Genomic DNA, 62,842 nt, shown 5'->3' with positions numbered 1-62,842 from the left:
GCAAGGCCCACCCGATACTGCCTGCTTCACGAGAAGGTTGGCCAATATTTTTGTGGGATTAGCTGAGATCAACTCACAAACTTTTGGCGAGAATTAAAATTGGGTCAAGCTTGGGCTAGTCTTTTATGAGCCCGATAGCCCAACCCAGCCCGGCCTAAAATCTAAATAGCATGTACATTTATACTTGGCATATTAGTACGGAAAAACATAATATTATAATTATCTGTCGCATAAGCAGTGACACGAGTCATTGAAGAAATTGTCTAAATTATCGATTTAGATTTGGAATTAATTATAAACATCACTATAGAGGGGAAATGAGAGTAACATTTTTTTTCGAATTTTGGTTTGTGAGCAATTTGGATCGGCCCGATTGTTTTTACAATTTAAAATAGACGAGGTGGGATGACCAAGCAACCCTGCTATCGAGGTCTGCTCCGAGCTTGAATAAAAATAATGAAATAAAAAAAATGATGTTAAATTGACGGCTGATGATAAAAAGGCTGTGCGGCTATCATCAATTTAAAAGTCAATTTAATTAATTAATTAATTCCATATACTGATATGGCGGCGGAAAAAAAAAAAGAAATGATGGCAATTACTCTTTAACTCCAATAGCAGACAAAAACAGATTTACAATCAAACCAATATCATTTTAATAATAGGAAAAAGAAATTAGACTAAATAAAACTTCTCCGAACCTCTCTCTTTTTTTTTCTCCTGATAATAATAATTGATGATGATGATGGTACATGGTTTTCAGAGCATCTCCCTCCGGGTAGCGTAGCCGTACCTGGACCGCCGGACGTTCTCCCGTCGTTTCTTGTAGACCATGGCTCCCAGTCCCACCGCGGCCGCCGCCGCCAAAACCCCCACCGTGATCCCGGCCTTCTTCCCCCCGCTCATCCCGCCGGAGCTGTCCTCCACCCCGGCCTGCTCGTCGCTCTTTTCGCCGTCCAGGACGACCTCCTCGGCCGGCGCCGGCGCGGGCGCCGGCGATGGGGACGGAGTTGATGGAGTCGCCGGGGACGGTGGGGACGTAGGGGGCATCGGCCTTGCCAGGGGCGAGAATGCCGGCGATGGGGCGGCCGGACCCATCGCGGGAGCCGGCGATGGTGGAAGCGACTTGGTGGGCGATGTCGGGGCCGGGATGGGTCCTCCAGGGACAGGCGAGGGTGGGAAGTCGGAAGACGCGAGATACGCCTTCACGGAGATGAGGAGGAGGAGGAGGGAAAGCACTGCCGGTCGCGCCGCCATGGCCGGATCTACGAGTCTAGATCTGGAATTGCTAGTGGAGAAGGAGCAGACCAGATCCGGATCTCTCTGGACTCTGAAGTAGATCGAGGAGAGCGCAGGCGCAACAAATAGGAGGAAAGGTAACGAGGGGGTTGTGGGGGATACGTCGTCCCCTCACCGCCTTTTATGGGTGACAGCTGTTGTTGGGACGGTTGGATCGCCGCCAAACACAAGTTGGACCAGAGAGAGACTTCTCTTTGCCCAGACCGACCGTGTGCTATGGCCTGTGGATCCGGGCCGCCATTTAAAATGATGAACGAATCCTCGCGGATACTGTTCGGGGCTTTTTAACGTGACGAGCAGCAGCATCGTGGGTTAGGGCAAGGTTGGCATTGGTTTGTTTTGGCATCAGCCAACCTTGGCCTATTTTGGTATCAGCGCATTAGATATATCCACTGATGCAATATAACTGAGTCTTCTTTTCTCTATTAATATATATAACCATTATAGAAAGAGAGTTGGACTTGATTACATTTATATAAATCTCTATATAGGTCCAATCAAATCTATATTGGACAATGAATATCCTACATCTCCAAGCCATTAAATGTGATCTATTATTTTTAAACTACTAACATATTAAAAATCATGTAGTTTGGAAACTTTTATCTTATGTATCAAGTATTCAAAAAATATATATAATTTAATGGTAATTAGGCTATCCAATTTTAGATTACTTGATGTAAAACAAAGAGCCTTCAAGTCATATAGATTTTGGTACGTAAACAATATAAAAATAGTAGATCACATCTAATGGTTTGGATTATCGATATAGAACCCTATGGTTCAATCTAGATTTGATTCTACTTGGGTAGATATCCACTTGAGGATAGCCCAATCTAACTCTATATATATATATATCATTTTAGATTCTCTAACGAATTTTTCGAATTCAAATTAAATTTGCATCTCAGTTTCTATAGTATTACTGAAATCTTAACAAATCTCACCATAAGCCAGATTTTTGATATTCATATCACTCTTGATTAAGATAAATCATCCGATATACTTGCAGCAAGCAACAATGACAGCTATATTAACCATTATTTTATTTAAAAATTCAGTCCAGCTAAATAAAAAATGTAAGTCGTGGGATCTTGTGCCAATCAGGCGAGGATACCTAGGTGGCTCGCCCCTCGGTGGCGTGGCCTCAAATAAGGGGACCGTTAGTAACAGTTAGATGCTATTCTTCTCTCAAATGTGCGTATATGTGGATACACACAAAATATTAATTCCAAAAAATGAAAAACGTTCCAATCTAGTTATTTTAGCCGTTATCATGAAGTATCATCCTATGCAGGGGGGGATAGAATTCACAACATATAATTTTTTTTTTTTTACCTTTTCCCATATCATTTGGGCAATTATATATCTGATTCCGGGACCCTCTGACGCACAAATGGACCCGTTCCACCATTAATTGCATTTGAATTATACGTGTCTGAATTTTGCATTCAAATTCAATTAAAAACTACAAACTATGTCTACTTAAACAGGAGATCTCCAAAATATTTTTTTATTATTTCATTGTTTTTTTTTTTTTTGAAAAACAACATGGTCCATGAAGTTAAAACGCTTGTCGCTGGTTTTATTTTATATCAGTATTGGCAAGAACTACCAACTCCAACTCCCGTCTCCACAAACTGCGATCAGGGTTGGTCACGATTCAGGAAGCACTCGTGCCCCATGCCACGACTTTTCTCACGCAGCGAGTACTCACGTACGTCCCACCAAAACCGAAAAGAAGCCATCGTCAAGGAATTGATGCGAGGCCGCACGAGAGAGATATTTAAACCAAGGGATTTAACAACAGCGCGTCCATTCAGCAGAATTTTACAATTCTAAACCGTGGCAGGGGTTGAATCTTTCACACGGAATGATTTACCTCAGCACAAATCTATCATTGGATCGCACAATAGGCGCTCCAAGATCTGTGCAGGCAGAAGATAGAGATGTTGAGAATGCTTTGAAAGCTGTGTGGGGCATGATCCAATTGCCGCAAAAGAAGACCAATCATTCTTTCCTCGAAAGATTACAACCCGCACCCCAAAAGCATATGCTGTCAGCTGCTTACCACTTTCTTATACAACACGGTCAAAAGATCATCCCCCAGCTCAAAGCACAGTAACCAAACCAAATAAATAATATTTTACGGGAAAAAGAAAAGGAAATAGTAGAGTCAAAGGATCAAGTTTTAGCTACATTGATAAACTAGATAGCAAACACACTGAGCTGATTAAAACAAGTTTTAGCTAGTTTAGTGAACAACATGAAATAGATGAAGTTGCATCCGGTCAGCCACTGGTTCAAGGTAGAAGCTTTATTCTTGTGAGCTGCAGTCTAATCTTACAGAGGTATCTTCTTATGCTCAGGACAGTTAAGGGAAAATATAGGCCAACAAGACTCCAGGAACTATATTGCTTCTGAGATGCCTATCCCGAAATAGATTATGAGCTCTCCCAACTTGCTGGATTAGAACAAAAGGTTAACATATGAATGGTTCTACAACTCATCTTTCACATCTGTGCTGGTGCTCTTCTCACTTGCAGGAGCAGATGCATCAGTAGCACTCTCGGTTTTTATTACTAACGCTGGTCTCTGGAGCTTGAAAGGGATTGCAGCGTGCTTTTTGATGAATTTGTAGAATGCCACCACTGTTCGGTCTGTATCAACAGTGATCTATGCAAATCCAGAGAAAAGAAAAATAAATACCGTAATACAGTTGAAAAAAGACAAGGATGTGAATCCATAGTAGATCCCACAACTCAAACATTATATCATTGAACACTGAAAGCCGATGCATAACTAACCGGATCAAAACTCTTGTTCCCTGCTGGAAAGAAGAGCAGTGTAGGGAAACCATCAGCCTGAAACACATAAACAAAAAAAAAAAAAAAAAGAATTCAGCTCCTGAACTCAAAATAGATTATTTATCGAATAAATCATGAATTTAGTAGAGTATTAAATCATCGAAAACTTACAGCAGCTTGCCAAACAAAGGCTAAGAGAAAAAAAAGTACAGGTATGATAGGCATAACATCTACGATAGATAATTTTATTCTGATTAAGTATTAGAACAGTCAAATCAGTTCAGCCAGGCTCGAAAGCCAGACTCCAGTTTCTGAGCCACGAAAAGAAAGATAATTTGACCATGACCATGAAATACACCAAGAAAGTTCATTGATTCAATCAAGTCTAGGCTAGCATAAATCAACGAAATAGGGAATAAAAATTTAAATGATAGTCCACTAACTTGCAACAAGTCAACCCTGCAACCTTAGAATAAGTATAATGCTTGCAGGGCAAAGACATGGAAATCTAAAAACAATTTCTAATAATCCAAGTATCCAGCTTATTATAGTAAATATGAATCAGAAACAAGACCTTGGCCCGAGGGTGTTCGTTTGAGGTTCCATCCATTTTCGCTATGACTAGAGACTCAATCCCACGTACATGTTTGGCAAGCTTGTTATAAGTTGGCTCTAGTGCTTGGCAATGCCCACACCATGGTGCATAGATCTGGTCCAAACCTGAAGATTAGACCATGCTGCAAGTATGGGATGGCTTAATTCATTACTACAGAAAAGTCATTTACCTCAAGAAGAACATCCTTGGATTCATCCAAGACTATCTCATCGAAATTGTTTCCGACAACAATTTTCACATCCCCATCATTCTGTTTAAATACATGACCTATGCTTAGATCAGAGATATAAGGGCAAATATGCAAAAAACAAAGAGAAAATTTTTCAACTTACAGTTTCAGGTACCGGGTCTGATTTATAGAAGGGCTTCAGCTTATCTTCCAAGAAACCCTCCGCAAATTTCTGAAACAAAAGAATTGCATATCAGAAGATAATTCAATATATTTTACTTGAAAGTTCAAATAACATGAACAATTTCAGGAAAACTAATTGCTAATCTTACATAGTAATTTATGCAGATTGTAATCATGAGAAAATCGATATAGATTGTACGAATCATACTAATGTTCAATGCAGATTATCATTGTGTTAAAAATTGATACAGAGTGTCCAAGACATAAGAATGCTCAGGACTACATAATACCTAAACCCACAGAATTACTTCAGTTAGGTAATTATAGCTGAAAGTGACAAAAAAGGAAGGGGAACCAATCATAACCCCACCCCCACCCCAACACCCTCCACCCCAAAAAAAACCCACCAACCATAAAAAGGCAACTAAGAACTGTTGTGAGTCCGCATATTCGCACCAAAGACCTTCAGTCTGGAGTTCTTCTATTTCTTTTACCATCTTTTTTTAATGATAATTGTTCTTATCAAAGAGACATCTGAACAGAATAATCGAGCATAGGTTACAAAAGGTATCAATAAAGCATGCACTCAGACAATGTAACCAACTGTAGTGTCAAGTCCACCAATTTGTTAGCATTGTCAACATGCACAAGACAAACGTAAGCTACAAGCTTTATTCAACTACTTTGGGTTTGACGTGATTTTTGAGCACGTGCAAACTCGTATACTATAACATCCTCTACATCCTAATAATACCCAAGTGATTTCCAATGCTGATGCATTCCTGCTTTGCTTTGGTAATATTTCTTCCTCTGGCACAGACCAAAAAGACCAAGAACTCCAAATTTATAGAAAAGCAGTGAAGAATTCGGTTTATAAGGCACCTAGACACTTCATCAAGCTAAATTGATATCGGTAATATATGATTTTCAGCTAAGAAATCAAATAAGCATGATTTGGGCATGGAATTATCTAATGGGTGCACTTGAGCATATTAGAGACGCATGAAGGGAAACAAAACCTTAACGCTCTCAAGTGTCACTTCACCATCGAGCATGTATTTCTTAGCATCTTCATTTCCTGTATATGCCAAAACCTGTCAAAATTGAATGATTACAGAATTGATAAGTCCACAATTACATTGTTTAGGTTTCATCTCTTCAACAAGACGAACAAAGTTTTCAGTAAAGACAATGCTCACTAATCTATAATGCATACATAGTTGAGAGAGAGAAAAAAAAAGAGGACTTACTTGCGGACCATATCCAGTCACTCCGAAGTAATCCGAAACTGGTTTACCAACATCCTCATCATCCCTCTCCACATATACAAAGATGAGCTGCAACAAATATATGAAACGTTAAGAGCTAAGCTCCATAGAACAAACAGCATTTGGCATAGACAACAATCCTACAAAATGGCATCAAAGCCCTCACCCCAATACACACAAACAAAAGAAAAGGAAAACTTAACTGAAAAGGATGAGCAGGAATGCAAAAACACATTATAGACAATAAAATAATATCACAAATGGGCCAGGTATTTGTTTCTTATATTTGGAAAAAATGAATAAAAAAGTCTGCAAAGTAAGACATACTATATGCAGCAAACTGGAGGGCATCCGAACTTCATTCATTTCAATTGGGCATAGGTTCTCATAAGAAAAGTAAACCTCAATCAGCTAGACATGGATCTTCATCCTTAAAAACAATTAAAAAAAATAAAAAACCAATTCTAAAAGAAATGCTTCTCTTATATCCTACCACAAAGGTATCTGTTTAACTACACAAAATTGATTTTGTACATGTCCTCCCAGATATGCAAACCACTACGTAGCAACCTTGCAGCAGACAAATGCTTCAATTGAGGTAAGAAACTGCTTTAGCTCCAGTAGAAGGATTAAAACAATAGATACCTCAAAAAAAGGATAGAAAATATGCCAAACTAAAGCAAACAAATGCTCACCGTCCAAAAAATTATCAGACAGCTAGTCTCAACAAAACACTGTGCAGGAATATTTAACACTTACCTTTCCCTTGAACAGCTTTGCTGCCTCTTGGAAGGCTGGCATGACTTTCTCAGTATCATTTGACACAGCAAAGAGCAAAATCTATCAAAATACAAGAGAGAGGAGAATGACATCAGAAAATTGAAATCTTGGTACACAAAATTTTTTATTAAATAATAACACATCAACATCATGCCAGCATGACCTACCTGTTTTTTAATTGGATTATCAAAAATAAGTGGAGCAGTTTCTCTGGTAAATGCGTTAACCAGAGGAAGCTTATTCGCAAAAACAAAATCAACAATAGCTGTCTTAGTAAACTGACCATCTGCATAAAGTAAAATGAGGAACCACCTTTAGGCATTATGCCAACATTTATTTTTTTCAGAAATCAGAACAATTACGATAACCATACCAAAGTAGGACAGTTTTTCTGCCTCCTTCTTCAGCAACACCAAAGAAGGACGTTTAGCTTCGGGATTGATATGAAAAAGTTTTGCAACATCAGGGCTAACAGTTTGGTAAAAGTTGGCATCATCTTCAAGTTTGGAAGCAGCGGCAAGCTCCTGACTATCAGCACCCTACAGTAATCCAAAAGGAGATGAACACTAATCTTAGACTTTGAAGAGAGCTGACTGTTTAAAATTCAACGTTTTGTGATGCTATATCAAGTTCAGCAAGATGTTATGGTGCGCCATGATATGTCAAGTCTTTTATAAGGGACATATATCTAACCTTCCAAACAATTCTTAGTTCAAGTTCCAGCAACTAAACGTCAATTACAAAAATTCCAAATAGAGTCAAATATAAATTCAGTAGATTTCTTTTGCCTGAAAAATATAACTAAATCATAGGCGAGTCCTGAATCTTCATTTATTAAATTTCTACAATAATATGTAATGAGTTGCAGCAGGCCAAAGAAATAAGTAAGCAATTACCACAAGCGAGTTGAGAAAGCCCAAAACAACTTTATTCTCAGCAGTCAGAATCTTCTCTGCTTCTTCAACTGTTGTTATGTTCTGGATTCCAGGTCCAATCTTCTTCTTGATCCAGGTTACAATAGCATCTCTGCAAAGGAAATAAAACACAGAGCACTCAGCAGATATGATAAATTATCATTTACATTCAAAATCTTCTCTCCTTTGTCCTTTATGCAGGTATTTTCTGGGACAGTATTACATTAGAGTTTCTCTTTTTGATACAATGGAAGCAATATAAGTACCCCCAACGTTTTTAGCCAGAGATCTATGATCTTGAGATCCACAAAACTAGCTACGAAATTAAATAATTCTTTCAAGCCACAGAGCCAGATTCACAAATCCAAAAAATTCCACAAAACCCCTAAACCCTAGAAAAAGAAAAAAAAATCCTTTTCAAGGCGAGAACGAGGAAAACGATGAAAGAAGGGAAAAGAAATTAGAGGATGAAAATTAATATAAAAAATCAAATCAAATCAGGTCCAATCAGAACAGATCGAGCAAGAGGGGATCGTCGGATCTGAGGGAGAGACAAAGTCTTTACTTGGTCCGCTGGCCGGGGTAGTCCTTGTGGACGCCGTCGACGAAGAAGTACACGGTGGGGAAGCCCTGAACCTCGAACTTCTGAGCGAGCTCGTTCTCCTCAGTGGCGTCCACCTTGGCAAGCGCCACGTCCTCCCCACGGAGTGCCGTCGCTGCGGCCGCGTACTCCGGCGCCAGGGCCTTGCAGTGGCCGCACCACGGCGCGTAGAACTCCACCATCACGTGCCGGCGCTTCCCCACGAAGTCGCTGAAATTGGCATCCGTGAGCACCACTACGTCCGTCTCGTCGATCGCCGGCAGGCCATCATGGTCCGAGTCGGCGAATCCCTCGTGGTCCTGTCCCTCATCATCGTCGGCCTCGTCTCCGGTATATTCTGGGAAGGCGTCATCGGATCCGGGGAAGCCGTGATCGCCGACGTCGTCTTCGTCTTCCTCGAGGAAGCTGAGGTCTTCCTCAAGGTCGAGATCGGCGCCGCTTTTGGCGGACACGCCATGGACGAAAAGGAGAGCTGTGATTGCTAGGGCGAGGAGAAGAACCCGAGACGATGCCATCTCTTTCTTTTCCCTGAGAGCGGAGAGTGAGAGGGGGGTATTTCAAGGGAGGAAGGCGGAAGGGACGTGGGGGCACAGAGTGCAGGATGTACTATATTGATACATCGGTACGTGGCAAATTTTCGTTGGCTTTGCAAATCTGACTTTGTGCAATTTAGGATCGCAGTATGCAATGTACACGTCATGTTGCATGCGTGGCGATAAGTCATTGGACATGCGCGGTAGAGATGAAGACTCGGACCATTCGTGGATGGACGCGTGGCATTTGGGTGGTGTTGTGTCCAGAATGCGGAATAAACGCGGACTTGATGATAGTGGAGTTGGACCTTCTGTGGTACAATGGACGGTCTACGATGGGCGCAGCGAGTGCAAATCTTGCCAACTTTTGCACTCCGTATGGCAGCGAGGGCAAATCCGAATCAAAATTCAAAATTCAGATCCAAATTCCAATGGGTCCCACAAATCGAGGCTTCCGGTCCCGACGGGGATTTGGAGCGAGCAGCAGATGTCTAATTTTGGAGGGTTGGTTTGTATCTTTCGCACAAAAGAACGGTTGATTTTTTTTTTTCCGCAACATCTACCATTCAAATCCTATATTGCACATCTTTTAAAGCACTTAATTTTTTTTTTTTTCATCCATCTGTATAGATTTTTAAATAGCCATTGTACAATCCAATAATTGGCATTGTGAAAGAAGACGAATTATTTTTTTACATGACATATACAACCCGAACCTATTATAGGGGACATGAAGGTGAACTTTGGTTGGATGCCTTGCCACCTTAAGTAAGGGGTAGGGATTGGATTCCCCATGATACTTGTGCCATATTGGCATGCATTTATCTCATAATTATATACTGAAAAGATCTTGAATGATTTACAGCCTCAAAAAAAATTCAAATTACACTTCATAATTAGTATTTGTTTGGATGAAGTTTCGGATTGTTATAAATAGTATCATAATGAATCTAGCTCATAATCTATATGGATTAAGAGACATGAGTCCTTTTGAAGTTGAGTATAAGCCGATATATTCTGTTTATGATTGAATTGGATTGGAAATAGATTAATAGCATGGTGAGAATGGCCCGGTTTAAACAAGGGAGGTATAAGAATTCGTGTAGGTTTGTATTTAGTCCCAAAGTAAAGCTTCGGCCCTTGCTTGCTTATTACATTAAGTCCCAGTTCTATGAGCAGTGGTTCAATCTGCTTGGGACCTAAAGCTCCAGATTGGGTGGGTTGTGGTGGGATGTGAATAACCTCTCTAGTCTCTGGGGAAAAAAAGGGGGAAATATGAAATGAAGAGATAAGATTGGCCTCCAACAATGTCCATGCAAAGGAAACAAAATGCATTTTGGGAGATAATTTCTGGTACATTAGGATTGCTTCCAAGCTGTTTGGTTGATTGGTTCATGAAGATCATCTGGCCTACTCGCAACAAGTTTTAGCCCCCTTACTGATCATGAAGATCCTCAACAAGTTTTAGCCACCTACTGCTCATGAAGATCATCTGTGTCCTCTTCTTGTCCCATCTCTAGTAATAACAGTTCTTCTAGGATGCTACAATAGTTATGACCATGCAATGGGCTGCTTACATTCATTTTGGGACCATCATTCGTTATGTGTGCTTTGGTTTCAAATTCTTCTCGGTTCTTATTAAAACCTATATAAAGAAAAATCTACCTAAACGATAAAAACAAATAGGGCTCGTTTACTGATCTACCCTCCAAGCCCCTTTTAGCTCCTCCTGGGTTCTCCTCTCTTCACCTCCTGGCAACCGAATCAAAGGCTTCATGTCATAAAGACATATTAGCTAAGCATCCAGACGAGCCCTAAAGGTTAAAATAAGTTTTGTCTGAGCTATTGCGGTGGAGCTTGGGGCATATGGAGCCCTTTTTGGGTGGTTGGCCACCCTCGCAGGGAGAAAATATTCCAAATTCCAAGGCAAACAATACTAAATACCGGATCACAGCACAAGAACTTCCATGTGATCTTGCATCGTTCAGCAAATTGCTTAAGGAGTACGGAATCCTTGGTCAGCTCCAATGTTGCAATCTGCTCAATGCTTGCAAAGGTCCAAAATTCCAGTTCACTGAGTGTCACGTAGTGTTAAAATAAAAGCACACAATCAGCCGAATCTGGCCGGTCCACAACGTATCTTTTGGCATGATTGTATACAAATAAGCATAGAGGCACGGGTATTGTCCATGTAATTAGAAATCACGAGTCCAAAATAATTGAGGCAGGAGGACGGTGCACTTTCGAGTCATCTATTCTGAAGAACTCATGATCGCATGGGAGGATATCTCCTATACGAGGCGAGTTCTAGAGGCTCGATGTATCATTCTAGAGGAAGACTCAGTGCAGATGGTTGAGTGGATTCTACAGAAGGGGTCGGAGGCTTTCGCCCATCCGTTTTTAGAGGACATCCGGCTGTTACTGTTTGAGTGTGATGTCTTTCAAGCTATTCATGTGTTTCGAAAGGTAAACGGAGCTGCTGACTTTGTTGCCTCTTTTGTTGCTCATCATTCTGAAAAGACCTTATAGACCCGATGCGTACCATGTCCCTCCACCGTTGTGGAGTATTTTGTATTTTAATTTAGTTGGACATGCTCATGGGGGGTTAGTATGAGCTGCCGGTAAATAAAAAAAAAAGAAAAAGAAAAGAAAAAACATATTTATTCCAGCCTAGAGTAACGCTGACAATTTCATTTCCAGCACTCGGGCAATTGCGTTTTCGCTGTCATGCTTATGCTTTTACGGTGCAGCAGACTGATACTTGGGTGAGTTAGCATCCATAATGGCTGCATATATTCATAAGCCACTCTTCAATTGGATTTTCACATTATGTCAGCTTTACCCCTGTTATTGAGCATTTTTTTTCCAGACATGAGAAATATATTTCATACTGAAAAATGGTGCTGAATGATCCACTTTTGCTGCACTGAAAAAACTGTAGTCTTCAAATGATTGGCTTTAAAATATCGATAGCTATCTTACAAATAGCAGAGACCATACAGGACATATTAAACTGTACACATATATGAGCTCCCAAAAGCTGGGTCTTTTCCATTCACCCCAACATGAACAAACTTATCCCATCAATTTTAGAGGGATTTTCTTCACCTATGTTCCAACGCCAATCTATTTGATGCTTAGGCCTCGTTTGATAGAGCAGTCAGCAGTAGAGCTTTTTGGAATAGAACTTTTATAAAAAAATTATTTGCTATTTAATAACTATATTTTTAAAGTACTGTGAAATTTTAATATATTTGGTAAACAAACTGAAAAATAACTTTTGGTATAACAAAATAACCATATAGGATATTGCATAGTATTATACAATAGAGCATAATAAAATATAATATATATTAATACATAAATATATGATATAGTATAATATTACTGTAATATGATATAATATTATTATAATATAGTAATATAATATTGTATACTATAACATAATAATATAACATAATTTGATATTATATAATATAACATATCAATATATTATGATATAATATTATATTATATTATATTATATTTGTAGTATGATATAATAATAATAAAAGTATAAAATATTATAATTATTACCATATATATTAATATTATCATTTTATGTAATTATAATATTTTGTTATGGGTATTCTTGTCTAAAAAAAATATAAATTAAAACAACTTTCCGACACATACTAAAATTGTTTTTCAGAAGAAATTCCATTTTGGAGCTTCTCAAGAAGCTATTTTAGCTTTCTAGCAAAGCTAAAATAGTTTTTCGATTTTTTTATCAAACACTCTTATTCCATCTAAAAGTACTTTTGAAGGGTTAGAAAGTGCTTTCTAGCCTACCAAAAGCTCTGCCAAAAGAAGCCTTAGTCTCTTTGAATTCATTTCTTCCGGTTCCCCATCTAGTTTCCTTTTCTTTTCTCATCTTTCTACCCTATTAACTTGTATTTCTTGTAACCTTTTGCTGCTCCAATGTGATGGATTTCTTATATAAAGTAGTTACAATTTAATTAGCATTTTCGCTCGCATTGCTTTCAAGTTTTGTCAGAAAAAATGGAGCAGTAATCTTTCTAGCCATATCGATAAATTTGGATGCATGCCTATCGACACTAAGCACAGATGAGAGACAAAATGTATTTCTTATTATAAAAACAAAAATTTCTAATACACCAGAGCTGTGTTTGGTTGCTAAATAGTTAACCATCCCTGGGATAATTTTAGTCACCGGTGCTCACCTATTAACCAGCTAACCAGTGAATATAAGTTGTTTGTTGTTTGGTTGGTATTCTCTATCCACCAGTAATGCTGTCTTGTTAAAATAATAATAATAATAACAATAATAATAAAAGGTTGGTAATAAAGAAACGGTAAGAAATATCATTAAGGTAGAGAAATAGGGGCTGGAAGGGCTGAAGGTGCGGTTGAAGTACTTACTTATTTGACCCTCCCCCAAAAATAACTTTTAACGTGATTATCTATCTTTTTGGCCCATCGACTGGATAAAATTATTCATGCTTTTGGGCATTGTATTTAGCTGATTAGTTAGAAAATCTTATGTTAGCCACTTCCTAACCAGCATGCAAACATAGCCTAGGATTTTAGGGACTCTCAAGTCCCAGATGAACATCTGATGTTCGCTGCTTTAAAACCGGTTCCAGTTCCAGCAGTCGCATATATCCTTCTCATTTTTCATGACGCCTTCTGTCCGGTGGCCATGAGAATATGAGGTCCAAGATTCAGGTTTCTGCAGCCTGCTGTTCCTGAACTTAAAAGACCTAGAGAATATTGAAAGAGGCTGGTTCTTCATTCCCTCAATCTGATATCAAACATTGCGGCCTCTTGCTGATGCTAATTGCAACCTCTGAAATCTCTGCACAGCAGTTTTGGCCTTTTATCAGCAGCATCCCTGCAATAATCCTGCTATGTTTTCCGAGCCAGAATCAAGACATGGCACTAACAGCATGCATTCCGAAGTGAGTCTTTCTCAAAACAGATTGAACTTAAACACATGAATTTTTATATCCAGCAATTAATCAAATTAACATTCACGCCATGAATTTAGAGACCATTGGTACCGTGTCAGCCTGGCATGAAACTATACCAGTGCAGGTGCTGCGATGCCGAAACCATCCATATCGGTGCGTTCCCAGAGTAACAATGCATATATATACTTCATAGAGGTGGCAATTAGCATGTTCATGTCGGATCGGGTTGAGATCACACATCATGGTTCATAGACCCGAATCGAACCCAATCCGCCATGGTCAATAGTGACCAACTTAGACCCAACCCACAGCCAACCTGTTGGCCCTCCATTTTGTGGTCCAAGCCCATCTAATTTGGTCATTGGCAGGCATTTGTCATGGTATGGATGGATTATTATTTTCATCATAATATCATCATCATCAATTTCATGACCGTAGTCAATAATTTTTTTTTGTCAAAATCTTATTAACGGTCTCAGCTCTATCTCCATCTCTCCATCTAAAGATATATATGGAATTTCGTACTAATCTAGACAATCTCTGTTGAAGCAAGTGGGACTTCTGTGCATTCAGCAGATGGTTTTCTTGATCAGCTTGCCAAGAAGCACTTTCGGATCTACTTGTCAAGAAACTCCGTAAACCACAACGTCGCAAGCAAAAACCATATAGATAATGAACGACATGGCAAACACTTCCAGAATCATAACTCATTTTACTTGGAGGGCGATGGTTTTAGCCGCGATCAAACAACTTCAACAAGATCTTGACCATAAAAAAAAGAAAAAAAAGGGGAAAAATAACCAATCTATGATAAATTTATCTGAAATAATAATCGAGCATACTAATTTAAGCCAAGAATTGATCAAATATCTAACTCCAATTACCTCAATTTTCACTGTTGGCTCGCTCAATGAAAAGAAGAAAATCGGGCAAATAAAATTTTTTCATTTTTTGCATGAACACCCTTCTAAATATCGGATTTTGCATGAATATCCTTCCAAAATTGATATTTACATGTATATCCTCATAAAACTCTATTATTGTACAAATGCCCCTAAGATAACGATTGTTCTAACGGTGTTAAGAAAAATCATATTTATATTAATTAAAAATAAAATAAATTTTTGAAATTATGCTATTGTCTCTGTCTTTTTTTCTTGCCATCGGGATTGCGATCGCGATCCCTTATAAATCTTTCTGTTTGCACGTCTACCCATTAAAAATATTTTAGTTATTTTAATTGAAAATCGTTAATTTTTTAACGACGTTAGATGGCATGGTATATATGTAAAAACAAGAATTAAAAAAAAAATAGAATAGCAAAACAAGTGTTTTAAGAGGGTATACATGCAAATATCAATTTTAGAAGGGTATGCATGCAACATTCGATATTTAGGAGGGTATTCATGCAGAAAAAAATCTAAAATTTATAAGTGGAGAGCTCTACCTCTACAGCGGGTAAGAGATCATTACCGTTCAATCGCTAGCGGATGGGCTGTGATCACCAACAGATCGGAGCCATCCATGTTCCATCATCTCAAGTGCATCGCACGTGCTAAACACCAGACTCATACGGGACGTTTCAATCGAAACCCTAATAAAATGACCGCCGTCGCCTCGCCGAATTGGAGTTTCGCCTGCTCGAGTCGGCCGTGACGGAGATAGGAGAGAGGAGGAAGGGGATAAGAGCGTTTGGTGGATCGAAACCTTAGTCCTGCAACCATGGTAATGGCCTTTCCATCTCTCTCGCTCTGGTATTCGATCGAGTTCTTTTGATATGCAACGGTAGCTTTCCTATCCGTGATGTGTATTATTTTAACTATAGTTTGTTATGAGCGCACGCAAGTCATCCCTGGAATTAACAGAGACTCAAAGAAACTAATTTGTTGAAATATTGCGAATGAGTTTTTCCGTTGTTTTTTGATGCAGTTTCTTGGTCGGTAGTGCCATTTTTGTTTACGTATCTGCCGTTAGGTTAATATTTTCGATTAATTTCGTTTAGGTTTTCGCTAAGCGATTGAAAGTCTCGTTGTTTGATGGGAAATCAGATTTTTAGTTCCTATAACCATAATTATCAAAGCCTTCGCCTAAGTATTTGGAGTCAGTTTTGTGAATCCCCAATCTCTGTTGCAGATCATTCCAGTGAAGGGCTACACTTGGTTTTACTCTAAGCTTTACAAATTTTCCTAAATTTTTTTAGCTCATTATGAAATAATATAATTACGCAGGCAATTTGAAACTAGTATCTATATGTGCATGTGCTAAATATTTCTTTTTATTCTCTCTGCTTTATGGTTGTAATGTTCTTTAAGTTAATATTTATCATTCTTTTGGGGTTATTTCAACATTTATATTTACATATATACATACATCACACACATGTATGCATATCTGTACACGCATGTTATGATGGCTGTGTTCCTTTATTTAGGCATGAATGCTAGAGCTTATTAGGCCTCTTATTCTTCTCTTGTTTTGTAATGAAGGCCCAAAGGTATATAAACATGTACTTAGTTTGTTTTCATTTCTCTGACAAGATTCAAGGATTTTGAAGGTATTCGACACTTTCTCCATTGCTCAATATTGACACTTTCTTGTCTAAAGTTTCATAATTCACATCATGTTTCTGACATGCAGTCTCTTAAGAAACTGGATCTTTTGTAATGCGTTCCATTGTCATAACTACAATTATCTTCACGTTCTGAGTACATTATATTGATCAACTGATAATACTTGCTCGATTTTTGTGATAACAATGATATGGTAACTAGTTCATGTTCTGCCTCATGTGGTGTTGGTCAAATTCTGTGTGAATCTGTTCATTGATGTGGTGGTCTTCTGAAACAAAATTCAACTGCCGATTCTCTATTGAGAAAAACGTTGCTTGAATTAAACTGTTTTGTTCTTTCTATCAAAAGCAATCACTGCAATGGAGCTTCCTTGAACCATCTTGAACAAATTGTTTACATGAATTGACTAGATGGCTTTAGTTTGCTTAGTCAGTTGCCCCTCATTTGTATTATACTTTTCTTTGTAACACAAACAAATTGACGATTAGACCCACAATGCAAGTAGAAGAGGTGGTAGATTTTTGCAACGAATTTTTGTGGGTAGATGTGGTAAAAGTGAAGTATGGGAAATGTAAAATGCTTAAGAAGTTATGGATGGGGGACAGTTGCTTTCTTGCTGACAGAATTAACCCTGAGTGACCAGTGCAAGTATGTTCATTTCTTGAATAAGGGAGGAAGGTGGACGGGGAGGGAGGGGTGGAATCTGTGTGTGTATGTGGCGTTTCATCTCTTTCATGTCTGCAATCCAGAGTAAAAAGTAGTTGCATGCTTTTTCTTATCCCAATGAAACTATGCGTGCAGCACTGATTATTATGTCAGTTATCAATTGTGTTTCATTATTATGAGTTGATACTGTGCTTTTAGTCAGGTGCTAAATATGCTTGATTTTTAAGTTTGTCTATATTAACTATGGATTCGTTAGACTTTCAGAAGACACTGTATATCTGGTCAGGGAAAATTTTAAATGCTCTTTGAGGGTGTGCCAAGTGATGATATACTTACTTTCTGGGTTATATTGGAGTTTCATATTAGTATTTTTAAGTCAAATTGCAAGAAGCACTTTTCTTCTAACAATAAGATGTCTGTTCCTTGTCTTACAGGTAAACGTTCCAAAAACAAAGAAGACTTATTGCAAGAACAAGCAATGCCAAAAGCACACCCTTCACAAGGTTACCCAGTATAAAAAGGGTAAGGATAGTCTATCTGCTCAAGGAAAGCGGCGTTATGATCGCAAACAGTCTGGTTATGGTGGGCAGACAAAGCCTGTTTTCCACAAGAAGGTACTCCTCCTTAGTCCTTATCTATTTTTGTGCTTGCAGATTGCTAAAGAATTGCAATTTCAGTATAGTATTTGCCTCACTATCATGCATAGCATACTTGGCTACCATTAGGAGCAGAGACAGGATCTCCATGTGGGGGCAAAGGAGGGGCACAGTTTGTTTATAATGCAATGAACAATGCGCAATTAAATTGCAAAAATGCTGCAACTTAATGTGTCATTTCCAATCATTGTGATGTGGATTACTTGAAGAAAGATCTAGTACTAGACTAGAAGTTTTTCAAAAAAAAATCTGGACATTCTCTCTAAATTTATTGTTCATTTTCTAAACATCTACTAGTTTTTGACTTCTGCATGGCCAAGCGCAAAAAGAGAGGAAAAGGCAGCTATGCCAGCTGCCCGCTTCTTCTTAGAGAGGGAGAGGGAGAGGGAGAGAGAGGATGCTGGCAGTCTTTGCTCCACCAGTAAAGTGAAAGAAAGAGAAAGAGAGGGATCATTCACAGAGTTTTCCTCCTAATAGATCCATATATCTTGAGAGGGTTATGGACAAGATGGGCTTCAAAGTGGTTCAAGTGGTGAAGTTCTAGGTGTTAGACATGAGCCAACAAGAGAGCCTCCAACAAACCCAGCACCTGAAAATGAGAGTTGGTATTGATGTCATAACCAGCTGTGAGTTAGTCATTTTTGGGTTCCTTTTAACTGTTTTGAGAGAGAGAGAGAGAGAGAGAGAGAGAGAGAGAGCAAATAAATGGCTTCTATCCTGAGATGGGATAGGAGAGAGAAGGGAGGGGGGAGCAAATAAATCCTCTCTTTTTGCAGGCCATCTTCTTCGATGCAAACCCCCCCCTGCCCCTGGCTACTATTGCATTCTGTTTCACTTTGCCTGATGTAGATTCCTAGCTTTGCAGTACTGAAAGGCACTAATTAGTGTTCTGGAACATTGTTGAATTGCCGCATATTGATTTATATTTGATGGTTTAGATTGTTTGCATGATGCATTGTTTTTCGTTGCCCTTCTACATATGGAGCAAAACAGGAATTTATATTCATCGTGAAAATTTCATTAAACAGGCAAAAACAACTAAGAAAATCGTGTTAAAGCTTCAGTGCCAGAGTTGCAAGCATTATTCGCAGCACGCTATAAAGGTATTTTTTGCCATTAGTTTATTATTTTGGTTCTGATCTGTGGCCATTTATGTTCTTTTCTGAACTTTGTGGGATTTGTTCTGCAGAGATGCAAACATTTTGAAATTGGTGGAGACAAGAAGGGGAAGGGAACATCTCTCTTCTAGTTGGTTATCTGGACTCGGTAGAACAAGCATATGTTGTTCTAAGGGAAAATTTGATCCAGACCCACTAAGTTGTCACTTTCTATTTGTTATGATTTTTCAATGTTGTTGAAGTTTCACCGGTCAGCATTCAACTTCGCAAGACTTTGCATGTCATATGCTTAACTAAACAGGCTTTTGGAGGAATATAACCTGCAAAGAAAATTTGTTTCAATGAAATTTGTTCTTTGTGTTGGATGCGTGCCCGCATGGAATTAAAGATTCAGAATATCTATCTACCTGTGTGCAACCACCGTTGCTCACAATCTGAGTACTACCAATCAAAACCCACCATCTGTGGTTGGTCTCGCGGAGGAGCATAACCTGAATTTGGCGGGTAACCTTGATTGCCTGCTGGGGTGCGCAGACCTTTTCCAGCGAAGTTTACAGCTCTCTCCTGTTCGGATACGGATAGCAACAGCCATGGATCTCCATCACTGGTGATGGAAGACATAAAGATGGACAAGAAGAAAAAGTAAAAGCTAAAAAAAAATATAATTTTCATGATTTTGTCACTATTATATTAATATAATAGTAACATCTTTTCTTATTTTTATATATAAATCCAGCTAAAGACTGTTAAATTTTTGCGTCCGAAATACTTGCATAATCACCAAAGAGTCTTCAACCCTGCCTACTTCTCTAGCCGCTGGTTTCCCTTCACCAGAACAATTTGGTTTCTCGTTTCAAGTTAGCTCGTCTCAAGCAGACTTGTGAAAGGGAAATAGACCAATATGAAACCGGGGGTTTAACTGTGATATTTAATTGAGAAGAGAGACATGGGATTAGCTAACGTTTTTTCAGCAAAATTGTCCTTTACAAAGATAGTTTTTATTTTGAACATTTGATACATCTGTCTTTAATTCTAACAAGTGCCTTGTTTCAAATCACTGCGAAAGGCCGCAACTGAACCATTCATCTACCCTTGGCTAGACCAGAAAACAAAAACTTTAGATTGTCCCTTTCTTGCTTTGGGATATATGTAGATAGATAAATAATGAATTTTAGAGTGATTTGAGATCTCTGTAGTGGACGATCCAACGGTTGCCGGGCACCGAGGAAGGCGTATCCTTCCCTGGAGCAAAGGGACACTAGCCATGTTCGGAAATATCTAAAATAGAAATAATACATCGACGGGCTGGAAGAGCACGAGCAATTTGTTGATCCTTGTTAATCGAATCCTACAAGTTAATTACATGGCAAATTTAAGGGGAGACTAATAAAGATATTTCATCATTATCCCATGCTCTTTAATTCGGTCCTCGGGGAGAAGCCTCCTATAATATTAATTTATGTTTGTTATATTTTAAGGTGGATATAAAAGGTTGATGCCTCACTGCCACTAAATTCTATGCGAGACAGGAATATGGTTTTTTACGTTGCTTAAATTTGTTTTGTATATCCGATGAGTATTTGACATTAATATGTCAAAGATATTCTTTTAAGATAATTCTCTTATCTTTATATTTAAAAGTCATGAAATTACAATTTCCCTTGGTTTTACAATTATATATGTATGTATGTATGTATTAAAATTGCTATGTAAATTTTATTTAAAATTTATTTTGAATTTTAGATAAATTAAGGCTCTCTTGAGGAGAGCTTTTGGAGGGTCAAAAAGTACTTTCTAGCCCTCCTACAGTACTTTTAGATAAAAAAGGATATTTGGTAAAAAATTTGGAAAGCTGTTTTAGCCTTTTCAGAAAGCAAAAAATAGCTTATTGGAAGAAGCTCCATTTTGGAGCTTTCCACAAAAGCTGTTTTAAGTTTTGTCGAAAAGCTATTTTTTTTTACCAAAACAACCATAATAAAATATAACAATTACATACTTTGTCCCTTTATAAATCTAAAAATCTACTGTAGCCCTAACAAAGAACCCTAACCATGGATCAGACTCCCATCCGTGCAAGAAAAGATATTCTTATTTCCTATTATTATTTTATAGCTTTATCATTGTATTATACTATAAATATAATATTATATTATATTATATTATATCAAAATACATTAATATGTTATGTTAAATAATTTAATATTATGTTATATTATAAAAAATTAATGTATGCTAATAATTATAATATTTTGTACCTTTATTATTATATTATACTAAAAATATAATATTATATTATATTATATCATGATACATTGATATGTTATGTTACATAATTTAATATTATATTAAATTATTATGCTATAGTATGCAATGTTATATTATTATATTATAATAATATTTTATTATATTACAGTAATATTATACTATATTATATATTTATATATTAATATATGTTATATTTTATTATGCTCTGTTGTATAATACTATACAATATTCTTTATGGTAATTTTATCATACAAAAGTACTTTCTCAATTTATTTATCAAACACATGTTAAAATACTACAGCACTTTAAAAATATAGTTATCAAAGAGCAAACAACTTTTTATAAAAGCTCTACTTCAGAAAGCTCTACTTTTAATAATTCTACTGCCAAGAACAGCAGAGCCTAATTCTTTTATTATTGAACACGTACTTGATGGTATGTACAATTCTGAGTTGTTTTCCCTCGCTTCAATTCTTGATTATGAGAGCCCCGGTTGCGTGAGCTTTGACTCGGATACTCCGCGGCCTGGGCTCTAGAATGGGTGGGAAGGGACGGGTATGGATAATGGATCGGAACGGCTATAGCCCATTTTGGTGTCAAAAACTCGAAACCAAACAACCTTTGTTAAGTTTAGCGAAAAATTCCAAAGGCGGTTGTGTTTGATGAGAAGGAAAATCCAATGGACGGGAAAAAGAGTTTTTTTCTTTTGGGGAGGGGGGGGGTTACAGAAGTGGCTGATCTACTAAGATCTAAGAACAGAGTACCCCCTGCATCAGTGAATCAGGGAAGGAGGAAACTCTGCAGACCGCAAAACATCCAAGAAAGCTTGGGATTCTAACATGATTAGTGGGCCCAACTTGAGCCCGTTTAACCCAACAGGAAAGCTCCAACTTGGGCCGGGTTCAACTTCACTTCTATTTAGCTGGGCTTCACTTGCAACTGGAAATTTAGGGTCAACTCAAATACGACCAGTCGAAACACCGGTTAAGTTGAGCTGAGTTTATATGAATTTTTTAATTCAAAAATCCTAACTTGGTCTCAAGAGCCGACTCGGTTTAGATTTTTTGAACTTGGGCTAAAAATGCAAACCTGATCCTAAGTCGGGTTGGATTTTAGTTGAACTTCGTTCCAAACCAGACCTAGATAAAGAGAGAGAGAAATTTGATTTAGCTCAATTCAAGAATCCAAACAATACAGGCATGTGCACCTTTGGCACTTGATCTGATCATGATACCATTATCTAAAACAGCCAGTCATCGACCCCAATGTGCAGATATCATTTTTTGTAGGAGTTGGAACAGATGGTGCAATAATCTAACTAGTCATATTGACTCGGTGGTTGAGCTTTAAGCCTTAAATTAAACAATCAAAGAGAAGAATAAAGCAACACTTCTCTCTCCCTCATTCGAAAAGGAAAGGTTCTAATTCATCCATCTGTCCCCCCCCTGCCATTGTTTTAGATTTGCAGTAGATAATGATCATCTATGCTCACCTAAGATGGCCACAAAATCCAAGCCCCGCCTATTAAGAAATAGCAGCCGCGACTGCAAACTGAGTTATGCTACTGCCCTGATACGTGTATATGTTTCTAAATGATGGTTAGGGACCCCACAATTGTTTCCTAAGAGCTCTGTCGCCACCATCCGAGCGACTCCATCACATTTTCCCCATTGCAGGATAAAAATAATGAAAGTAAAGTCTGTCCTTCTTTCTACCCAAGGGAAAGTAATTAGAGGGTAAAAAAAGAAACATTGAGGGGCTCGTAAGTGCAAATTAAATTTGATGTTGTAGGATTGACTTGTGAAGAGTTAAGAAGAATTAGCTTGGGCGGGTAATGCAAACAGAGATAGAGATCACATATAATTTGGCGTCTAAATTCTGAATAAGAAAAACCAAGAATCAGCTCTCGACCAGACCCTTAACTTTGATGGGACATGAGCTTTTCATTTATAAAAACGGCTCAAAGCCTTAATTTTGACCACGAGCCTACAAACTCTTTATTTTCTCTTCCCTTTCATCTTTCTACATATATATTTTGTTTAATAATTCTATTTAACTTAAGCATCGGAGGCATCTAGTTGGATCAGCTTCGCTCAGCTGCATTCTTTACTTTCGACGTTAGCTTAACCTAATCGGGGCTTCGTATGCTGTAACTTGTGTTTGGCGCCAGCAATATGCATGCATGTAAAAGGCCTAAGAAGAAGGAATATTGATTTATATTGTTGGTCCCATCAACCATTGATATGTTCGACCGCTAGTGGTTCTATGACGTCGTTTTTTTTTTCCTTTTATTATTGTTCTTTAATCAATTCCGGTCTTTTGCTTCTTTCGGGCATCGTGGCTGGTTGATCACTTTCGTCAGACCACCAATAACATAGATATTAACAAAATTAAGGATGACAAAGGTTGGAAGCTTCGTAGCCTTACGTAGTCATTACAGATGCAGAAGAGAAGTGACGAGAGCAGCAGGAAATACAAGGAAAGATGACGCACGGACGCACTCGTACAAGTCGATAGAAGAAACCCAGTGGTGCTGAACAATTGAATACAGTTGGACACCCCAGTAAAGGATCTTATCAACAATTTCAAGCTTCACCACTGCTTTTAAGTTAAAAAAGAACAGGGTTGCATGAATGATCAGCCGCTACGGAAGGATCCCAAAGCCTTCGCAGCACTAGCTCGTAGGACATATTGGTGATAAGCTTCAGCAATTGCGGCACCGATGAAAGGTCCCACCCAGAAGATCCACTGCGAACCACAGCAAAAGTCATTATAAGCTTCTACTTCCTCTAACTTGCTATCAGATGATCACTTCATCCATCAATTATAAGAGTGATAACCGTAAGTTTCGAGGTCCCCCTCTTCTAGAATTTGGAGCTTTGGAGGATCCTTTTGAATTATTCAATGAAGCATGGTTAGGTGAAGATTAGGTCCAAAATCCAAAGAGTTAGGTATTTATGGACCTTTGTTTTAGAATGAAGTATTTGTGGACCCTTGCCTGAGCTTATATATATATATATATAGTTGGTAGAAGATTTGTTTGTTCCTGTAGGTAAATATGGACCTTGCCTAAGCGTCTATGGTTGGCAGTTTACTAGTTTTGTTTGTTTTTACACCGCTATAATTTAGCAAGCTCAAAGTTTTATATATGACACGACGTAATGCGCTCTTGGCCAGGTCCTAAATTAAGTGGACAAAGATGCGATGATCCCAGGGGACGTTCTAAATCGTGCAGTCTACTGGAGGTCTGGCAAATAACCTTGCCATTTCATTATCTTGTATAATAAAGTTAGTTTCTCTCTGAAAAACATTATTCTTAGGCGACGGTTGGTGGCCTATCACCTTGGTGATCCTTATCCCAAGATAATCTAATCCTCTATGATCACCGTATTTAGTATGCTATATTCCAATGATTAAAAATTTTCAGATATTCATGAATAATCTATTTAGAATTTTCTAGAAATCTAAAATCGCTTGGCCATATAATACCACAACTATCCCTGATATACTCTATAAAATATGTATATTAATCATATAAAATATATTACAATAAAATATTAATATATTTATTAAGATATTGATTTTAAAAATGTTGTATAAAAATATATTTATTAGTTCCATAAATTGTTAATCCTATAAAAGTATATTTATAATAATAATAATAATTATTATTATAAAAGTATGTTAATCCTATAAAAGTATATTGATTTTCGCTAGGGCTTAGCATGGGATTAAAAATTGATTATGATATTGACTTTTAAGACTGTGATCAACAACCCAAAGCATGCAAAAAATAATGGTGCGGCATGACAGATTTTAGAAATTGATATAATACCTGATCATCCCAGGCCTTCTCCTTGTTGTAGATCACAGCAGCTCCAAAGCTCCTGGCAGGGTTGATGCCAGTCCCAGTGATAGGAATTGTGGCTAAGTGGACCATGAACACTGCAAATCCTATCGGGAGAGGAGCCAAGACCTGTAGAAGTAATCGAAAGGGAAATTGAAAAAGAAGGGATTAGTCCAAGCATTCATGCCAAGTTAAAAGATCGCGATGGTGTTGGTGTCGAGCATGATACTAGAACAATTTCTCAATGGTTGCCAAATGGTTAATTAATGCACCACCGTAATTTTAATTATTTTTCTCTTATCATAACACACAATATACTCCAGTGAGCCCTTGGTGCACTACAAAAAAACAGCTGTTGTATGGGGATGGGGGGAGCAAAGAGGGTCCATCCTACCATCGCCCCCAGTGGGCAGTGGTATATTCGGGACCAACGGTTAGGTAGGGTGCGGCAGGTGGCAGAGAATTTTTAAACTTATTCACAGATATGTTTTGTAGTCCTAGATTTGCCAACAAGAAAACCAAAGCTAATTAAAAGGGATTACGTACGATTCTAAAGTATGTTCTCCGTGGATAAGAACACGGACAAATAAAAAAAATTAAATTAATATATAATCCATTGCGAAGATACAATTTATAATTATGATTTATAATAAAGGTAATTACCGGGACGTGGGAGTCACGGGCGCTGCGCTTGGGGTCGGTGGCGGAGAAGACGGTGTAGACGAGGACGAAGGTGCCGATGATCTCGGCGGCGAGTCCCGTCCCCTTGGAGTAGCCGGAGCTGAGCTCGTTGGCGCCGCCGCCGTAGCGCACGTAGTAGGCCTTCTGGAAGCCCCTGACAAGCCCCGCGCCGCAGATGGCTCCCAGGCACTGCGCGATCATGTAGAGAAGGGCTCGGATCAGGGAGACCTTGCGAGCCAGGAACAGCCCGAACGTCACCGCCGGGTTTATGTGACCGCCTGCATGCACGCACACAAGAACGCACCCCACCGTTATAAGCAACAGGATGCAACCATATGCGAGGATTATGGGCTACATATATATATATGTAAGATTAAGCGCGAACGGAGAAAAGATCTTATTTTCTTCCATTAATTCCGTTTCATTTGTAAACTAAAGAATGCTTAAAAAAGTTTCGAAGAAGAGATATTAATTGCGCCTGCGAGGGTGGGAGGGACACCCACCGGAGATGCCGGCGGTGCAGTAGACGAGGATGAAGATCATCCCGCCGAAAGCCCAGGCTATGCCCAGGATCCCGACGCCGCTGCAGGCGGCGTCGGTGCCGTTCACGTTGGGGTCGGACTGGTGCTTGTACCCGATCACCGTCGCCACGGTGATGTAGAGGAACAGCAGCGTCGCGATGAACTCAGCGATCACCGCCCGGTACAGCGACCACGTGGTCAGCTCCTCCACGTCGATCAGCGGCGCCGGCGGCGGGTCCATGTAGTCCTTCGCGGTGAACTCACCCGCCTCCGCCGCGGCCTCCACGTCCTTCCCCATCGACCGCTGATTAAAATTCAGCTCCTCTCAGTACTTTAGAGAAGAAAATAAATTAAGCCCCAAGAGAGAGAGAGAGAGAGAGAGAGAGAGAGAGAGAGAGAGAGAGAGCGTGCTGGTGGTCTTAGAGAGAAATCGGGCCTCGGTGTGGAGTGAGGAGAGGCTGAGGGTGGTCTTTTTATATCACCACGGCGGTGAGCGGAGACAAAGGGGAGTGCGGAAGTGCGGTTTTTATTTGATTTATTTTATCTTTCTTTTGCTTGTTTTTAAAGTTTCAAATTGCCGCCCTAAACCGAACGCTGCCTCAGCATGAGATCAGCTCCCACTCCGCAGCCCCACCACGCGCTGCTTCGCTGTCTGTCCCCGCATGGAGGCTACACTCCGGTGATCCATGAATTGACGGTGGTGATCGTCCACTGGGTTCCATTGGGTCCTTTCATGAGTTTAGCGGGCGATTCGATTACTATTCTCTGGGTGGTAACACCAGCGGCGGTGATGCACGCGGGGCTGATGCAATCAATGGCATTGATGCATTGGAATTTGAATGCAGAGTGGAGGACAACGTAGTTCGTATGATTAATTTGATAAACTGATGGACCCGTGGGATTGATTCCCTGCCCAGATCTTAGCTATTATCTTGGTCATTATTTGTTGTTAGAGCTGATCATAGGCTGGATTTAGAACTAAATTCTATTCATTTCTAGTCGGACATCGGGTCGGCTTATGTAAAATTTGATATTTTTTGTGTCCGAACTCGATCCATGATCAACTTTATTAGTTATCTATTTAAATTATGAGAGCAGTTGGGTCCCTGATGCTACGACAAAGCGCTCATCGGTGCCCTAACCCTAATCTACAAGCCACAAATAAGTATTATATGCTATGCTTTGGATCAAACCTTATAACCTTATCAGCTACATGAAAGAAGCCAAAAGGAGCGTGACTGTACAGCTGATGCCATAAATAGGTCACGTTCAGACTTCAGCATCCCTCTTAACAAGTTCGCTGGGTATACAGGCCACAAGGGAATGCCAAAAGTAACTTAAATATTTAAGAGGCATGTGGAATAGAATGGTGCCAAGTCAGAACGAGTAATGGGTACCAACACAAATTTTGCGTGTGGCCTCACTGTTATCATGAGCAGCCAGCCCTTTTCTTTTTCTTTCGTTTTTTTTGATGTAAAGGGATGCAGAAAAAATGCCACCTGACCTTCGTTTCAGATCAACGATGAAAAATTACAACCGGGGGTTCCATGATTCAATCCACGGTGACCGAGGACACAACAGGAATGATGACTGTGACCATAGAATATGTTATACGGCGCTCTCAAAGGGAGGTATACGATCAGCGGTACAATTGAGCTGCTACAGGGAACAAAGACTCAGGATTCGAACAGCAAAATGAAGAGGTCTGAAGGGAGTCGAGGAGCTGAGTTTAGACATCAAGATGGAAAAGTTGCTTCTTGTGGTGCTAAATTTTAGATGCTGAATGGAATAGCAGAACTTCAGAACAGAAAGGATGAGATGGCCAAAGTATCAGGGATCCATCTGAAAGATACCAAGAAACTGTACTTCAGTAGCCGAACAACAAGTAAACTAAGCATCCAAGGCTGGCTCTTCTAGTTAATGGTCTCGCTGTCACAGCTGCCTTTATACGTGGTTGGGCAATATCTTTTTTTCCAGAGTATCCTTAAGTTTTGATTCAAGCAATGGAAAGCTTGGACGCAATCTGTAAATTTTTCATGCAAAGGCATGCAGAAACTATGCATCTTACAAGATTGAGGGGACGGTCTTCACTTTGTTCCAGACTTTTTTTCAATTTCCGGAAGAAGCTTGTGATCACACAAGATGGTCCAATTAATCATTGAAAGGGTCGAGCCCTCTCGGTACTATAGAAGCATGCTTGCTGAAGTCATGCACTTTCTTGCTCGATAAGGTATCTTTGGGTTTGTCATTTCATCGTACGTTCCATATATATTGGTTCATGATGCTTCACAACAACAAATATTAATTACTTACAATTATTGTCACAGCAGTAGGAACGCTATATATAAATGATGATTTTGCCGGCAGTAATGCGAATTTCAAAGTTTTGTTATTATTTTTTTATTACTTTGCACGTAGTAGCCGTTGCCTTGGAAGATTATTATTTTTATTATTAGTATTATTATTATTATTAGTATTATTATTATTATTATTATTATTTGTGATAAAGACAACATTCATATACCTCTTACATGAATAAAGCCAGCCAGATCCGAAATAATAAATAATACAAGGAAGAAGGAATCTCAGTGGCACTCGTCCACGAGAACTCTTCCATGTGCCGAGCAATGTAGGAGGCGACCCAGTCCGCAGCTCTGTTCGTCTTTCGATACACGTGCGTAGTCTGGAAAGAAGCCAAACCCCTAATCAGTCTGCGAGTCTCACTGATCTGTGGGTGACCGTCCCCGTATCGATCAACTCCCCATATCCAAGCGATCACCGTCGAGGAGTCCCCCTCCAGATATATCTTGTCTGCATCAAGTACCCTTCTCGCATAGGAAATGTCCTCCCAGACTGTCTGTCCGCCTCAATAATAGTCGAACCGGGGGTGCGCCGACCTCGGGCCACTACCAGTGTGCCCTGGTGGTCTTGGATCACAAATCCTACTTTTCCATATGCTCCATCTGTCGACATGTCGTCATCAAAGTTAACTTTGAGATAACCAAGAGGTGGGGGCACCCAAGAAAATGAGGCAAACCTGGGTACTAAAATAGCGGAACGGGTGTCCCAGATGTTCCTTACTATCCCAAAAGAACTCAACGCAGCTGCCACAGTGATCTCAGTAGCATGGCGAAAGTCTCTGTCCACCACTGTCCTCGAAAAGGCGGGTATTTCTATCCAACCAAATGTGATAAGCTAGGTATGCCCCCTATACTATCCTCAATTATACCCGGTCTCCTCATGGTCTCCCTCAAATAGTGTAGTAGGTCCTTAGCTGACTCCAGTGTCTGAGGAAAGGGGCCAAAAGCAAGGTCCCAAATCTGTCCTGCCCTGGGGCAACTAAGTATGGCATGGGTAATGGTCTCCTCATAGTCCGGGCAAGTCACACAAAACGAAGAGATCCGAACACCCCGCCCTGCTAACATCTTTCTGGTCGGTAGGTAGCCCCAAGCCACCTTCCATATGAACAGGGCCATCCGAGGGTGGATCTGCATCCTCCAAATCCAACTTCCATCAATCTGCCAGGCTGGCTCCCTCCTGAACCACGCATGAAAATCCTTAGCAATGATTTTGTCCAATAATTATCAGCAGTGTTTAGAAATCAAAGCACAAGTTGTGTTTTTTTTTTTTACTGAAACGGATGTATTATACATGTTGGATACAAATACATCCAAAAAAAAATTAAAAGATAATAAGTCCGGGAGAGCACCGGATAATTTCCTCTCCCCAGCTTAAGGATCTCTCCAAAATGATTAGCCACAAAAAAAAGTTATTCAATCTACTGTTTCATTGACGTCATGGTATGTATGCTTTGTCTGAAAAATTATTTTTTATTTTTATTTTTTTTTGCTAAAGAAAATGTATCACGGTGAGTGCAAATATATTTAAAAAAAGCTAAAATAATAATGCACCGGCTAATATTCTCTCCTCCAGCTTGGCTGGTTCTCCCGATGATGGTTGGCCTACTTCTACCACTCGATGGCTTCAAAATGTGGCAGCTTGAACACAGCTAGAAGCTGCCACGTGGATGAACATAGGCCACAAGAATTAAATATATACAAGAGGGAGAGGCAAGAACGGAAGGCCCTGGAATGCGCGGGGCCCACCGGAGGGGTTTGCATTAGGTCCGAAATTGAAAAATTGATGTCAAAAATCCAAAAAGAAAAGGATAAATCTTACAAACATGAACATGTGCACAACTGGCTGCAAAATATCATTCTTTACTAGGGAGTGGAAACTTGTTCCTGGTTGCTTATTCATTGCAAGGATTTCAGCTATTGCTGGACTAAGGAAATATTCTTCAATAGTAAGGAAAATTTTTAAGAAATCTTAAATTAAAAACATGCCAATTATAAAATACGGACTCCAACTTAGCCATTTCTCCTTATATAATATATATATATATATATATATATATATATATATATAGTTACGAGATTTCAGCAAGTTAGTTCAAATGTCTCACTCGAAAGAAGTGCCTGTACCATCAAGATGGTAGCACAGTTGGAGTGAAATTTTGTTTTCACCGAAGTCGCCTAGATTCGAACGTACGGACATTGATTTAATATAGAGACCGGATGCCTCTCGTTTGATTTATCTGGTGGAGCCGCTATATGGTCTGCCGGTTGCTTAGGTGGTACTGGTGTGACCGTACTCACACGTCGGACTTTTCACGGATGAGGAAGGTATGAGTAAAACTTGTCTGTCTGTATCGAACATTCTTCAGTAGGAAGGGGACTCAGTAGAAGTTGCTACGCGGGTAAGGTTCTCCTCACCCCCTCTTCACTTTTTTTTTAGCACAAAAAAAAAAAAAAGTGCCTATGAGCTAAGCTGCTGGTAGTTTGCTAAGTTAGTTGTAACTGCATAATCATGATATTATCCTATGTTTTTAAAATTTTTTACAGTAAAGGTCATGCGTTTGATGCAAGACCGATCCACTGTACATGCCATGCCCCGTAAAGTCACCAACCCTTGATTGGTTAGAACCTCTCAAATAGATCATGAGGGATAATGGGAGATAAAATGGATCGTCCTACCCGATATGGAACCACCCAACCCCGTCGAGCGAGCCGACCATGGCTAGAGAGCGGGCCGACCTCGGACTCTCCGAAGGCTGGGCCGACCTCGATCAAAAGCCAGGCCGACCTCGGTCCGCCGGAGGCCCGAGCCGACCTCCACTAGAGGCCCAAGCCAACCTCGCGAAGCATATGTCGCAGGTATCATCTGCAGCAGCCTCACTGCACCATACTTTTCTTATTGGCCACGCTATGATGCATCAACTAGGACTATACCCTGCTACATCTGTTGGGGGCCATATCCTTCCTGCCAGGGATATACCTCCACTACTGGGGCACTCTGGTAAGAAAAATAAAAGAGGCCATGAAAATATACTCTAGAGGATTTTGGACTCTCTATACTCCTCCCCGTAGAGGAAACAAGGGACTTTGGCTCTCAAAATAGGACCCTTCATAAACTCTGCTAACTTAGCCAACAGAGGGCCTTCGCCGGAGATTCCGGCGAAGGCTTTGTGCAGGTATCCCGGATGGCAGGGAGGTGGCACCCTTTCTCCTCCAGTCCGGCATCCTCTCGGAGGCACCCTAAAGCATTGGAGGTAGCCTTCTTTTCGACTCCCTTCCGGCGTGGTCGCCCCCAGGCCGAATTTTAACGAAAACAAGGGATACATTAATGGACTCTTCAATTATATCAGGTACCGGAAAGGATGCAGATTGGATGATCAGCTAATGAGCAAACTACTGAACCGTGCACTGGCCGCATTTTATTTTTCTTGGCCGAAAGAGGACATTGCTGAGCGATTTAAAAATATTTCATAAAAACTAAATTCTGTCAAGGTCCTAATCGAGAAGTGCCGCATCAGCCTGCATCATGGAATCCATGAGTTTTTAAAATCGTTCCTGCCATTATTCGTCCAGTCATTGATGTAAACAGGTTAGCTTGCCATACCGATGACATAACAACAAAACCTAGCTAAGCTGGCCCTTTTTCCGGTAGCAAAGAAGTATTATTTACATAGAAAGCAGGCCCTATGTGTTCCTACACCTTGAGGATAAGATAGAGGTTTTCTCGAGCAATGGAAGCTGCCGTAGGAACAGCCTGGCATCTAGTATTCTAATTCAGAATCTGCATTGTCGGGATCTTTTTCCTGACAAAAAATTTATCTATGGATCTTTTCCATGATAAACAGATAAGTAAGAGTATAAACAGATAAGCAAGATTAGTGAAGAGAGCGATTTCAGTTCTCATCACAGACCTTTATCTTAAAACAGAGCGCAAGTAAAAAAATAAACTCCGCCGCCGATATGTTAGCGGGTATCAGGTCGGATTCTAAATAGATCAGGTCCAGACCTGACGTCCCCCATTAATGATGCCCCTGTGAGATTTGCATGGCCACAAGCTTCTCAGAACCAACTCAACCAAAAGCACATAATTTTCAGAATCTACAAAACGGTTTGCCAAAGATACATGCATGGAAGGGTGCTCTCAAATAACAAGGAAGCCCGTAATTTATTACATTTTATGAAGACCAGGAGCACATACATAGATACTTAACAAACGCTGGGGCAATGGTAAAAATATGCCTACTTGTTGATTTGCATTATTGACAAGCGAAAGACTGAAATGGTGCCGACCCATCAAAATTCTGCTCTTCTTTTTTCCTTCAATGACCACCAAAGCTGGAGAAGAACAGAATTCAGGATGAAGCGTTGCTTCTAAAAGACCCGAGAGCCTTGACAGCGCCAGCTCTAAGGACAAACTGATGATAAGCTGTGGCTATGGCGGCACCAATGAAAGGACCCACCCAGAAGATCCACTGCAATGCGCGCACACGAAAAAAAAAAATCTGATAAGTTTCAGCTGCTTCTCCGAGCAGTTGGCTGCTAATTGTACTGGAAATAAACGACCAGGCCAAGTAAATTGATTGGCTTGTCGATTGAATGATGGCACTACTCTTTATGTACATTTGGCAACCTCCAATTGTCTGTTCATCTATAGGGTTCGGATATTGCTTTCAACGACTGCAATTCGTCAGCTAGAAAGCATCGTTTGATTTCTAGAGAAAAGGTGTGGAATGGCAAATGAAATAGAAATGAAGCTCAGAATGGCTGCCTAAAGGTAGGAAAAGATGATACATTAAAGATTATGCAGGCAATGCCCTCGTAGCAAATGTACCTGGTCATCCCATGCCTTCTCCTTATCATAGATTACGGCAGCTCCGAAACTCCTTGCAGGGTTAATGCCGGTCCCCGTGATCGGGATTGTGGCTAGATGGACCATGAACACCGCAAAACCTATTGGAAGTGGAGCCAAAACCTGGATAGATATTGGAAACCAACAGAGATTAAAAAAGACACCCAAAAATATTGTTGTCGTATAAGCCAAGAACAATTCATATATAACAATTTAATTTGTCAAAGTGAAGGATCGTTGTAAAGATAACTGCAGCAGCATTCAACTGAAAATTAACCTTCTACCAATATGACCGGCGAATCTTCTAAAATACTTCATGTTCGGGGCAGCACAGGCTCTGCCATCACCACCTCATTCGTGTTGCGACAGACGATCGAGCGAATGAAAAACTGTTGAAATAATTCTCCGTGATTAATTTCTCTCGCTGCATCCATTCTTTGGCTAGTTATGTAGCAAGACGTATTCAATACAGTGAGGAAATACCTCACCAAATACTAACTCCTCGAGGCTTGAACTGAGCAATTAAAACACGAAGACCAAATCTAAGCACCCGTCGAGTATGGGCCGAATATAAATTTTTTAACCTAACTCACGGATTACATCCCCCGACAGGACAAAGGCAAAGCTATATACCTATCGCACGAGTCTAGATATTTCTAGTTAGACGCATCCACATTCATGGCTGCGCAGCATCACGATTGGGGCCCATCCCTTCATGATCTCACTCATTTATGAACGACACGGATTGCTAGCATGAAAATTTATTCTACGAGCATGATACCAATTGAAAAGGTACAACTAGGTTAAGGTTAGGAATTTTTCGATCCTTCCCTCAGCGTATCAAGTTAAGGTCCTACTTGGGGTGGGGGGAAGGGGATATGGATCCTGCGAAATTGAACCAAATCTTACTGAACTTGGAGACAGACCCTAGTGTTGTGGGCCTAAATCTTAGACTTGAAATTCTGGCCATGACGCACTCGGGACCAGCTAGACCAGACCCAACTTGGACCCACTTGTTGGCTAAACTGAAATTACAGTCGATTGTTTTGGATGCCTTAACCCGTCTCTCAAAATAACGGTGATGGTTTACTTCTTTACAAACAGCACATGTATGAACAAACTAGCATACTACGTCACGTCGTCTTATTTGTAGTCCGGCACTTTGAAGAATTTATCTGGATGACAGTGACAGTTTTACCGTCTTTCTTTTATCTTTTACTTTTATTTGACTTGGCAGGATGTGCTTATGCTAAAGTTATATAAAATACCATTTTTACACGATATATATATAACAATGATGGTAATTGGCAAGTAATAAAACAAAAAAATAAAATTTTTGCCGCAAATGGAGGGGTAGAATTATATTACCGGGACGTGGGAGTCACGGGCGCTGCGCTTGGGGTCGGTGGCGGAGAAGACGGTGTAGACGAGGACGAAGGTGCCGATGATCTCGGCGGCGAGTCCCGTCCCCTTGGAGTAGCCGGAGCTGAGCTCGTTGGCGCCGCCGCCGTAGCGCACGTAGTAGGCCTTCTGGAAGCCCTTGACGAGCCCCGCGCCGCAGATGGCTCCCAGGCACTGCGCGATCATGTAGAGAAGGGCTCGGATCAGGGAGACCTTGCGAGCCAGGAACAGCCCGAACGTCACCGCCGGGTTTATGTGACCGCCTGCATGCGCGCACACAAGAACGCACCCCACCGTTATAAGCAACAGGATGCAACCATATGCGAGGATTATGGGCTACATATATATATGTAAGATTAAGCGCGAACGGAGAAAAGATCTTATTTTCTTCCATTAATTCCGTTTCATTTGTAAACTAAAGAATCCTTAAAAAGAGTTTCGAAGAAGAGATATTAATTGCGCCTGCGAGGGTGAGAGTGACACCCACCGGAGATGCCGGCGGTGCAGTAGACGAGGATGAAGATCATCCCGCCGAAAGCCCAGGCGATGCCCAAGATCCCGACCCCGCTGCAGGCGGCGTCGGTGCCGTTCACGTTGGGGTCGGACTGGTGCTTGTACCCGATCACCGTCGCCACCGTGATGTAGAGGAACAGCAGCGTCGCTACGAACTCCGCGATCACCGCCCGGTACAGCGACCACTTGGTCAGCTCCTCCGCGTCGATAAGCGGCGCCGGCGGCGGGTCCGTGTAGTCCTTCGCCGTGAACCCAGCAGCCCCAGCCTCCATGTCCTTCCCCATCTATCTCGACCTATGTATCCTTTGGGGCAACTAAAATTTTTTTCAGATCGAAATCAGATAGACGGAAGAATGGCTGCCGGAGTTACAACTGGGTCAAGCGTGAGCAGAGAGCCAGGGTATTTATAGGGGGGTCGGAGGGTGGTGGTCATCCGATGAGGGTCTCAAGGGTGTGGAAGTGGGGACTACAACTTGCCGTCCCAGACCGATCAATCCCTCATCGCTTAACTGGTTCTCTTTGTGGGCCAGCCACCCACCATATTTGTGACATGCCCAGCGCTGTATACCCATAGTTATAACTCGATGTCCTTTTTTTTTCCTGGAAAAAAGTATTGTTGGAAAAAAGACTTCTGGTTTTTGCTGGAATGGTCCATTTTCGACTCGCCGAGACCTGGGCTCTTGACATGGTTTGAATGGCATGGCATTGTTTTACTACGTTTAATTTTCAAGAAAAAGCCAAAATGATCCATTGAAATTTATCGCAGATGGTTCAAAAGGTCTTCGTGCCGATGCCTTGAAGGTGCCATTTGTTTTGTACTATCGACATCACCTTCAAGAGTCGAGGCACATGCGCCGTGAACAACATAAAAACCAATTCCAAATACAAGATGCAAGGCTGAAGGCGTATCCACACATTTGGTCTAAACTAGCGCTTTCACTGCCTTGCAGTCACGGGATTAAGGGGATATTAATATTTATCATGGACACAAAGATAACAGCATCTTATTGCATTAATTTTTTTAACTCAACAGACAATTCAATCCTAGTTATCCTAACCACTTGAAATATCTAGCTCAATTAATATGACCTATAACTCCATCAGAAAGCGATGACATGTCGACTGCTTTAGCATGAAAGATTTCGCTGCTACAAAATAGAGAGATCTAGTAGCGAAACCTTCTACAGTAAAAAATTCAATGAGCGAGCTCATCCTAGCTAATAGCTAGCCATTGTTAGGCACAGTATTTTTGCGGTCCAAATCAATCTACATCTTTTTTCGCTGCCAAAGAAGGCGAACTTTCCCCTGGTGGGACGGCATCGTGGCCGCGCCACCTAAAGCCTTCCACGCGGGAGATCACTGCCCACTTGTTCGAGAGAAGTGCTTCCAAAATATATTATTATACGAGTGGCCCAAGTTGGCCTGGCGGTGCGTTGGAAGACTCTGGACTCTGTGGACTTTGGGAAAAGCTTGCTGCAATTTGCCTTCTTGCCGATGCAGACCGCTTAATTTCCATGGTCGGTGGTGTCGAGCCACGGAGGCTTCGCGACTCTCCTCACTACAATCAATGGTATGGTACGAAAAACTCTTAAGGTCACATCCAATGTCGAAAGTATTAAAACTCGTGCTCTATGTATACATAAGGCTGCAAATGGGTCGGGTCGACCCGGGACCCGACCCGACCCGCTTTAGACCCGACCCGACCCGAATTTTAGGACCCGCGGGGCCGGGTTGGGTCCTAAATTTAGACCCGATCTATTTTTCGGGTCGGATCGGGTCCATCCAATCTTGATCCGGGACCCGACCCGACCCGACCCGAAAAATAGATCGGGTCTAAATTTGCAAAGCCAATCTTGGTTCTAGCATTGCACAGTTCATCATTGTCCTCTCCTAAAAGTTTTTGCTCAAGACAGTCTTCACGAAAATATAAAGATCCTTTGCTTCCTTCTGGAGCTGATTTTCCCTGGCATTCATACAACAAAGAAAAGCTGCTTTGGCTCTCTACTCGATCAACTTGATTGTGCATTTTACTCTCCAGAAACACTCTCCTCTGCTGAGTATTTAGACAAGTTTTTCAGATGCAACAGAAATAGGCATGGAATTTTCTCCTCGAAGCTGTCAATGGAATTTGCACTATCCACATAATTCGGACATGGACAGCGTAAACCCATATGCAAATAATCAGAGCCAGCAGCAAAAGGAATTATGCCAAAGAATGAAAAGGAAACATATGATAGGAACTAGAAAAGATGTCCATGAAGATGTATAAGAGGCACAAGGTATTAACATATAACGTTGCACACTCAAAATGAGGTTAAAACTTGCAGAAAACAATTGTTTAACTTTGCTTGCTCTGGGGTTAAAACTTGTTCATCTCATGGACCCGACCGGACCCAAACCCGGACCCGATCGGATCCGGATCCGACCCGACCCGAATGACCCGACGGGGTCGGCATCGACCCGACCCGACCCGACCCGAATTTCAACCGGGTCGGGTCTGGGTCCAAAATTAGGACCCGAACAAAAAACCGGGTCGGGTCGGGGTCACTCAGGACCCGACCCATTTGCAGCCCTATGTATACATGATATCCATCCGATATGAGTAATCCTAGCACCAGCGGTCCCGCGGTGCACTACAGACGGCTCCTATTGCAATCGAAAGAAAACTTACCTTTTTTTTCATACAACACACGTGTTTCGAAAGATAAATAAAATAGCAGACTCAGTCGTCTCATTTGTAAACTGTCACTCCAAAAAATTTATCTGAACGGCATTGATAATTTTACTTTCTCTTTTGTATCTTTTACTTTCATTTGACTTAGCAGCATGTACTCACGTTAGAACTATTGAAATGCCTTTTTTACTTAAAAAAAAAATATTTTGTTAGAATGATCAAGGCCATCCATCAGTTCTAATTAAAGAATGCCGGTGGGCGAAGTAAAAAAAATTTAAAAAAATATTTTGTTAGAATGCCTTTTTCTACCGAATCCAAACCTAGCCTGCCCAGCAAAAACGCTAGGGTGCGGGCTTAGGTTAGGTCGAAGCCAATAACTACAGTCCAATTCAGAAATAAAAGAGCAACGTTGAGATTGTCCACTAGCAAGGAATTGCAGTTTGTCTCCTCCTTAATCACCTTCCTCTTTCTCTTTTGCTTATCAGCTCTCTAGAACGCCTTGGAGTACATTGCTTCTCTCTCACTCTGATTCTAATTAGCCGCTTGCTGCCCTAGATAGAGCTAAAGTATCTCAACTTTAAAGACCTATGCCTAACCACTTATCACCGGATTGGGACCCTCACCTGATTTAAACAATAATATCAATGTTCGGCTATTATTCTTAGCCATTATGCCACATAGCATGAACAGAAAGCCCCCCTCTCAAATCTTGAAGTATAAACTATGGGCAATGCTAAGGAGCTCACGTTGTATGCACAAGAATAGTCCTCACACCATGTGTCAGGAAAAAATTGGTGCAACTCATAGAATTTGTTACCGAATAAGAAAGTTGGTTAATTATGAAGTGGCTAAATCAATAGTTATGGATATCATAAACTTTATGTATGCACAGAAAGCACGTTGAAATATTTTCCACAAACTACAAGCCCCCCATGTTTGGAATGGGTAGAACCTAATGTAGACCCAATAGAGGGAGGGTAAGGATAACGATCTACAAGACATGCTCGAGCACAGAAAAATATGCAAGCTTTTTGAGCAGCTTCAATTAATATCTCTGGCAACCATTAATGAAACTGGGATGCAGTTCAGGTCAATCCAGGCCCAGTTGAGGGCCGTTTTTGGCATCACTTATCAAATGATGCACCGCAGTATCCGTTACGGAGTGAATATCAAAACCCACCATATATACCAGGGAGACTGAAAAATAAAAGTTTCCGCTTGGTAGTATGCGAAATAGAGTCGAACCACTTGAGAGCATATTATCGTCCGGTTGAAAAATTTATGTGATATAAAATCTCAAAAACAAAACAGAAAAAAAAAAAAAAACATTGCCAGAACGCATGACTATCGTGTCGGCATACGAAACTGGAGTCAATTAATGCTGCGTGGCCCCGTACAGCAGCGAGATTGGCAATTTCCAATTAATGCAGGAGCGTAGCAATACAAAAGATGTTCACCATAAAACCTTCCAGAAAAGAACAAAAGAGGACCACAATCGCGTCTCGTAAAGGAGGACGGAGAGGAATAATGGCAGCCTTTGAACTTATTTGTCCGAAAGTTGCATTCATGAAATAAGAAGACAATCGCGTCTCGAACGGAGAGGAGTAATAGCAGCCTTTGAACTTATTTGTCCAAAAGTTGCATTCATGGAATAAGAAGACAATCGCGTCTCGTAAAAGAGAACGGAGAGGAATAATAGCAGGCTTTGAACTTATTTGTCCAAAAGTTGCATTCACCGTCGGCACCGACGTGGCACAAGGAGTGGTGCTTTGGACCACAAATTAAGTTTGGATGAATCATGCAAAGAAGAACACGCAAACATCAGAAACGGGCTCGTACGGTTAAAATTACGCCGATAGGAACCAAGGTTTCCTCTTGTACGTTTAAGCCAGTGGCCTTTGGCCTTTGGTCTTTGGCGGGAGCGAGGGAGGAAGCATGCCCGGCCTTTGGGGCGCGCGCCCTCCGCTTGGAGTCCGCCGACGCTGCCTGGCTGCTGAATATTCAACTACAATGTGTATTGTGTTTGCATCCAAATGATCGTACGAATTGGTTTCCACCTCCAACCGCGCCAATTGAATAAATTCAGCTCTAATCTAATCTTCTGTGACTTCAACAGCTGCGTGATTCAATACCTAGTTCTTCATTGCATTACCTCATCGAGGACCGGACTTTGAAGGATTCAATGCAAATTCACAAATTGCCGGGATTGATTGAGGTCTATCTATCATGGATCAAAAGATGGTGGATGACAGATTTGGAGGTATCCAACTTGAGCGATACGGTAGACGGGTAGCCACCCAGCCCACCTTTATCTTGCAGCATATCTAAGGTCCCTAAAGGCTATACCTCTTTGCTTGATAACGAAAATTTCTATTTGACTCTTGCATAAAAAAAATTATACTTAAATAACAATAATATGCCAGGATGGGTCTCCCTCCCGGCCCACCTTTATCTTGCATCATATGCATGATCCCTAAAGGTTATACCTCTTTGCTTAATAACTAAAATTTCTATTTGACCCTCACATAAAAAAATTAAACTTAAATAATAATAATAATAATAATAATAATATGGCGGGATGGGTCTCCCTCCCAGCCCGCCTTTATCTTGCATCATTTGTATAATCCCTAAAGGCTATACCTTTTTCATTAATAACTAGATTTACTATTTCATTAATAACTATTCCTACGGCCCAATGGTCCCATAGGAATAAATCTCTCCAAATTTCTTATTTCTTGACACCAGCTTCCCTGAAGAGGTACCCCTTAAATCAATTACAAATTCATGAGTCATCCCAGTAGAAATATAAGCTAAAACGTCTCCCAATTGAGTCTTAACCATTGGTAAAGCAATTATTCTCCATTCATCTGAATGAGAATTTGATTTACCGGTTCTTTACAAAAGATTTGAAAGCACATAAAAGGAGTCTCCTGGATGAGCTTCACAACAACAGCATTTTCTAAATCAAATTGAATAACCAGTGAAGATTAAAAGCCTCAAACTTATACAACAAAATTATTAATCTATATTTAATTTTATTTACTTATATGTTATTCTTTTTATTTTTATTATTTTAATATTTAGTTAATTAAGTTATTTATAATGTCATGGCTCAATGGGAGGAGGAAAAGAAGAAAGAAGAAGAAGAATCGCTAGTTAATTAAGTTATTTATGATAATGGCTCAATGGAAGAAGGGGAAGGAGAGAGAAGAAGAAGAATTGCTAAGCCGTTGGCAAAAAAAAATATAAAATTATTATTCTATATTTTATTTTATTTGTATTTTTAAATTATAATTTTTTATTTCAATGTTCAATGAATCAATTTATGAAGACGGGTCGACCTGCTGAACTGTGGCCCGGACATCGGAACGGCTCAATGTCCGGCCGGGTTATGCAATATTGCTAAGAGGTTGAGGAAAGGAGGCAGCGGAACTCCACCTTTCCTCTAATTTTAAAATGGCCGCCGCTAGTCAAATAAGCCTCCTAACGAGGCCCCCCGCCTGTTTTCTCTTATTCTCAATTAGTATGGTCATTGTCTAGAAGGCCCATTTTGAGATTTTGATCTGAGGCCCCACTTGCCCTGATCCTAGAGCTTAGTAAGCCCATCCCACAAAGTTATACAACAGGTAGTCCTGTAAACGGGCGAGGCCAGCTCCATATATGCATCATAGAGTAAGATGGATGAGAGCTATCAGTCAAAGGAAGAAACGGAAGACAACAATGTATAATGGAGGATCCCTGTGAACTCAGAATTTGACATCGGTAATTTGATTCAAAATACATAACAAACTTAGCTAGTGCTAGCGGACAAAATGAGGTGATCCTAAACACTAAGGCTCTATTTGGTAGTGCTTTTAAAAAACAGTAAAATACTTTTTGATGATATAAAAAAAAAAAATAGAAAAGCTATTGTTTGCCAAACCAATTTTTCTAATGACCAAAATGCCCCCGAACAAATCTCATAATTACATCTTATACTATAGCATATCCTATCATCTTATTATACTATATAAATTAGTAATATATTATGTTATATTATATTATATTTTTTACATTGTAATAGCATAAACATTATATTATTATAATAATACATAATTATAATACAATCTATTCTTATAATCATGCTATAAGTATAATAGAACAAATTATTACAATCATAATATATAATAATAATAGCTATAATATGATAATATATTATATTATTATAATAATATTCAAGAATATTATATGATACTATTATATTATATTATATGATTAGATTTTAACAATAATATAATCTATTCTAATCCATTATATTATATTATATTATAGATTCCATTATAATTATAATTATAACATATTATAGTATAATATTATATTACATTATAATAATATATTACTATATTATATCATGTCATATCATGTTCCAGCATATTATTATACTATAGTATTCAATATTATATTATTGTATATTTTACTACTATTTTAATATGTAATAATATAGATTGTTTTTGAACATTAAATTTCATGTTGCTTTTCCTTTGCCATCAGAGTAGAAGCTGCAGAACATTGTTTTGGAACCACAAAACCTAGCCCAGATACAAGCTTAAATCACTTCATCGTCCACTAAGATTTTGTTGACATTTCATTTCTCAAAGTACCTTTAATGAGACCTAAATAAGAAAAACCGGCAACTACTATAGGCATTCAGAAACAACGCAGACCACAATTCAATATGCAAGAATGAGAGATGCGACATGGTCAGCCTGCACTTCAAACTGCCAGAAAGAGAAGAAACACAAAAAGGTAAGCTCATGACTACTAGATCCTACACCATATTGATGTATCAATCTCGGGACTGCAATACATTGTCAACAGGAAATCAATCCTGAATCTCACCTCCATAACCAGGCCCAAGATTCACCATCATCCTATCTTCAGTTAATGGAACCTTGAACCAACATCATGAAAATGGATTATTGTGACTTTCAACTATTTTTTCCAGGAACAGCTTGAACCCATATGTTGGTACTAAACTTCCTATATTTCCAGACCTAATCCCGGCCAGCTGAGACCAATTCCTACATTGGCAGGTGTCTTAACCACCTTATGGATAAGCTTTGTTCAATCATAATGCATGCTTTCTGGAGTTGCCCCATATGCTGCTCGCCCTCGCTGACTCAGATTCCTCTGCACGTGAGATCACCATCGTGCAGACTTCTGAGTAGGATGGGTGGATCCTAGAACTCAAACAGGAGATGAGCTTCCTCATTGAGCTCCAAGGTCAGACAAAGATATCCAATAATACCTAACTATTCGACATCGGATACTGAAAAAAACGATAAAGACTAATCAGAAGCAGGTGTTGCTACTTATTCGGAGATGAGCTGAGCTATCCAAACCGATCCTGGAGAACCAAAAAAAAAAAAAAACACATAGCCTAATAGGTTCATGGGGAAGAGGAGGGAGAGCAAATCTAAATCCAATAAACAGGAGAAGTTGTACACCCAATGGTTCAAAAACTAGTTAGACCAAAATCTAATATACTGTGTGAAACAACTTCAGCAGGAATAACTTGAGTTTGTAACATAGTTAGAATTGTTAAACATGAGAGTTGTAAAGACAGATGTGAATGTCATATACCAATTCAGTCAGGATAATAGTGACGCTTCAATAGACTTCGCTGAAGTACTGAACATCTTTAGAACTTGCATGAAAACATTTGTAAAGGATAAAAAAACTACATTGTTTCATACAATCGAAAACAAGCAACAAAACATTGAGGTAAGAGGGGAAAGGAAGAGAAGAATTGGAGACATGGGGGGAGGAGCAAAAAAATAAAGGAACACTTTGATGGATGTGCTGCTAGAATAGAGTACACTACAAGAAGTTGCATTTGCATGGCAACATCAAAAAACAGGAAAAGGCCATGGCCATAAAGATATAAAACCATGCTACAAAGATGATCTTAGTTAGAAGCCGGTCGAATCTGCATGGTAGTGAAAGAAGAAAAGCATCAGGACGACTTGGACATAACAATAACTGTTTCAAGAACACTTAATAAATTGAAGACCTCATGTCGACAATTTAGATCTAGCTGCCATCATATACTTTAATCAACTGAACCATGATCCCTAATTTCCTAACCTATCATCTATGCAACAACATATTTAACCACTCAATGTCCAAGAATACCCAAATGCATGAAAATCCTAATTGAATAGAATATTTTTGTGGAATTCTCATCTTAGAGACCACGTTAGAGCCTTCCCAAAATCCAGGGTCACTGTTCGGCATAACCCCTTACAGAAATTCAATTAGTTGCGTCCCAAATGTGCAATCGAACCTAACGGAAAGCAGAGGCATGACTGTCGACTGCCGGTTGACTATTAGAGAATATGGCATGGAGGCATCACATAGAAGATAAAACATAACCAGATCAAAGACAGAACTAGTTGTAGCATCCAAAGCAACAATCCAATGCAGCGAAGAATCCATATTAAATCGAAAGAAGCTTTTCAATCTAGAAACCAAGCGACTATATCCTTATCCTCTACTTCCCGTTGCTCGAGATAGATATCAAAAAAAAATCATACGATCAGAAAATAGCGGGCAAATTAGAATTGAACAGACGAAACCACGAACCCTAGCGATGCTCGGGCGAGGAGGCCCTTTTTCACTCGGAGGGGATCTCGACGTCGCCGTCAGTGATCTCCTGCTGCATGTCCTTGGGGTCCTTGCCGTCGACGGTGCAACCCACGGAGACGCAGGTGCCGAGGATCTCCTTGACGGTACCGGCGAGGTCCTTGGCCATGGATCTCGGACGCATCACCCGGGCGATCTCGATGACATCGTCGAGGGAGATGTTGCCGTTGTGCTTGATGTTCTTGGTCTTCTTGCGGTCGCGCTCCGGCTCCTTGAGTGCCTTGATCACCAGGGCAGCGGCGGAGGGCACCACCATCACCTTGGCCTGGCGGTTCTGGACGGTAAGCTTGACGGTGACGCGGAGGCCCTTCCACTCCTTGGCCGTCTCCTTAGCAATGTCCTCACCGATCTTCTTCGGGGAGAGACCCAGGGGACCAATCTTAGGCGCCAGGGAGCTCGCCGCGCCAACCTCACCGCCGGTGACGCGGACGTAGACGTCGACCACCTGCGATGGATCGAACTTGGGCGGCATGGCGGCTCCTCTTTGCTAGGGTTACGGTTTTGGGAAACAGAAATGAGGGAAGGAACAAACAGCAGGCGTTAGGGTTTCGTTATATAGCCCCGGTTGGGCTCTATCTGTTATGGGCTTTCAAATGTAGCCCGTATTGATTAAGGATCGTGCACGGGCTTTCCATAGCAAAGTAATTTACACAGAAGATTAAAAAAAAAAAAGAAAGAGAAAAGAAAAAAAAAACAGAGAGAGAAAGGAAGAGAATGTTAGAGCCAAGTTTTTTTTTTTTTTTTGATAAAATAGATGGATCATATATATTTAATATGAATACATCCAATAAAATTAAAAAAAATCACATGATGCAATCGGAACAGCCGAACCAAATCCTCTTTCAATGATCGCGAGCATAACGCATGCTACCTCCCTTAATTGAATTGAGCTCGGTCTCTTGCCCTCGAGGACAGGTGCTGAATATATCATTACATACGATGTCAGTGCCAGAGATATCCTATTCCAAAATGCCTTGCCAGCCAAGGCTAGGACAATCAAAGAGGCTTGATATCATGTGGCTAGACCGGATTGCCTAGCCTAGTTACCAAAGCAATCGATGATTACTTGTGGATATTTGAGTAGATGGGAGGCAATCTCATGGTTGATTTATAATGCTTTGTCGGGAAGAATACCAAATATTTTCAAGCGTAGAAGTAAGTGTGAACCAATGACGTTGCTAATGGGTTTAAAATTCTGGAATCATATAACTTCGTGTAGCACTCATAGAGACTCTCAATAAAGAATTTATCATAACGCTGTCTGTTATCCACTGTAATGTAGGACAGAAAAGGGCGTGCGAAGTAAGTCATATGGTGCAAGGAAAAAGTTCCAAGGAAACTTGCATTCTAGAGTTACAGCCCTACAACAGTTTAGAGGTTGGGTGCACAGCTCATTTTGAAAGGTTCCACTTATTGCACTGGTCGAGTTTTGCAAAGCATATATTTCCAAATCTATTTTGAATTTAAAAAACAAGATCAAAAGATCTATACAAATCGAGTTTTTGAGAAGTTTGACTTTCATTTTTTTTAATTAAATATTAAGTTAGTTAGGGATTAAATATTTTTTTTATTAAATGTCCTACAAGTCTACAGGTCGATGCGCAGACACAAACAAAAAATCCAAACTGTTCCTCTCTCTCTCCCCCTCTCTCTCTCTCTCTCTCTATATATATATATATACACACTTTCATCAGGCAGAACCTGGGCTAGACTTTGGTTGGGCAATGGTAAGCGGATTCGCTTTTGGGATGATGTTTGGCCGTGCCACGCTCCTCAGAGATGCATGCAAGAATTTTTCAAAATTCATACTGTTTTCATGACCTCAAAGTGATCAACTTTATGAAATATGAGGGAGAAAAAAATTCTTTCTTATATATAAATAAGCATCGAGGGAGGGAGGGATATGGAGCTCCACTGCCTTAGTCCAAACCGATGGGTTGGCCCAAAGCATTGACAGCAGCTGGGAGTAGGCATCGAGAAAGGGATGGATGAGGAGCTCCGCTGCCTCAGTCCAAACCGGTGGGTTGACCCAAAGCATTGGAGGAGCTGAGCGTTGGATATTAGGGGAAAAACAATAGAAGATGAAGGACCGGATGGGTACTTTGTCAAATTCAAAACGTGCTCTTGGATGATATTTTTAATGAAGAAATATTTGACACTCCGATCTCAAATTTGATTGATCTTTTTGTCCTCAGACGTAAACTAAGACGAACGACTTCAGCTCCGACCGAAGAGTCGCCAGCTGCGGAGAATAATCGGTACGCATCGGCAGAGGCTGACAACCCCAACAACCGACAGTCCTGATAGTCTGTAGTCACGGCGGCATCATATCCTGCGCCTAAGTAGCGCATTCTGCCGCTAATATAGACTGGTACTCATGTTGTGGTTGTACCACCAACCACTGCTTGGCCATTATTGTATGTCATATTAGCCTAAAAACAACAAACTAGCTTTTCTATATAAGAAGAACAATTCGAAAGATATTCGATCTGCAATGTACGCGCAATATGCTGCTCTTCTCCTGTAGCCCTCACTCTATTCAACAAACAACATTTCTATACGGAGCTATGGAAATCTTTTGCAAGTAAAGTTAAAGGGATTTAAACCTACTCTCCAAATGCATGCGTATCGTACTATGGATCTTAAAGTAATGCTTTACACATCCACAAATAATTCATTTAAGAAGGTTCTCTTTTGCGAACCGACTCAAAATGTCCTTCGAGACAAGACAATTGTATGAATTAGTATGGCATGCTTGACACCTCCGAGCTGTTCAACAACATGATATTTTACGCGGTATCATATAATCAATTTTTCTATCTAACCATAATGTTTTTTGTGGCTACAAATGTGTTGACCTAAAATCAACAAAGCATCTACAATAAGTTTTCTCTCTTAATCGATATAAAATAACAAATCATGAAAGATTAGTAATTCATATGTCAATATAATTTAATATCACCGTCTCTATCTTGATATGGGTCATTTTCAGATCAATTTCGACGTCAAGAACTATTAATAATCATCTTTATTATACTGATTGATATTTTAATGTCTTAGCATTATATGTCAATTGTACATAATGATCTTTTGAACTTTGTAAACTGTTGATATTTTCATCTTTCCAATGATAAACCGGTATATTAGGATCATTCACCCGGTCATAAAAAGATGGGCGAAAATTGGATTTTAAAATCTAAGAATTTAATTTTGTGCACTTCTTTGGACTGCTCAGACTTGACAATAACATGCAACCCACAAAAATCATGTTGCATGTACGAACACAAAATAAATATAGATTCTTAGAAGGTTGATCATCTTGAAGGATGATATATATATATATATAGTAAGATCAATCAAGATCTTGGTCTATCCTAACCAAGACAAAATATGGAAATATTTTGAAAGGAATCAAAACATTTCAAGATCTCCATTCATATCTTGATGAATATAGCAAAACGCAAAACTAATTACTATTTTAAGGTAATGATTTTGATTTTTATATCAAAATCCTATATAAAGTAATAAGAGGAGAATTAATTAAGGAATGTGTAGTGATATGCTTACTATATCAGCTGAGACAACATCACAACAACGACTAAGATGTTCAATAGGTATACTTGGACAGAACGTTATATCAACTCGGTTGGTCGATTACATCAACCGAAGGGATATGTCGACCCAAATGAAACCCTTCCCATGACTTGTCACTTTTCCAGAGCTGGGTTTCCTTTCGGGTGTCCATCAACGGGGGCCCAAAGATGCCCACTCGTCACGTGCACGGAGCCAGTGGCATCGAGACACGTCACCCGTTTTAATTTATCGGCATTATCAAATCCACGAACGCCAGCCACGTAACAGGAACAGCTCGATTAACATTATATGAGGAAACAACGACCGACAGCTGTTTGTTATTCAATGATTCAATCGACCTATTTCTGGCTTCATATAATCGGCGGTGCACCAGAGATCTGGGCTCCACGTCGGAGCCAGCGAGGCGCGGTTCGATGGTGTTTTCATAAATAAACGCAACAAATAAGGGCAGAATCCGGAGAGAGAGAGATTCTTATCCACTTCGCGTCATCGCAGCGATCCGCACCTTCCCTCTCTACAAAAGCTCCAGCCTCCATCTAAACAGAGGCATTTCTTTGTAGCTTCCACCATCCCTCCCTCTTTTTTACTTCGTAAGTACATACAAAGCTCTTCTTCGAAGAAAAAGAAAATATATAAATATAGAGGGAGAGCTTGGTTGAAGAGGAAAAGAAATAAATAAAAAAAAAAAAGGAACGAGGGAGAAAATGGCAGGGAGGAGAGAGCACGCGTACCGGTTCTTCACGCCGGTTACGGGGCCCGAATCCACCTGGCTGGGCTCGGACGAGTTCGACGAGGCCGACGTCTGGGGGTGCGCGCTCGAGCCCAGGCCGGCCGAACACCACAAGCCGGTCACCGCCGCCACCTGGTCCGAGCGGAAGAAGACGGTGAAGCGCGATCGCGTCACCGCCGAGCCCGCGTCCCTCCCGATGGGCATACCGGACTGGTCCAAGATACTGCGAGAGGAGTACAGAGGGAGCAACAGCCACAGCAACAGCGGGAGGGATTTGGAGGACGATGACGACGACGACGACGAGGGGGTGGGCAGCGGGCCGGTGATCCCGCCCCACGAGCTGCTGTGGCGGAACAGGGTGGCCTCGTTCTCGGTCCACGAGGGGATCGGGCGGACCCTCAAAGGCCGGGACCTCAGCCGGCTCCGGAACGCGGTCTGGGAGAAGGTCGGCTTCCAGGACTGAATTGGAGGAGACCCCCGACCGACGGCTATTATCGATTTCTTCATTTTAGGATGAAGGAGAAGTAGGCGGATATGGCTATGGATTTGGAAACTGGAATATATGTTCTTCTTTCCATTTCGTAACCTCCTTTTTCTAAAATTAAAAAAAAAAATGCTGTTTAGGGTTTTTTTTGCGTTGACATGTGTATGTTCTCGATTTAGGGTATTGTAGTTTGCTCTACCTGATGGAAATTCCGCAGTGAGATGAACGCGGTCTTCTTTTTGATAAATAAACTCTTCCGTTCTTTGTAGATGTACGCCTCTTCTGTCGAAGGAACACGAGAAGAAAGAGGTATTTCTGTGATTACCTTCTTATTACATACATACTTACTTACTTACGTAAAGGTTTAATGTTTTGCGACGACGATTAATTAGTTTTGTATTATCCTCTCAATTACTTCCACTAAGTCTCCCTCTAGAATAATACATCGAGTCTTTAGAACTCACCTCGCATAGAAGATACCTTTCCATGCCGCCCTAAGTTTCACCTGAAGATCAGATGGTTCGAAGGTGGCCCCCCTTGCGCCACAATCAACTTAGACTCACAATTTCTAATCACAAAGGCAACTTCGGCGCCTCCACCAACGGACAAACTATCATCAAAATTTATCTTAAAATCGCGGCATCTAGGCACTGAAGGTGGGCTTTGGTTTCGGAGTTCTCACGAAAACAGCAAAACGGAAAAATTACTGGGGGAGGGGCATAACTCGAAAGAAACTAGTGGTGCGAGCGTCTCTAGGGACGAAGATAAAGTTATACGGGAGCGTATTTATGAATGCCGTTTTCATTTAATGTACATGCTGTTGAGGTTTGGTTAGTCTTTATCCCTAACATATCCGGAATTCGGTGGAGGATTTAAAGGGAGGAGAAGGGATGCTGGGTAAAGGTATGAGAAACTCTGGGTTGGAATATCTTGCGAGGACGCGACAGAGCAAGATTTGACGCTATCCTCGGGAGAAAAGCGAATAAAAGGAAAACTGTGGGCTTCCGTTCCATGCTGCTGCACCTGGTTTTGCGGCAGAGAAGGGGAGAGAATTTTGTGGAGGAATCGGTGGTAAGACGGCAAGATAAAAACGACGAAAAAAGTGAAAGGGGGCTGAGCCCGCGCCCTGGTCACTTCATGCCGAACAAAAATCACCGGGGGCCGGCACCGGAACACGAAATACGGGTAAAAGCCCGAGATTTTTCTGCTAACAGAATCTTCAGTCTCATTATTCAAAAAAAAAATTAAAAAAATTATGCACGACGTTCTCTTTCTACTTTATCCTCTCTTTTTTTTTCTTCTCAAACTCTCTCTCCCATTTATGAAATCTTCCTTTTACTTTCTAATTTTCTTTTTTTTTCCAAATTTCTCTCTTTACAAGTTCTTTGCATCTAAAAATTCATGAATATAAGAAATAATATGATAGAACTTCTTATGTTAAACAGAGCTAGAAAATTAATTTACACTATATATTAGTAAATCAATTTACACTATATATTAGTACGGATTTATTAGTACGGATAAATCAATTTACAAAAAAATATTTATTAGTTTGTTAGATAACTAATTTGCTTGGTGCTTATCACCAATCCATGTAGTATATGCTAGTAAAAAATATATTCTAAAAATTGTGTATCAAATTTTTTTGAGATGTATATTGGATCACTGCTGAGTGTATCAAAAAAGCTTATAATATGTATCAAGAAATCAACGAATATTTATTATATGGTCATATAATGTGTATTAGTAAATATAATATTTATCAATTTACTTGGAGGTAAGTATTGTATTGCTAGATGACTATTTGTTGTGTTGTGAACACTATATTTTAAAAATTGTATATCGATTTTCCTATAAGTATATATTGGCTTATCAGAAAATTAATTTGCTTAGTATATATCACCTATTGAAAATGAAGAAGAAGTAGAATGCCGTGCATGATTTTCTTTTCTTTTGGTTATTTTAATCACGGAACCTACGACCTATTTAGTAGGAGAAGTTCTTGATTTTTAGATTTCTTTTTAAATTATCAATAAAAAAAATATGGTAAAATAGGTAGTCCGCCAATATTACTTTCTCTCGTGCCCGCCCCATATAAGTTTTGTTCCACAAGCCCCATTCAGAACTTTTGTTAGCCGTTGGAGTTACACGATGCAAACTTATAAATGAAGTATTGAAATCAACATAATTTTCAATACTCCTTATTTTTCATGCCCTCGCTTTCTAAAAGAGTTTTGCTTCACCATTGTCTTACCGGAATAGGCTCCCACACCTGGTCCTAGTCAGGTTAACTCACTCAAGCAATTAGGTTTGAAGGTTAGCATTTTGGTCATTTTTCGGTGAAAGGCTGTGGTCTATTCTCTTAGCAAGAAAGAAACCTAATACCCCTCTACTAATGATGTGATTGCTTTATGCTTTAACTACGAGTGCTTTGCGGAATCCCTAAAGGCGCCGCGTTTCATCCAAATGACAGAAATACCCTCGCGACGTTGCTCACATCTGCTGCTGCGGCGCTAACCGTCTGACGGTAATTTGGTAATTAAGAGGGCTCCGCTGTCGGGCGATGGGAGGAGAATTTAAATGGCTACCAGAAACCAAGGGCCCCACCGCTAGCGTCGGTCTTTACCGGGAAATGGAGGGAGGATGACCGTTGGATTTGTGGGTCCGGAGGCCGTCGACGGGGAGAGGCAGGGAGGGGTTTCATTTACTTCACCTCTGGCTTCGTCAAAAGCAAGCCCTCACTTTTCGTTGCCAGAGAAGAAGAAAAGCCTTTACTTTTTTTCTCTTATGTTTTCAGCAAAAAAAAAAAAAAAGAAAGAAAGAAAAGCCTTTACTTTATTCCATGCTATATCCTCCGTTAATTATTAGAAGCAGAGAATATTGACATTTCAGCAAGGTTAGAGAAGATTGACTACTTTTGCAATCTCTTTTTGCATCGAGTGGAAACTAAAAAGCACTACTCTTTAGTCTTTACCGCATTCACAAGATAATAAATATCAATAAAAATTATGGATGTGCTTGGTTTTTCATATATGAATTAATTATCACATAAAATATAAGAGTAATATAAGGGCTAGTGCATGCACTGCTGTTTCTAGAAAAAGAGGACGGAAAAAAGAAAAAAGATTTACTATAGCTTCCTCCAAAGTAGTCTGCAGATGATTTGAATAGAGATGGCATTTTACTCAATCTTATCATATACATGATCCTACTTGTCCTAATAAAATAGATTTTATCTAATCCGCAACGAATTCAGGATGGGTACAAATAATAATAAAATCCATCCCAAAATCGATCTGGTTCTATTTCTTCCCATTTTTTTTCTCGAGGCAAAAGAAAAAATAATAATATGTATAAAAAAAAATTTATCGTTTTATTCAGCCCGTTCCATCCAACTTGTTCCGTTTAATTTTACCCGTTTTGCTCGGATGCCAAGACTCTATCACCAGCACCACTCTATGATAAAGTAAAGAGCCGGTGCATCAGATTCGTTGCCATCTCTAAATTAAAAATAAAATAAAGGGATAATTGAAAGCGTATTTATTAATTAGCTTTTGTTTTCACGTAAAGCCTGTGTTAATTTGTAACTGATCAGAAATCATTCAGACATTGGACTTATAAATTACGTAAAAATTCTCTAAGTATGCCACCTTCCATGGATTTTTCAGGCCTGAAGGTGTATTTTCTGTAATGTACGGCATCCAGGTCAATAGACAATTTTATCTCTCTCTTTTTTTTTTTTTTTTAAAGGCAATTTATTTAGCTATTACGTGAGTACATCCCGCCAGATCAAGAAAAAGTAAAAAGTATAGTGGAGAAGGTATGTCCCCCATGAAAGTCCAGATAGTCTCTCCGGAGTGCCGAGAAACAAAAGAGACGACTCAGTCTGCTGCATTATTTGCCTCCCGGAATACATGTAATGCCTGAAAAAAATTCAACTCCTGAACCAATCTGCGAGTATCACGGATAAGAGGGTGCCGATCACCATATCTGTCCACTCCCCACACCCAATCAATCACCACTGACAAGTCCTCCTCGAGGTATATACGCTCTAGCACTAAGCACCCGTCTCGCAAAGAAGGTACCGTCTCAGGCTGCCCGTAGCTCAGCCCAACTGCAGTAAGATCAGACATACGGCGACTACCCACTGCTATCATACTGCCGAGATAGTTCCTGATCACAAATCCAAGCTCTTCCGACGTCTGGTTTATCGACATATTACCATCGAAGTTTACTTTGAGATAACGAAGAAGTGAGGGCACCCCTTTCGACAATGTCACGGGCTCACGGCAGCAAGCATGCCATGGCATCACCCCCTGTTTCTCCCACCCAAGCCTTATCCCTCGCCCGCGCCGCTCCCCCCGGCCCTGTCGCCACACCATCGTTGGCCTCACCAAGGCTGGCCGGTTCTACTTCTTCCATCAGCACCCATGCGTTCCTTCCCTGGCTCCCTCATCGGCGGCGACAACTTCCGCCACCTCTACGACCTCCACTTCGGCCCTGACGATGGTTGGACCTAGTCTTCAACAAGCACCCATTACACGCGCACACGATGGCCACGGGTTTCTGATATCGATCGCCAGAATCCACGCTGGTTCCAGAACCTCCTTCCGGCCTCGATCTCTCACCCTCTCATTCTTGCCATCTTCCCTCCTCTACTTCCACTCCACCACTCCCCTCGTTTTCAAGTCCAAGTAGAATCAATTGGAGCTTACTCCAAACTTCATTTTGATCCGGCTGTGGATCTGATCCTGCCATCCTATCAAACCTGGGCCAGATTGTTTGAAGCTTTATCTGGTTCATTGACTTCTATTGATGCAGCAAATTCTCAAGTTATTTAAGAATAGTTATGGACTTAACAAACTTCGTTGGATCCAAGTTTCATGGCGTTTCAATGGATGATCACCACTTGGAAGCTTCTGCTGCTTGTCTTCTAGCAACAATCATCCCTTGCTTAATTTGATTCCTAATAAGGTTTAACTGAGACCTAAATAATCAAATTGATTAGCTTCTTAACAAGAGCTTTAAGTCCTCTCTTTTTTTTATTGATAATTCTTCCACACCTCTTAAATTGATATACATAGCCCCTATTTATAATACTAGTGAGGTACCACTTTCACGATTTGGATTGGATTCCTTTTCTAGCTCAAATAGGACTAGATATCCTAAAATATTCTAAAAATAATAATCCAGGAAGAACATCGGACTTAATGTGACCACTTTTACTCCTACGAGTATTTAAAAAGATCACCAAACTAGATGTGGATCACTTTGGCCACTACGAGTGAGATCATCAAACTCAATATGAAACACTTTAACCACTACGAATATCCAAGATCACTAGACTTGATATGGAACACTTTGGCTACTACGAGTAGGGTTAGACAAGGTTCAAAAGCGAGATCCACTACATTAAAAAACTAAGTCATATGCCAAACTTTCGGATGCCATAACTTAGTTATACGACACTCGATTGAGATGATCTTTTTTTTTAAAAAACTGGGTATCTTTTTAAGATCTACAACTTTGCGTAATCTCTTAGAAGGTTGAATCAAGTAGCCAAAATTTCATCGTTTATGTTCTAAAACAGACTTGTCAAGCCAAAAGTTTTCTTTTTTGGATAAGACTTTGACCGGACGTAACTCTCTATCCGAGAAAAATCAAACGGGGCAAAAGAGGCAAAGTTGATGTAGAAGTCGAGATCTACCTTCTTGAGATTTTTATTTTTTTTACTAAAAATATCTATTTTAGAAAGAAGAATTCTATTAGGATTAGAAAGAAAAATACAACCTAAATTATGTTAGAGCGAACTTCACATTATAAATAGAGACTATGTACCTCATTTTATTAGAGGATCAATAAAAAAAAAAGAAGAGGACTTAAAGCCCTACTTTCAAGATTTCTCTATCTTCCTTCTTCCCGATCGGATCAAATTGGTATCAGAGCCATGCTCTTACCTAGTAGAATTCCAACTTGATATGATCATATCAAGTTGGTATTAGAGTTATGCTCTTACCTAGTGGAATTCCAACTTGATTTGATTAGATCAAGTTGGCATCAGATCTTCGGTCTTCTACATCTATGGGAGCTTTGGTGCATAGTCCAAATGCCCGAGTAGTTCAAGTGGTCAAGAGAAGGGCTATCCGTGTTTGAAGTACATTGAAGGATAAAGACAAGTATGACTGCTACTTGTACCTCGACAGATAATAAGATGATTGAATGTCTCACACAACTAGAATAGAAGATAACCAAGGAGTTCAGCCGCGAGATAGAAAAACAAGCATTTTTTCATCTTCATTTCTGATTTAGCAAAAGCTAAATCTCCTAAACAATATAGTTGGAGATCGTTCATTAATATAAGAGTACAATAATCAAGATTTGAACATAAATCTTGGGAAACATAGTTCTCATGTTTATGTGAAATATTGTTATTTTAACTCTCCTTGCTGACAAATAGAGTCACATCTATTATTGATGTTTCTCTGGTCTTTAGTGGTCCATGTATGTCTCACTTCTCTTGTTGTTCATATCTGTCTTGGGGCCTCCAACCGACAACTTGGATGCTTTATGTTAACGTGCCTCGTGAACGTCCAGCTTCCTTGGTGAATTGCAATTGTTACTAAAGCAGATTGCATAGAAATTTATTATCTCCTTTGTGATGGGCTTCGCCTCATGTCTTATAAAAAAAAATTTAATACTATCATAATAATAACAAATATAATGTGCAAATTTTAATAATATAATATTGAGTAGAATATTATAGATATGATATTACACTAACAATTACAGTAATGCTATGTACTAACATTAACATTGATCTTCTCTTACAATTATATATTAATTTTCTAAAAAATATTAAATGATAACTATTATTAGGATAAACATAACATTGTACTATATTAGTGATACTGTTGTTGTGATTAAAAATCCATAAATAGAAGTAATATATTAAAAAAATCTAATAATACATAATAAATATAAAATATAATCACAATATAACAGTTATGGTAATAATATACACAATATATGTTAGTAATATAAGATATTAGTACTTTTTTAGCTATATAATATTAATTATATATTATGAATATATTGTATAGCACATAAATATAATTTAAAATATTAGATAATACAGTATAATATACAATATAATATTGTATCTGGCATATAATAAGTTATTGTAACTTAGTTATAGGAAAAAATATTAAAATCAATAATATAACATACTAGAAATCTGTTTCTATTGTTACGCACACACCCAGCACCATGCAAAAGGATGCCAGTCCTTTCTTGGTTTTGATATGTTTTTACCTCATTTTATATAAATCCAATATCGACGGGACTTAGCATTTCTGTGTCCACACAAGCTTTCAAATATGGTACATATCGATGGTATGTTTTTAACTCGTTTTGAACAGGAAATTGATACCCCATTCCCATGCACCTCCCAGTTCCTGCCAACCGAACATTCTCTAGTAAGTGATTAGTTGACTCAATGGAGAATTTAATCGAGACAGATGTCCATGGATGACATCCATACAAACTTATCTATCGTAATCTCTTCAAGTATATCTTGTCTCATGCTCCAACTTTCGGTTCATCTAATTAAGCTAATGACGTGAGAACAAGCAAACGACCACATGGCCGGAAACCTAGTTTTGTGTGGAACTCTCAAGCTATGTGTTCCCTTTAGCCAGGAGTTGCTCAGGTTTTCCCTGGGACGTGAGAAAACCTAAATGCGAGTCCTTGTTTGGATCAACGCATGGAACTGCATCAATCTCTAGGGCACAAGTAATGAGTGATGACAACCACATGGAGGAAACGCAACATCTAAAATATAGAGACAGCCCACAATTGACGAGTGATGACAATTAAGATTGGCCCAACCCAAACATTACATTGTCAATAGCCCGTCTAACTTTCTAGCCCGATAAAGCGATTCATTAGCTGGGCCGGCCAACAGCGATGGATGCTTATGTGGAGTCTTGCATCCTATCTCTGCTTGGTATTACTTTATTTTCTCCTCTTTCTTTCGGAAAACCCATTGAGAAAATGAAATAGACAGATCGACATGTACGATTTTAATTGTTTGTAAACTCTTTAGAGTTTTTGCTAGCATTCACAAGAATAATGACAATAAATTAAAGCAAGGAATAGCAGAAGTATGTGCAAATATTATCTTCAAAATCAATTATCTCCGTATGGTATTCCAAACAACCTCGTTTTTTACACATCAAAAGCAATGCCTCCACTCAAAGCAGCTCCATAGTTCAAACAATACCAACCATCTCCAACAAGAATCATTATTATGCTCAACTTTTGAAACGAAAGAAATGAGTTTTATTTTTAAAAATCCACTCATGGCTGCAATTCACTTAATGAATTTTCACGACCCTAATAATTAAAAAAAAAAAGATGATGGAGGTAAAAAAAGAAAAGAAGAAGAAGATGATGATGATGATGGAGGCAAAAAAACTCATGTTTACAAATAAGTACCATAGTCTGAACAAAATGCAATTTATTTCATCAAGACAAAATCTAGGTCTATATGAGTATGTATACGGAGACTTGAAGCCTTGTACCTTTTTTTTTTTTTTGCCACTTCTCTCTCTCTTTCTCTCTGTGCGCGCGCGCGCGCTGTTTGTTTGAGGAATCTAACTCGTTTTCAATTGAAAAGTGCAAGTTTTCCTTAGTTTGAGGAAACTAGGTCTGCCATTTCCCACCAAAGACATATTTAAGGCTGTCATCATCCAAAGCCATGGTCTAAAAGCATCATCATCGGAGTAGGGCAACCCGAGCTGCCCAGTGTACGGTTTGAACGGGACTCATTTGAAGCCATGTGCCTCCACAGGTGAGAAAAGGTGGTGCCATGATGGTGAATTGGGTCGTCCATTTGAACGCCCAGATCATCACTCTATCGAAGCCATTGTTATTTTACAAGAAAAATAAATGAGAAGAAGAAGACTCTAAAGAAGCCGACAAATCTGCTTTTGGTGAATGACTTGGATATCTCCAGGATTGGGTAGGCTGGAGTGAGGGCTCGCATTCGTCATTTAAGGCTATGTAGCGCAGGATTTTGTCTTTCTTTTTCTCTTTTTTTTTTTGATGCAAGGGTTTTGTCTTATATTGGTGGCTACCCCCATCAAGTTTGGAATTAGGATGTGTCCATGGACCACGGCTGGCAAAGCATAGCCATCTTGTATAATAATTCTAAATTTTTTGAAAGCAAAAGGTGATCAGATAGATAAGAAATGAGATCGCAGCGCCTAAAATTATTATGACTGGATATTTTTTTAGAGATAGAGCCAATGCTTCCGTAGGAGTCTTTACTAATTTCTCTGAAATGCTTAAAGTGCTTTTAGAGGCCAAATGGATCACGAATACTAAGATTAAATTTGATATTATTATTATTATTATTACTACCACTACTACTATTATTGTTATTGTTATCATTATATTATGGTTTAAGTTCAACATTAGGGAGGTTTTGGTGAAACGTTTGGCATCACCCCCGTCGTCAGGCGATGAAGAGATAAGATGCGTTTAATGGGTTAATGACTAAATCGCACGTCAGCTTTAGAAAGTTTTAAATGAATGGGATTGGTGTCGATCGAATACCTTGGTCTTTGATTGACTATACGAGCTGCATCGAGGAAAGGCATTGTACTAGTTATAACGGGCCATATAGTTAATTCGTGGTGTTATTGCTGACCGCTGTGGCGTTTCAAGAAATTTGTTGACAAGTTAACGGATTCGTGACAGGATCGATATATAATAAATCGTGCGCAAACGGAAACGAGACATTGTCAGCATGAAGCGTGTGCAAGGACGGAAGGATTGGCTAGAATTTGGTAAAATATACCAGATAAAATTCAAATGAATATTTAATTATATATGAGTAATTGGAATAATGAATTAGCAACCAAATACATAGCATAAACAACAAGGTCTCTCCGAAAGTTTTAATACAATATTTGAGACGGTTAAGTTAACATATTCTATGGAGCTGATATTGGTTTGAGTAGATTGCTAAGACTTGGCTATCCAATTTTTCTGTACCCATACATCGATCTAACGATATTTGACGTTAAATTTTTTTGATATTTGACATGAGTTAATCCTGATGTACTTACATGGCCACTGCATGCCATTAAATTAGCCTATATTAGAGCCTACCCATCAGGAGTTGCGAGTCTTTGCTGGTCCGTCAACTTGCTCTCAAATACAAGCCCTCTTGTCGAGCACGAGCCACTATATCCTATTAGATTTGGAGTGCCTAGATGGTCTCCTGAATACCTTTATTGCTACTCCTATTTGGCTTTCAGTTTATGTGTTACAGTATACTCATTAAGAGTAAGACTTTATGGAGTAGTTGAGATCAGAATTGGTATTTAAGAAATTATAAATAATGCTATATTAATTTGAACTGGATATCTGTTGATCATGATAGAGGTGCAATGATCAACGAAAGTGCGGTTATGAATAAGAGGCATAGAAATTAATGAGAATATCAAGAGCTATACCAAAGCTCTTCAGGAAGTAACACTTATTATTTTTTTTGGTAAATTAACACCTTTATCATTTCAATGATATAAATGCACCGCCTTTCTTATTTTGCTACGGCGTATATTTATGCGTGCAATGAGACTTCCTTATAATTTCCTTTGAATCTTCAGCGAACTCTCACCCTATAGCAACTCTGAGGCTATAGAAGCCGCCTTCTCTTTTTCCCTACAATTAATGCGTAAAATATGAATAGATTCAATTGGTTAATTTTGTAAAATGAAACTTGTTGTAGAACTATATATCAGTATGAACATTATTACAGTCAATATTGTCCATTAATATCGAGAAACTAACTTGCCACATCATGCCATGAAGCGACTTAATATTCAGATATTTTGCTCTACACGGCTCCATCTTGAACGTAGTTTTCTGGAAAAAGAAGGCAGCCCTAGCTATGATGTTGAAATAAGCAATCATCATCTTTAATTACTATGATTTACGGGGCCGAAGCTAGTTTCGGATTCATTGGAAGGGATCTGAGCATGGATAAGTGGGAACAAAGTTGGGTTCATTAAGAGAGCAATGTCCACTAACAAACTAGGAACCAGACCGGAAGCAGCCCAGAAGACCAGAATGTGGAGGAGCTTACATATCCTTTCATTTATGGTCGGTTGGGACCATTATACTGGCCTGAGTGGGTATTGCTGACTTTTGAATCAAACTTTTATTAGGTGGACCAACCCAGTTGGTTCATTCGTGCTCATGCCACAACCGTAGCAATCAAACCACTGCAGGATACCACCAATTCTTCCATGCATGTTCTCACTTCTTTCTGCTGCATCAGACCCCTCTTTTTCCATTCAATCGGCTGCCAAAACATTGCGGCATCCATTGGTTTTAAAAAAATATATATTACTTTTTTATTTTTTTTGCAATTTTTTTATAAATAATTTTTTATATTTTTTTAATAAAAATCGGGTGGCTTTGTCTCCCTCTTCATCAATATATATATATATATTTGTTACGGACTGTTGTGTGATAAGAACAAGGGACGCTGGAAGACGTTGTTGCCGTTCGTATAAATAATTTTCTAGAAGCCAAGGTAATTGTAGTCTACAAATAAGGGAGGGCCGTTGGATACTGGCATTATTCTACTCCCCGGTTATTTTTTTAAAAAATAAAAACGGGAGGCAAATGACGGACGTAGACGGCTTCCGAGGCGGTCCACGCGGTCGGAGTTGGCCTAACCTTACCGGGAGTTTCCGCAACTGATTTTCTCGACTTTTGTCGGCTTTCGGGGTGCCAGCGTCTCCCTCCTCTGCGAAAAGGTCTCGGTGTCCCGTCGCTAAATTGCCCCTCCCGATGACCTACTTTACCGCCTCTGCCGGGTAATCCCCGTAATTCTTACCCAAAACCGAGACCTCTCGTAAAATGTCGCTGCAACGCTCGATCAGGACTGTCCATCAGAATGCTCCCGGCATCAGAAGCTTTATGCAAACTATGGGGACGGGGGCTGGATCGGTCCCTTGACGCCGAAGGATCTGAAACGGACGGCCGAGATCGGTCTTGGAGACCGAGAAGTCGTAAGGAGAAAAGATCCTGGGCCGTGCAATTAATAAAATAAAGAATGGGCGTTGTTGACCCGCCGGGCCACAGCGACCCAGCACTAAATAATCAACACACATATTTACAGTTGTTGGAGGGAGCTGATTCTCTCACACCCCTTACTTTCCTAGAACACGCTCCCATCCCATGCCATGGAGATTTCATATTAGAAGAGGAAAACGGCATCATTTACTCTACATGGAAACGCTGATTGAATTCAAGATTTTCAGATGACACATGAATGGTATAAATTAAATGGAACCAAAATCTCTCTTCTTCTTTTTTCCTTTGACAAGAATCGAATTCTTGGTTAATCTTAGCATCGGAAGGCATCTCCTATGCGAGGAGGGCAGGAGGCAAAGCGCATCATCTTCGAGAGAGATTCGACTATGATGATCAGTTGGATACGAGAAGAAGGGCGAAAGGGAGACGGACGTCCTCTACTCGATGATATTCGGCGGTTGGTGCGAGATTGTAGTGAGTTTCAGGCGGGCTGCCAAATAAGTCGTCTTCTATACACTGCAGTATTTCAGAGAGGTCTTCTGGATACACGAGAGGTCTCCCTCCTCCACATTTATGCTCAATTATAGCTCTTTATTCTGCTGGCTGCACCTAAGCAGGAAAAAAAGATTTAAGAAATTTTTAAACTCGCCAAGAAATTTTAAAATCCTAACTTCCATATAATTAAGCTGATCTGAGTAGAATTTAGAATGGCCATTGTTGTTATGTATTAACATCCACGTTGCGTTGTAGTCATATTGCAGAGAAATGAAGAATGAGATATCCTCCTCATTTTATTAAACATCCGTTTACGACTAAAATATTAGATAAAAATTCACTGTATTGGAGAGAGAAAGAGAGAGAGAGAGAGTCGAATGGAGCCAAACAAAGTGTAGCAGTGAATGCAGTTGTAATTCCAACCATTGCAGCAGTATGGTCAAAGAGATTCCTAATTCAATCTTTGGTGATGGCATCTAC

The 62,842-nt window shown here is 39.9% G+C and overlaps 6 protein-coding genes and 1 long non-coding RNA gene across 8 annotated transcripts; 2 read left to right on the top strand and 5 right to left on the bottom strand.

The window, feature by feature from the left end:
* Positions 1 to 3,421: 3,421 nt before the first annotated feature.
* On the bottom strand, positions 3,422 to 9,215 carry PDIL1-4 (PDI-like 1-4). Its single transcript, XM_008793311.4, has 12 exons — positions 8,602 to 9,215; positions 8,019 to 8,148; positions 7,496 to 7,661; positions 7,290 to 7,408; positions 7,102 to 7,182; positions 6,325 to 6,411; positions 6,094 to 6,168; positions 5,055 to 5,123; positions 4,892 to 4,972; positions 4,681 to 4,815; positions 4,107 to 4,163; positions 3,422 to 3,975 (listed from the first exon to the last, which is right to left on the bottom strand). Exons 1-12 carry the CDS (start codon positions 9,150 to 9,152, stop codon positions 3,799 to 3,801), a joined length of 1,728 nt encoding a protein of 575 aa, XP_008791533.1. The 5' UTR covers positions 9,153 to 9,215; the 3' UTR covers positions 3,422 to 3,798.
* Positions 9,216 to 15,711: 6,496 nt separating this feature from the next.
* On the top strand, positions 15,712 to 19,500 carry LOC103708405 (large ribosomal subunit protein eL42-like). Its single transcript, XM_008793312.4, has 4 exons — positions 15,712 to 15,868; positions 17,814 to 17,993; positions 19,064 to 19,138; positions 19,225 to 19,500. The coding sequence occupies exons 1-4, from the start codon at positions 15,866 to 15,868 to the stop codon at positions 19,282 to 19,284; spliced, it is 318 nt and encodes a 105-aa protein (XP_008791534.1). The 5' UTR covers positions 15,712 to 15,865; the 3' UTR covers positions 19,285 to 19,500.
* A 4,315-nt stretch (positions 19,501 to 23,815) lies between these two features.
* On the bottom strand, positions 23,816 to 26,962 carry LOC103708406 (aquaporin PIP2-4-like). Its single transcript, XM_008793313.6, has 4 exons — positions 26,450 to 26,962; positions 25,929 to 26,224; positions 25,254 to 25,394; positions 23,816 to 24,166 (listed from the first exon to the last, which is right to left on the bottom strand). The coding sequence occupies exons 1-4, from the start codon at positions 26,763 to 26,765 to the stop codon at positions 24,056 to 24,058; spliced, it is 864 nt and encodes a 287-aa protein (XP_008791535.1). The 5' UTR covers positions 26,766 to 26,962; the 3' UTR covers positions 23,816 to 24,055.
* Positions 26,963 to 32,970: 6,008 nt separating this feature from the next.
* On the bottom strand, positions 32,971 to 36,249 carry LOC103708407 (aquaporin PIP2-4-like). 2 transcript variants are annotated; one of them, XM_017843146.3, is made up of 4 exons: positions 35,562 to 36,249; positions 35,042 to 35,337; positions 33,656 to 33,796; positions 32,971 to 33,536 (listed from the first exon to the last, which is right to left on the bottom strand). In XM_017843146.3, exons 1-4 carry the CDS (start codon positions 35,869 to 35,871, stop codon positions 33,516 to 33,518), a joined length of 768 nt encoding a protein of 255 aa, XP_017698635.1. In that variant the 5' UTR covers positions 35,872 to 36,249; the 3' UTR covers positions 32,971 to 33,515. The 2 variants fall into 2 exon arrangements, with proteins under 2 accessions (XP_017698635.1, XP_008791536.1); XM_008793314.4 differs by having other exon boundaries at positions 32,971 to 33,296; positions 35,562 to 36,135.
* Positions 36,250 to 44,671: 8,422 nt separating this feature from the next.
* Positions 44,672 to 45,487, bottom strand: LOC103708408 (large ribosomal subunit protein uL11x). The gene has a single exon (XM_008793315.5). The coding sequence runs from the start codon at positions 45,415 to 45,417 to the stop codon at positions 44,917 to 44,919; it is 501 nt and encodes a 166-aa protein (XP_008791537.1). The 5' UTR covers positions 45,418 to 45,487; the 3' UTR covers positions 44,672 to 44,916.
* A 3,756-nt stretch (positions 45,488 to 49,243) lies between these two features.
* On the top strand, positions 49,244 to 49,732 carry LOC103708409 (protein S40-4-like). Its single transcript, XM_008793317.5, has one exon. The coding sequence runs from the start codon at positions 49,244 to 49,246 to the stop codon at positions 49,730 to 49,732; it is 489 nt and encodes a 162-aa protein (XP_008791539.1).
* Positions 49,733 to 49,859: 127 nt separating this feature from the next.
* Positions 49,860 to 50,359, bottom strand: LOC148714483 (uncharacterized). Its single transcript, XR_015976834.1, has 2 exons — positions 50,218 to 50,359; positions 49,860 to 50,035 (listed from the first exon to the last, which is right to left on the bottom strand). It is a non-coding gene; the product is annotated as an uncharacterized LOC148714483 (long non-coding RNA).
* Between the last annotated feature and the right edge of the window lie 12,483 nt (positions 50,360 to 62,842).

This window comes from Phoenix dactylifera, chromosome 3, assembly GCF_051530095.1.
Source record: "Phoenix dactylifera cultivar Ajwa chromosome 3, Ajwa_hap1_PhDact_Kaust_v1.1, whole genome shotgun sequence".
Classification (NCBI taxonomy): domain Eukaryota; kingdom Viridiplantae; phylum Streptophyta; class Magnoliopsida; order Arecales; family Arecaceae; genus Phoenix; species Phoenix dactylifera.
This window is presented reverse-complemented; position numbering and strand designations above follow the sequence as displayed.

Excerpts from the sequence above, each read along its gene's own strand:
- PDIL1-4 (XM_008793311.4), bottom strand. The coding sequence starts at position 9,152 with ATGGCATCGTCTCGGGTTCTTCTCCTCGCCCTAGCAATCACAGCTCTC. Across the intron at positions 8,149-8,601 it reads TACCCCGGCCAGCGGACCAA|AGATGCTATTGTAACCTGGA; the intron begins GTAAAGACTTTG and ends TTTCCTTTGCAG. Across the intron at positions 7,183-7,289 it reads ATAATCCAATTAAAAAACAG|ATTTTGCTCTTTGCTGTGTC; the intron begins GTAGGTCATGCT and ends GTATTTTGATAG.
- LOC103708405 (XM_008793312.4), top strand. Across the intron at positions 17,994-19,063 it reads AGCCTGTTTTCCACAAGAAG|GCAAAAACAACTAAGAAAAT; the intron begins GTACTCCTCCTT and ends TTCATTAAACAG. Across the intron at positions 19,139-19,224 it reads ATTCGCAGCACGCTATAAAG|AGATGCAAACATTTTGAAAT; the intron begins GTATTTTTTGCC and ends TTTGTTCTGCAG.
- LOC103708406 (XM_008793313.6), bottom strand. The coding sequence starts at position 26,765 with ATGGGGAAGGACGTGGAGGCCGCGGCGGAGGCGGGTGAGTTCACCGCG. Across the intron at positions 26,225-26,449 it reads CTGCACCGCCGGCATCTCCG|GCGGTCACATAAACCCGGCG; the intron begins GTGGGTGTCCCT and ends GCGTGCATGCAG. Across the intron at positions 24,167-25,253 it reads AGAAGGCCTGGGATGATCAG|TGGATCTTCTGGGTGGGACC; the intron begins GTATTATATCAA and ends TGTGGTTCGCAG.
- LOC103708407 (XM_008793314.4), bottom strand. The coding sequence starts at position 35,871 with ATGGGGAAGGACATGGAGGCTGGGGCTGCTGGGTTCACGGCGAAGGAC. Across the intron at positions 35,338-35,561 it reads CTGCACCGCCGGCATCTCCG|GCGGTCACATAAACCCGGCG; the intron begins GTGGGTGTCACT and ends GCGCGCATGCAG. Across the intron at positions 33,797-35,041 it reads CCCGTGACTCCCACGTCCCG|GTTTTGGCTCCACTTCCAAT; the intron begins GTAATATAATTC and ends ATATCTATCCAG.
- LOC103708408 (XM_008793315.5), bottom strand. The coding sequence starts at position 45,417 with ATGCCGCCCAAGTTCGATCCATCGCAGGTGGTCGACGTCTACGTCCGC.
- LOC103708409 (XM_008793317.5), top strand. The coding sequence starts at position 49,244 with ATGGCAGGGAGGAGAGAGCACGCGTACCGGTTCTTCACGCCGGTTACG.